The sequence below is a fragment of the Lolium perenne genome, chromosome 1, assembly GCF_019359855.2.
Source record: "Lolium perenne isolate Kyuss_39 chromosome 1, Kyuss_2.0, whole genome shotgun sequence".
NCBI classification, from domain to species: domain Eukaryota; kingdom Viridiplantae; phylum Streptophyta; class Magnoliopsida; order Poales; family Poaceae; genus Lolium; species Lolium perenne.
The window spans coordinates 87,731,228-87,803,316 of NC_067244.2; positions in this window are offsets into that span (position 1 = coordinate 87,731,228).

Here is a 72,089-nt window from a genome sequence, read left to right on the forward strand (position 1 = left end):
ATTCACAAACAAGGTTCTTATTAAGGTTTGATTACTTGGTATCATGTACAAGTTATATAATAAAGCATAGTAATCAATTGAGCACACACAAGGAATGATAATTGGTATAATGTTAATATGTAAAAAACAATTGTCAGTTTTAATACTATATGGCATGGTTAATGATTGCTTGTTATATTCTTCAAAAGAATAACTTTTGAAGAACATGTTTGTTAATAAACAACAAGTATGACAATTGGGTTTGTGGGTTTCTATAATTTATTATGGTTCCAAGTAGTTTCTGGAGTAAGTATTAGATGGATCACAACAATGTTGGATTCATCGACACCTAGGGCTTGTAAGGTTGAGTTAAGCCTAGGCATCCTAAGCAATTACTTATACAAGGTTGCTATCAAGGTTGGTATACCTTGCTGATGATAGCTGGCTAGGGTTTATAGATCCTATTAAGTACGGTGGTTGAATACTCTCTATTTTCTTCAAAAGAATAACTTTTGAAGAACACACTTCTTAAGTTATAAGAAGTATCTAAATTAAGGTTGAGATTATCTAGGTTTTGCTATTAGATTCACTAAGTAAGGAATAGTTAGTTCCTAACTAAGATGGTTCATAAGTATCTAACACTAGTAAGGTTTAGTGTGTATGAAATATGATGCACAATATTGGCATTATTGCTATTAGGGTTCATCACCATGATGTGATTCTAAGTAAGGATGATGGTTTTGGCAGTAGGAGCTAGGGTTTAGACTTGGTTGATCCTACTTGATAAACTAGGTTCTATTAGGATGAAATACTAATTTATTAGTGATAGGCTTCTATATTTTATGTGGATACAGATATGCACTTAGTGTCTAATTAGGGATCTATGAATGAAAACAAAGTATCATGATCACATTTCATAAACCCCTAGGGTTTTAGAGTTGAAATTAATTTTAGGGTTTTCACATAAAATAATGAGATCAAGGTTTTTTTTACTCATATTAGAACTGGGTTTCTAATTTGTGATACAATTCTTAAAATAACAATTAGGTTTGAAGTCATTAATAATTTTTAAATAGAAACAAGAATGAATTTAATATTATATTATTTTAAAAAGACTTAATAAAATATGATAAATACTATTAGGGTTTAGATTTTTTAATTATTAGTTGAAGTAATGTTCAATTAGGTTTTCATATGATTAAACAAAACATAAAGAAACAATTGTTGTATTATATGAAATTTTAATATAAAATAATATTTACTACTTTCTTGATGTGAAAAATAGAAACAAGAAAACTATATTCTTAGTATTTAGGTCTTAATAGTTAAAGATTTAAAATTGGTCTTCTAAAATTTTAAAGGAAAATTCATATTATCGTTCTTTTAAATTTTAAGTATTGGTTGTCTATTATTTTTTTTATTTATAGATGTCATTTTCTGATACTCACTTCGATTTATTGTTTTTTTTATTTATTTAAATGTCTAGAAGGTTTTTGCTTAAAAAAAATAGACCAAGTGGTCTGTTGGGCTGGCCCAATGGCCTGGTCCAACCGAGTCGGCCTGATCGGGCTTGGTCCAAGACCACGACCCGACCCAACCCCTCTCACTCACCTCTCATCCTCGCACGCACACGACCCCCCCTCTATCTCTCTCTCGTGGCCTCCCTGACCTTACAGCATCGCCGCTCTCCACGGCGGCTCCCGGCCAACTCTGGCGCCGGCGAGCCGGGGGTTCCTGCTCGCCTCGACGTGCTCAACAACCTCCCCCAGGTTGATTTGATTTTCGTTGCCTCTCGCGGTCGCCCCGACCCCGAAACCCTATCCTCTTTCTGGTCTTGGTCGCCGATGGTTTCCGGCGCCGCCGCACTCTCCCGTGCGGACCTCTCCTCCTCCTCGAGCCCCTAATCGATCTCGGTGACCCTCCTACTGTTCGCCGCCCTTGCTCATGATGTTGGTCAATACTACCACTCTGGACTACCGGCCTTCTCCGTTGCCGGCATGAGCTCCTGCTGTGTCTGGCTATTGTCCTGATCGATTAACTCCTACTCCTCTATCATCGACACCTAGGGCTTGTAAGGTTGAGTTAAGCCTAGGCATCCTAAGCAATTACTTATACAAGGTTGCTATCAAGGTTGGTATACCTTGCTGATGATAGCTGGCTAGGGTTTATAGATCCTATTAAGTACGGTGGTTGAATACTCTCTATTTTCTTCAAAAGAATAACTTTTGAAGAACACACTTCTTAAGTTATAAGAAGTATCTAAATTAAGGTTAAGATTATCTAGGTTTTGCTATCAGATTCACTAAGTAAGGAATAGTTAGTTCCTAACTAAGATGGTTCATAAGTATCTAACACTAGTAAGGTTTAGTGTGTATGAAATATGATGCACAATGTTGGCATGATTGCTATTAGGGTTCATCACCATGATGTGATGCTAAGTAAGGATGATGGTTTTGGCAGTAGGAGCTAGGGTTTAGACTTGGTTGATCCTACTTGATCAACCAGGTTCTATTAGGATGAAATACTGATTTACTAGTGATAGGCTTCTATATTTTATGTGGATATAGATATGCACTTAGTGTCTAATTAGGGATCTATGAATGAAACAAAGTATCATGATCACATTTTATAAACCCCTAAGGTTTTAGAGTTGAAATTAATTTTAGGGTTTTCACATAAAATAATGAGATCAAGGTTTTTTTTTACTCATATTAGAACTTGGTTTCTAATTTGTGATACACATAAAATTTGTGATCAAGGTTTCGAATTAGGTTTGAAGTCATTAATAATTTTTAAATAGAAACAAGAATGAATTTAATATTATATTATTTTAAAAAGACTTAATAAAATATGATAAATACTATTAGGGTTTAGATTTTTTTAATTATTAGTTGAAGTAATGTTCAATTAGGTTTTCATATGATTAAACAAAACATAAAGAAACAATTGTTGTATTATATGAAATTTTAATATAAAATAATATTTACTACTTTCTTGATGTGAAAAATGGAAACAAGAAAACTATATTCTTAGTATTTAGGTCTTAATAGTTAAAGATTTAAAATTGGTCTTCTAAAATTTTAAAGGAAAATTCATATTATCGTTCTTTTAAATTTTAAGTATTGGTTGTCTATTATTTTTTTATTTATAGATGTCATTTTCTGATACTCACTTCGATTTATTGTTTTATTTATTTATTTATTTAAATGTCTAGAAGGTTTTTCATTTAAAAAAATAGACCAAGTGATTTGTTGGGCTGGCCCAATGGCCTGGTCCAACCGAGTCGGTCTGGTCGGGCTTGGTCCAAGACCACGACCCGACCCAACCCCTCTCACTCACTTCTCATCCTCGCACGCACACGACCCCCCTCTCTCTCTCTCGTGGCCTCCCTGACTCTGCAGCATCGCCGCTCTCCACGGCGGCTCCCGGCCAACTCTGGCGCTGGCGAGCCGGGGGTTCCTGCTCGCCTCGACGTGCTCAACAACCTCCCCAGGTTGATTTGATTTTCGTTGCCTCTCGCGGTCGCCCCGACCCCGAAACCCTATCCTCTTTCTGGTCTTGGTCGCCGATGGTTTCCGGCGCCGCTGCACTCTCCCGCGCGGACCTCTCCTCCTCCTCGAGCCCCTGATCGATCTCGGTGACCCTCCTACTGTTCGCCGCCCCTGCTCATGATGTTGGTCAATACTACCACTCTGCACTACCGGCCTTCTCCGTTGCCGGCATGTGCTCCTGCTGTGCCTGGCTACTGTCATGCTCGATTAACTCCTACTCCTCTACCACACCGTTTACCTCGATCTCGACCACCAGTAGGATGGCAATAATCTGCAACCCCGGTGTCCCCTGATCTACAGCTCTACGGTACTGCTACTATGGTGGTTTTGGTGAGGTATGATGCTGATGCTGCTTGTCGCTGCGATGGCGTTCTGTTGCTGCGGTGGTCGTGGTGGTGATGTCGCTGTTCCCACTGCATCCTTGACCTCGACGCTGGCAGAACGGTGCCTTGGACGCAACCCCGGCGTCAACACCTCCTAGTACTGCTACTACTGCAATGTGAGTTAACCCCCCTCTCCTCTCTGTCTATGGACTATATTGATGTGAGCATGTGCTGTAAGCCTGTGACGGTATTGCTTAATACTCTAGTGCTGAATGAACTATGTCGTGGTAGTTGATGCAAGTGTTATGGCTTTCTATGAGGTGTGGTTTGAGCTGACCATGTTCTGATTTAATTGATCATTGCCTTGTGCTATGTGTGGTGCCTCTCTTTGGATAACTTGCTACATTTATGACTTGCAGTGTGGTTATACTGATGAAACTAAATCATTGTAGTTCGTTAACTTGTGAGATTGTATGCTAAGCTGATATGCCTATAATCCGTTTGTTTGCTGCTAGGGTTCTTACTTGGTTGGCCTGGGAATAATTCCTGGTCCCTAAGTAATTCTCTGAAGCTTACATGTATGGGTCTAGTTGCTCTATTGTGGCTTTGCAGATTTTATGCCCCTGTTTGGATGATTCATTCATCCAGGCATATTGTCTTACTGTGATAATTTGATGCTCCATTTAACTCATGATTAAGTTTATGCAACAAGATAAAGGTATTGTTGATTGATGATTTACTTGATGGTTGCTGTGAGCTTATAAGCATGCTGAAAATGATCTTGCTATTGGAGTAAATGATTAAGTGATGATCTATTATGTATATGCATAAGCTATGTTGTGGGAAAACTCAAAATGAGCTTTGAGTTTCTTGTCTATGATCTAGTTGCAAAGTAGCAACTAGAAATGATTTTTTTCAGGGTTGAATTTTATTGGTGGATCTTGTTGTCCCTTGTTGGATAATCTTAAGCTGATAAGAACGGATATGGCTTGATCTTCTAGCCTTGCCAATGATGCAAAGGCTGAGGCACAAAATGGTAATAAGAACAGATACTTACATGTGCCTCCCTAATTTCTTGATGATCATCATGCATAGCACTTCTATGCACGTCTGAGAGAAATAATTCCTTCTAATCCTCGTGGACTGGATCCAGTTGCAGGGTGGTTGGATCTAAGTGCTGATGCCCTTGGTAGCTTGTCCTTCTGATTTTTGATATATCATCAATGCATATGTGTGAGCTGCTGGGGTGTGGCCCCATCTCTTGTGCAGATTGACAATTTGGTTTTCTCCTCTTCCTAGTGCAAGCAACGTCAGTTTGCTCTTATCCTAGTTGGGCCTTTATTTTTGATACTGTCAAGTGTGTAATACCAGTGGACTTTAGTTGTTTGCCAATGGACATGATTACTTGTTGTTTTGATAAGTAATTAAGATGACGCTTGATTACTAGAATAATAAGATGGATTAGTGATTTAAGTTTCTCTTGGTAATCAATACCAATAGTAAACTAGTTTAAATTCCATAGTGACTTTTCCGATTAGGAGCTTGTCTAGGTTTAGAGGGACTGATCTATTGCCTTGTTAACATAGATAAATGGATCAAATATGATTTGTCTTGTCCTTTCTCTGTTATTGATCCAATGCTGCCATTGACCCATATTGCCTACTTGCTGATTATGATCCGAGATGATCCAGTTGTCCCTTTTATGATCCAAAGATGGTTCTCTTGATCCAATGTTGCCTTTAGATTCAGTTTGATCCCTCTAGCCACCAATTGGGTATTAGAACAAGTTTCTAATGCCCAATAGTTAAGCTCCAACACATTAAAATGCCTCATCATTGATGATGGTAACATTTTAACATTAACCAACTATTTTCTTGCCTTTCTTGTGTCTTTTGCAGGGAAAGAAGAACAATAAGATTGGAAGATTGAGATTTAGGGCTTCTTTTTATTTTCTTTTTGTAATCTTTCTCTATTTCTATTTATTTGAATTGTAAATTGATACGTCTCCGACGTATCGATAATTTCTTATGTTCCATGCCACATTATTGATGATATCTACATGTTTTATGCATACTTTATGTCATATTTATGCATTTTCTGGAACTAACCTATTAACGAGATGCCGAAGAGCCAGTTGCTGTTTTCTGCTGTTTTTGGTTTCAGAAATCATAGTAAGGAAATATTCTCGGAATTGGACGAAATCAACGCCCAGGGGCCTATTTTCACACGAAGCTTCCAGAAGACCGGAGAGTCAACGAAGTGGGGCCACGAGGTGGCCAGGAGGTAGGGCGGTGCGGCCCCACCCTTGGCCGCGCCGACCTGTCTCCTGGGCCCCTCGTGACGCCCCTGACCTGCCCTTCCGCCTACAAATAGCCTTCGTCGCGAAACCCCCAGTACCGAGAGCCACGATACGGAAAATCTTCCAGAGACGCCGCCGCCGCCAATCCCATCTCGGGGGATTCAGGAGATCGCCTCCGGCACCCTGCCGGAGAGGGGAATCATCTCCCGGAGGACTCTACGCCGCCATGGTCGCCTCCGGAGTGATGAGTGAGTAGTCTACCCCTGGACTATGGGTCCATAGCAGTAGCTAGATGGTTGTCTTCTCCTCATTGTGCTTAATTGTCGGGTCTTGTGAGTTGCCGAACATGATCAAGATCATCTATCTGTAATGCTATATGTTGTGTTTGTTGGGATCCGATGAATAGAGAATACTATGTTATGTTGATTATCAATTTATATCTATGTGTTGTTTATGATCTTGCATGCTCTCCGTTAGTAGTAGAGGCTCTGGCCAAGTTTTTGCTAGTAACTCCAAGAGGGGGTATTTATGCTCGATAGTGGGTTCATGTCTCCGTGAATCTGGGGGAGTGACAGAAACCTCTAAGGTTATGGATGTGCTGTTGCCACTAGGGATAAAACATTGATGCTATGTCCGAGGATGTAGTTATTGATTACATTACGCGCAATACTTAATGCAATTGTCTGTTGTTAGCAACTTAATACTGGAAGGGGTTCGGATGATAACCTGAAGGTGGACTTTTTAGGCATAGATGCATGCTGGATAGCGGTCTATGTACATTGTCGTAATGCCCAATTAAATCTCACTATATTCATCATAATATGTATGTGCATGGTCATGCCCTCTCCATTTGTCAATTACCCAACTGTAATTTGTTCACCCAACATGCTATTTATCTTATGGGAGAGACACCTCTAGTGAACTGTGGACCCCGGTCCAATTCTCTATACTGAAATACAATCTACTGCAATACTCGTTCTACTGTTCTCTGCAAACAATCATCTTCCACACTATACATCTAATCCTTTGTTACAGCAAGCCGGTGAAATTGACAACCTCGCTGTTTCGTTGGGGCAAAGTACTTGGTTTGTGTTGTGCAGGTTCCACGTTGGCGCCGGAATCACTGGTGTTGCGCCGCACTACATCTCACCGCCATCAACCTTCAACGTGCTTCTTGACTCCTACTGGTTCGATAAACCTTGGTTTCTAACTGAGGGAAACTTACTGCTGTACGCATCACACCTTCCACTTGGGGTTCCCAACGGTCGCGTGTTGTACGCGTGTTAAGCTAAATTTCTGGCGCCGTTGCCGGGGAGATCAAGACACGCTGCAAGGGGAGTCTCCACATCCCAATCTCTTTACTTTGTTTTTGTCTTGCTTAGTTTTATTTACTACTTTGTTTTGCTGCACTAAATCAAAATACAAAAAAATTAGTTGCTAGTTTTACTTTATTTGCTATCTTGTTTGCTACATCAAAAACACAAAAAAAATTAGTTACTTATATTTGCTTTACTTATTTCAACATGTTTCCTTTTAATTTTACCGTAAAAGACATGCCGGTAGGACGTGGGTCTATAATTGGGAGAAATAATATAGAAGAATTTTTCAATCATGTTAGTACCGTTGAAGATTTTTAAGATAGACACTTGGTAGAACTTGCTCCTACTTATGAAATTGCTGCTGCTGCTTTAGTTCGCATGTTGGAAACTAAATTTGTTAATATCAATCCTATAATCCAACACATGTTTCTTACACTCGGTGATATGGAAGAAGGGGAAAAGAAAGATTTTGTTTTAGAAACCCTTCTTAGAGAATTTGGTGGTATAGCAAGAGAGGCTAGAAAGGTCTTTATTAAATATAAGATGCTTGGTTCTTATACTAATTTTGTTAGTCTCCTTGAAAAGATGGACATGGAGAGAATAAGGTACACTAATAATATTAATGATGGTGGGGAGATCAAAGCACCAATACCATGTAAGCTCCTAGCAATGAATGACGCACTAGAAAATAACTATGCTTGGCTTGTTCCTGAAAATTTGTTTGATGAGAGTAGCAAGCCCAAGACTAATGAAAAGGGAGCCGCTAAAACTTATGTATCCAATATACTATGCATGGTTGAGAAAACTCCAAACCCCGCTGTAGATGCACCATCTTTCGACAATACTTGATACACACTTTCTGCGCCTAGCTGAAAGGCGTTAAAGAAAAGCGCTTATGGGAGACAACCCATGTTTTTACTACAGTACCTTTGTTTTATTTTGTGTCTTGGAAGTTGTTTACTACTGTAGCAACCTCTCCTTATCTTAGTTTAGTGTTTTGTTGTGCCAAGTAAAGTCGTTGATAGTAAGGTTCATACTAGATTTAGATTACTGCGCAGAAACAGATTTCTTTGCTGTCACGAATCTGGGCCTAATTCTCTGTAGGTAACTCAGAAAATTAAGCCAATTTACGTGAGTGATCCTCAGATATGTACGCAACTTTCATTCAATTTGAGCATTTTCATTTGAGCAAGTCTGGTGCCTCAATAAAATTCGTCTTTACGAACTGTTCTGTTTTGACAGATTCTGCCTTTTATTTCGCATTGCCTGTTTTGATATGTGTTATCACCAGATTTTGGCCAAATCAGGAAGTGGGCCGTAAGGGAGATGGGCTTGGAAGATTACACGTGGAAGATCTCTGAAGCGGCTTTGCACGAAGAGTTTGGGCTAGATTGCCCGTGTATCTTTAATTATGGTAGATTGTATCTTAGATTAAAAGTTAGAGTTTGTATCGTGCACGGTGGGGATTATTCCCACGTTAGAAAGTCCCCTGGACTATAAATATGTATCTAGGGTTTATGGAATAAACAACAACCAACGTTCAACCAACCAATCAATCTCGGCGCATCGCCAACTCCTTCATCTCGAGGGTTTCTACCGGTAAGCATCATGCTGCCTAGATCGCATCTTGCGATCTAGGCAGCAGAAGCTTCATGTTGTTCATGCGTTGCTCGTACTGAAGCCTTTTTGATGGCGAGCAACGTAGTTATCATAGATGTGTTAGGGTTAGCATAGTTCTTCGTATAACATGCTATCGTAGTGCAACCGTTGCATATCTAGCCGCCCTTACACCTATCTTAGGTGTAGGGGCGGCACCCCGCTTGATCATTATTTAGTAGATCCGATCCGTTACGGTTGCTCCTTGTTCATCAAGGATTAGTTTAATATCTGCAATAGTTAGGCCTTACAAAGGGTTGGAGGATCCAGCGGCACGTAGGGTGTCGTTTGCTAGTCCTAGACAGGATGTTCCGGGTATCAACCTCGTGTTGGTTTTTAGGCCCTACCTAGGATCGGCTTACGATCACCGTGCGTGGCCGCGAGGCCCAATCGTGAGTAGGATGATCCGATTATGCGGTGAAAACCCTAAATCGTCGTAGATTGAATTAGCTTTATCTTGATCAAGCAGGACCACCATATATTCGTGCACCTCGTACGAATCATGGGTGGATCGGCTCCTTGAGCCGATTCACAGGATAACCTGAGAGCCGATCGAGGCTCGTATTTAATGTTTACGTGTATGCCATGCAGGAAACTAAGCGAGGCATCTCCATCACCTTCCTGACCAGGTATAGGTCAGGTGGCACGCCCTTGCATCAGCATCGGACGTGTGTACCAGAGGCTTTGCGGGCCGTCGCTCGGAGGGACCTCGGCCAGCCGCAGCCCTAGGTTGTTCCCGGCTCTACTGTGTTGCCCGTCGCTGCCCGCCGGTGGGTTTTGACAGCAACACATTCTGGCACGCCCGGCGGGACGAGCTTCGTCATCGACCACATCGCCATCTACATCTGAGATGGCGGACGGCACTCCAGTCACGTACGAGGATCTGACCGACGAGCTCAAGAAGAAGTATGACGAGATCAAAGTCATCCTCGAAGCCGACCTCATCGGCTCTTTCCACAGAACCCGTTCACATGGCATCAGGTGGAAGGGGTTCTCGCCTAATGGTGCACTCGATGGGATAGACCTCTCTGCCCCGTCGGAAGAACGCACCAGGTCCCTGCGGCAGGAGATCAACTACTTGGTGGCTCACTCGCTACACCGCCACTCTGAGAACCTGGTAAACACGTTGGAGCTTGTCGCTCTTCGCGTGATCCAGGAGATCATGAGGCACCAGTACTCGCCGTCAGGACCAGCTCTCGGGACGCATCAAGGAGCGTTGCCACTCCAGTCCCGTCCACCGCTGCCATTTGCGTTGGCAGCACCAGAAGTGCCGACTTCACCGGCATTCGTCGTCTACAAGATCGGTGGTGACCCTAGTGACTACCAGTTCTTGCATGAGGCGCCTAAGGAGATCCCTCACGGGTACACGTGCACGTATGTGCCAGATTGCGGTAACTGGGCGCTCACAAACCAGGCCACAACATTAGGGACTTCTGGGAAAACAGGAGGGACGTCAGCGACAGATCTTGAGAAGCAGACGTGGCTAACTAAGTACGCCACCCCGACGAACCTCCAGAGCTCAGCTCCTGCAGTTGGCTCAGAGCTGGAAAAGCAAACATGGCTGGCTAAGTACGCCACCCCGGCAAATCTTCAGAGTTCAACTCCTGCAGCCAGCACAGCGGATCAGATCAGCACCATACTGAGAGACCAGTTCGGCATGGTGCCGAAAAGGAGGGCAATCGGCTATTCCAAGCCGTACCCTGACGACTACGAATTGATCCCGCTACCACCTAAATATCGGCTCCCTGATTTCTCCAAATTCAGTGGATCAGATGGTGCCAGCTCCATCGAGCATGTGGGCCGATATTTGGCACAGCTAGGAACGGCCTCAGTGTCGGATTCTCTACGCGTGAGGTTCTTCTCACAGTCCCTCACGGGATCGGCTTTCGGGTGGTACACCTCGTTGCCACCAGATTCGATCCGGACTTGGAAGCAATTGGAAGAACAGTTCCATATGCAGTATCACTCAGAGGCTTCCGAGTCTGGCCTTGCCGATCTAGCACAAATACGTCAGAAGCGTGGAGAAACTGTGACAGAATACATCCAGCGCTTCAGGACTCTTAGGAACCGATGTTATTCGGTTCGTGTGACTGAAAAGGAAGCAGTCGAGTTGGCAGTGGCGGGCCTCGCAACACCGCTCAAGGACATGGCCTCCCAAGCAGACTACCCCTCACTGGCGCACATGGTTCAGAAACTGTCGACATATGAACAGCGCCACCCGGACCTGTACCAGGACAAATTCAAGCGTGCAGTAGTCCTGGTCGAGGCAGAGGAAGACGAAGCTTCTGCGGGGAATCAAGAGGTAGCAGTGGCTGAATGGACTCGGGGGGGGGACCCCCGTGTCCTGCAAATGGGTAAAGCCACCAGGCCCGCCCAGGGGGTTTGATTTTGACGTGACCAAAACTGAGCAAATCTTCGACCTCCTGCTCAAGGAGAAGCAGTTGACGATTCCCGAAGGTCTCAAATTCCCCACGGTACAAGAGCTGAACGGAAAGCCATACTGCAAATGGCATAACTCGCTCTCCCATGCCACCAACGACTGCAGGGTGTGGCGTCAGCACATCCAAGCGGCGATAGAAAAAGGACGTCTGATTTTCAACCAGTACGCCATGAAGGTCGACACCCAACCCTTCCCCGCCGTTAACATGGTGGAATGCACTTACCCTGAAGGTTGCCAGCCAGGGTCCTCGTTCAGCATCAACATGGTAGGACCTGGGTGCCACTCTGGCAAAAATGGAGACGAGGGCAGCTGCTCTCGTAGCAAGGACACAGAGGAAGCCGCTCCACGCGATCGGCTCCGTCATGATGGCAAGCGCTACGTCACAGAGGGAGAAGTGAAGAACATAAGATATCAGCGACCCCTCTCTGATCACCTCCTCAACAAGTATGTGAGTCAGTATGACCAACGCCGATAATCCAGCGATGATGATGAAAGAGATCGTCTGGCTAGAGAAGCCAGAAGATATCGTCGGCATGATCGCGATGAGGAGGAGCACGAGCGCCGTGCCAAAGGAAAATCAAGGGAGCAAGACGACAACGACAGGCACTGGGACTGCCCCTTCTTCAGACACTGCTGGGATTCAGGAATGAGCCGATTGCCCACAATCGGCAATTGCCCAGAATGCAACCAGAAGAAGAAGGAGGCAGCCAACGTGTCTGTGTTCAGGCGCTTAGGGCCTCTCCCGCCACAAAGCAAATGCGCTGAGTCCCCTCGGTGGGAAGATCTCGAGGATTCAGAAGACGAGGGACAAGAAGAAGAAGAAGACAGGTACCACCGTCCAAGGTGGTGCCCTGATGGACTCAGCCGTTCCCAAAAGCGCAGGGTTCAGCGATTGCGCGGCCTGGAGGAAGCCGAAAGGTTATACTTGCATACGCTAAGGAAGGCACGACCTGATCTGGCTGCGAAAGTTCAGCGAACCCTGGACGAAGAGGGTCGTCCACGGAGAATGGAGTGGCGTCCCAAGCAAAGGAGAGCCGATGATGAAACATCGGCTGGCACAAACATGGTGTTCATCCTCCCTTCGGAGTTCAGTGCTCCAGGATTAGACGAGGCACCTGTGGCACAACTTGACTGCGGCCCACGGCCGGTTATCTTTGAGAAGCCACGAGAAAGAAGCTACAGACATCTGAAGGCCCTGTACTTGCGAGGTTATATCGATGGGAGGCCTGTAAATAAGATGCTGGTGGACACCGGAGCGGCAGTCAACATCATGCCGTACTCTATGCTACGTCGGCTGGGACGCTCTAGCTCAGATCTAATCAAGACCAACGTGACATTGAGCGATTTCAACGGCCAAGCGTCTGACGCACAAGGTGTTCTGAACGTGGATCTGACCGTAGGAAGGAAAACTATCCCTACAACGTTCTTCATCGTCGATAGCACGAGCACTTATGCTGTTCTGCTAGGAAGAGATTGGATCCACGCCAACTGCTGCATTCCCTCCACGATGCACCAATGCATAATACAGTGGGATGGAGATGAGGTAGAGGTCGTCCAGGCCGATGACTCAGCCGAAATTTCAACGGCTGGCATGAACGCATGGGAAGCAGCAGGCCAAGAACCCCTCTCAGGTATCAATTTGGACGACTGCGAGCGCATCGACGTGACGAAGGGAAGGGTTAAGCTGGTTTTATCCACTGGCCTGACCATGTAGCTGAAGCAAAGCAATGAGCAAACGGGGCGAGGCTGATCCTTGTGATCGGCCCCAAAAATTATGAAGGGACATTACAGAACCTTCAGTCAGCGCTTCAATCATTATGGAGGCCGATCCCAGCAATCGGCAAAAATTATCTTCACCACATGTTCTGCTTGTGTTCAACATCGATCTACTGGGCAGCGGCCACGTCGGCGGATGAAAGGCAACACGAATCCTCGCGGAGCCGACGTGCAAGTACAGTGCCTTGGCTAACCACAAAGCCGATATCTGCAGTCACCTGGCAGATTCGGCTCGGGGGGCATATAGTCACATGAACATGTGCAGATAAACATGTGTGCAGTGAAACATTATGGGCCGATTAGGAAAAATCGGCCAGTAAAATTTTTTTTTTCATAACAACATACAGCCGATGCGCAGCCATCGACTCTAGTACAGTTACACAAGACCAAGACCTACTGGCTATGTGCTCAGGGCTCACATTGTCGCCAAGATGGTCAACCCTTTGCGTCAGTTAAGCTGTTGGTGTTTCATCTACGACATCGGCGCCCAGTGGAAGGAAACTGATCGATGGGGGCAAGTCTGGCTGATTCTTCATGGTGGCTATCTTGGATTACCAGAGTACCTAAGGTCAGAGCCTTTTTGTTTGATCTGTGCATCCATGCCGGTATTCTCGCCTTGATTGAGGCTCGGGGGGCAGCTCGCCCTAAAATATCTTTGTTTTGGAGAGCCGATTTCATTGGAATCGGCTGGTTCCATATTAATAACTTGGAAGCCAATGGTAACGTGTTTGGCTGATTCATCACTATTCTCGCCTTGGGTGAGGCTCGGGGGGCAACTCGCCTGAAAGTTTCTTGGCTCTGGAGAGCAAATTTGGTTGGAATCGGCTGGCTCTACATCGCAACTGTTCTGAAAAGGGGTGCTTTTGCTACAGAGGTATCAGCTTTAGCATCTAAGCTGATTCAGCGACAGTTCCAGGGTCCTTGTAAAGACACCTGCTCAAGACTAAACCCACGGTTTACTGCGATCGGCAGTGCTATCATCATCGGTAAGACTGGCTAATTTGAGGGGTGAATGAATTGACCTGTCTCACAGATTATCGTGAAAGACCGATGCGTTGCCATCAGTCATTGAACATTGATTGGGTTAACGGTCGACAAAGTCAGATGAGGGAAAATCGGCTGAATCAGTATACAGGACATCGGCAAAGTCAAAGGAAGTTTTCATTGATAATAAAATTTCTTACAAGGAGAAGCCGATTGTTCAACAAAAGGGAACGGATTACTACTGCCAACCCTATGCTAGTAAATCCCTACTCTAAGGGCTGTTGCTGTCATCGCCGTCACTGAGGTAGCTGCCGCCATTGCTGCTGTCGGCGAGTTCTTCGTTGCTGCTACTGTAACCTTCAGTAGAGGCCTCCTCCTCGTCATCATCATCGTCCTCGTCTGACCAGGCCCAGCCCCGGATACGCTTTGGTGGTGGTTCGTCGGAGGAGGTGTCGTCCTCCTGTTCCTTCTTCAGGTCGGAGGAGACGTCTTCTTCTTCGTCGTCCTGTTCTTCTTTGGTGACGGAGGTGAATTTGCCCTGGAAGGGAGGGTCGTCGTCATCGCTCTCCGCCTCCAGTGCTCCGTCAACCAGGTACCGGAGGTCATCTTCCCCGTCAGTTAGGGGCATGGCCCCATCTGACCAGACGAGGTCCTCACCCTCCGGCACAAAGTCGAAGTCCCACTCCCGCTTGTCCCAATGTTTGGGAGCCCGGCGGTTGTACGCCTCCATCTGGTCGTGCTCTGGAACCAACTCGCTTGAGGAAGAGGATTGGAGAGAGACGGAAGAAGAGGAAGAAGACGACATGGCTGAGGGAGAAGAGGGTTTTTTTTGGTGCCGATAGCTAGAACAGAGGAAGGGGATGAAGAGGGCTAATCGATCGGCACGGATAAATAATGAGAAATCTGGTGGAAATTTAATGCTATTGCAGTTTCCGAGGAGGTGATGCTAAAGCTATCGAATTTTGCAGAGAAGTTGAAAAGACAGGGCATCATGATGAAGGATGCTGCAACAGGTCTGCTCTGCCAAGACATGACCCTTCGAAGGAAAAACAGAGTGGTTTTGGAATTATCATTGCCAAAACCAGGGGGCATGTGTTATCACCAGATTTTGGCCAAATCAGGAAGTGGGCCGTAAGGGAGATGGGCTTGGAAGATTACACGTGGAAGATCTCTGAAGCGGCTTTGCACGAAGAGTTTGGGCTAGATTGCCCGTGTATCTTTAATTATGGTAGATTGTATCTTAGATTAAAAGTTAGAGTTTGTATCGTGCACGGTGGGGATTATTCCCACGTTAGAAAGTCCCCTGGACTATAAATATGTATCTAGGGTTTATGGAATAAACAACAACCAACGTTCAACCAACCAATCAATCTCGGCGCATCGCCAACTCCTTCATCTCGAGGGTTTCTACCGATAAGCATCATGCTGCCTAGATCGCATCTTGCGATCTAGGCAGCAGAAGCTTCATGTTGTTCATGCGTTGCTCGTACTGAAGCCTTTTTGATGGCGAGCAACGTAGTTATCATAGATGTGTTAGGGTTAGCATAGTTCTTCGTATAACATGCTATCGTAGTGCAACCCTTGCATATCTAGCCGCCCTTACACCTATCTTAGGTGTAGGGGCGGCACCCCGCTTGATCATTATTTAGTAGATCCGATCCGTTACGGTTGCTCCTTGTTCATCAAGGATTAGATTAATATCTGCAATAGTTAGGCCTTACAAAGGGTTGGAGGATCCAGCGGCACGTAGGGTGTCGTTTGCTAGTCCTAGACAGGATGTTCCGGGGATCAACCTCGTGTTGGTTTTTAGGCCCTACCTAGGATCGGCTTACGATCACCGTGCGTGGCCGCGAGGCCCAATCGTGAGTAGGATGATCCGATTATGCGGTGAAAACCCTAAATCGTCGTAGATTGAATTAGCTTTATCTTGATCAAGCAGGACCACCATATATTCGTGCACCTCGTACGAATCATGGGTGGATCGGCTCCTTGAGCCGATTCACAGGATAACCTGAGAGCCGATCGAGTCTCGTATTTAATGTTTACGTGTATGCCATGCAGGAAACTAAGCGAGGCATCTCCATCACCTTCCTGACCAGGTATAGGTCAGGTGGCACGCCCTTGCATCAGCATCGGACGTGTGTACCAGAGGCTTTGCGGGCCATCGCTCGGAGGGACCTCGGCCAGCCGCAGCCCTAGGTTGTTCCCGGCTCTACTGTGTTGCCCGTCGCTGCCCGCCGGTGGGTTTTGACAGCAACAATATGTTCGATGGATATTTCGATTCCATTGACTTTCAGTAGCTTTGGGCAATGTCCAGAAGTGTTAAGAATGATTATGTCACCTCTGAACATGTATATTTTGATTGTGCACTAACTCTCTAATGAGTTGTTTTGAGTTTGGTGTGGAGGAAGTTTTCAAGGATCAAAAGAGGGAGATGATACAACATGATCAAGGAGAGTGAAAGCTCTAAGCTTGGGGATGCCCCGGTGGTTCACCCCTGCATATATCAAGAAGACTGGGCATCCCCTTCTTCATCGACAACATTATCAGGTTCCTCCACTGAAACTATATTTTTATTCTGTCACATCTTATGTGCTTTGCTTGGAGCGTCGGTTTGTTTTTGTTTTTGTTTTGTTTGAATAAAATGGATCCTAGCATTCTTTGTGTGGGAGAGAGACACGCTCTGCTGTTGCATATGGACAAATATGTCCTTAGGCTTTACTCATAGTTTTCATGGCGAAGTTTCTTCTTCGTTAAATTGTTATATGGTTGGAATTGGAAAATGATACATGTAGTAATTGCTATAATGTCTTGGATAATGTGATACTTGGCAATTGTTGTGCTCATGTTTAAGCTCTTGCATCATATACTTTGCACTTATTAATGAAGAAATACATAGAGCATGCTAAAATTTGGTTTGCATATTTGGTCTCTCTAAGGTCTAGATAATTTCTAGTATTGAGTTTGAACAACAAGGAAGACGGTGTAGAGTCTTATAATGTTTACAATATGCCTTTTATGTGAGTTTTGCTCAGGGGCGGAGCCAGGATTTAGGTATAGGGGGGGCGAGACAGTAATGGATTTTTTTTTTTTTTTTGCTTTCCAGACTATGAAAAAGTTGTATATCCAATTATCATTGGGGTTTAATTATTCCCATACATGGACAACAATGTCGAGTGTGTATAGCATAACTAATAACGATGCACAAATCCATACGCGACATGTAGGCGACGAGGTTGGTAATCAAACTACTTGGATATATGACATGAAATGATATGAAAGTTTGAGATATACTCATGACACAAATCATTGTTAACTAAATTGTTGGCTTTAGCTAGTATTTATACAGATTTGGTCTCAAATTGTCAGTTGGAGTAGCAATTAAATTGGATTTTATAGCTACCATGCGCGCACATACATAATCGAATGAGATTAGTTGATTAGATTAGTTGATTGTATAAGAAGTACTAGTACTGATCAATGTTATTAGAGTACATACCTCTAGGCAGAATTTAATCCAGGACATGCTCCCTTCTAAAACTGAATAGAGTTAGATGGTGAAGGAGATCTGCTAGTCGGTGACGGCAGGCGTGCGTGGCAGCAACCGCTATTTGCAGGTCAGCGACGTTTGACAAAGTATCGGAGATCTCAGATCTGGGCAAGACTATGCGCTGCCCATGCGCTAGATCGGCGAAGCTGAGCGCAGGAAAGGCAGTCCGTCCGTCGCGCCGGCGAGTCGACGAGCAGAAGAATCGCAGATAGATCGGTAGCAGCAGCAAGCGCGCTACCGCCCTAATTAACGTCGCGAAGAGAGGAAGGCGGCAAGCAGTCGCGCTCACGCAGCATCGACCGATCGATCGATCGTGGGAACAGACTGCATCTACAATCATGACTGTCCACAATGGGCTAAACTGGCACATGCGTAGGCCTGTTGGATAATTGGGCTGCTTGTGCATTGATTAATCACTCTATGATGGGCTAATAATTTGATTATTACGGGCCATTAGCACATGTACTGCTGCTGCAAATCGTTAGGGGGGGCCAACCATTGGGGGGGGTCTAGCCCCTGCTCGCCCCCCCTCCCTCCGCCCCTGGTTTTGCTGCACCGATTCATCCTTGTGTTTGTTTCAAATAACCTTGCTAGCCTAAACCTTGTATCGAGAGGGAATACTTCTCATGCATCCAAAATACTTGAGCCAACCACTATGCCATTTGTGTCCACCATACCTACCTACTACATGGTATTTCTCCGCCATTCCAAAGTAAATTGCTTGAGTGCTACCTTTAAATTTCTATCCTCTACCTTTGCAATATATAGCTCATGGGACAAATAGCCTAAAAACTATTGTGGTATTGAATATGTACTTATGCACTTTATCTCTTATTAAGTTGCTTGTTGTGCGATAACCATGTTCCTGGGGACGCCATCAACTACTCTTTGTTTAATATCATGTGAGTTGCTATGCATGTCCGTCTTGTCTGAAGTAAGGGAGATTTACCACCTTTAATGGTTACAGCATGCATATTGTTAGAGAAGAACATTGGGCCGTGATGCGTGCAGTTGACACGTCCGTTGGGAACCCCAAGAGGAAGGTGTGATGCGCACAGCGGCAAGTTTCCCTCAGTAAGAAACCAAGGTTTAATCGAACCAGTAGGAGTCAAGAAGCACGTTGAAGGTTGATGGCGGCGGGATGTAGTGCGGCACAACACCAGAGATTCCGGCGCCAACGTGGAACCTGCACAACACAACCAAAGTACTTTGCCCCAACGAAACAGTGAGGTTGTCAATCTCACCGGCTTGCTGTAACAAAGGATTAACCGTATTGTGTGGAAGATGATTGTTTGCAGAAAACAGTAGAACAGTATTGCAGTTGATTGTATTTCAGTATAGAGAATTGGACCGGGGTCCACAGTTCACTAGAGGTGTCTCTCCCATAAGATAAACAGCATGTTGGGTGAACAAATTACAGTTGGGCAATTGACAAATAAAGAGGGCGTGACCATGCACATACATATTATGATGAGTATTGTGTGATTTAATTGGGCATTACAACAAAGTACATAGACCGCTATCCAGCATGCATCTATGCCTAAAAAGTCCACCTTCAGGTTATCATCCGAACCCCCTCCAGTATTAAGTTGCTAACAACAGACAATTGCATTAAGTATTGCGCGTAATGTAATCAGTAACTACATCCTCGAACATAGCACAAATGTTTTATCCCTAGTGGCAACAGCACATCCATAATCTTAGAGATTTCTGTCACTTCCCTGCATTCACGGAGACATGAACCCACTATCGAGCATAAATACTCCCTCTTGGAGTTACAAGCATCTACTTGGCCAGAGCATCTACTAGTAACGGAGAGCATGCAAGATCATAAACAACACATAGACATGAATTGATAATCAACATAACATAGTATTCTCTATTCATCGGATCCCAACAAACGCAACATATAGAATTACAGATAGATGATCTTGATCATGTTAGGCAGCTCACAAGACCCGACAATTAAGCACAATGAGGAGAAGACAACCATCTAGCTACTGCTATGGACCCATAGTCCAGGGGTGAACTACTCACTCATCACTCCGGAGGCGACCATGGCGGCGTAGAGTCCTCCGGGAGATGAATCCCCTCTCCGGCAGGGTGCCGGAGGCGATCTCCTGAATCCCCCGAGATGGGATTGGCGGCGGCGGCGTCTCTGGAAGGTTTTCCGTATCGTGGCTCTCGGTACTGGGGGTTTCGCGACGGAGGCTTTAAGTAGGCGGAAGGGCAGGTCAAGAGGCGGCACGAGGGGCCCACACTACAGGCCGGCGCGGCCAGGGCTTGGGCCGCGCCGCCCTGTAGTCTGGCCACCTCGTGGCCCCACTTCGTCTCCTCTTCGGTCTTCTGGAAGCTTCGTGGCAAAATAGGACCCTGGGCGTTGATTTCGTCCAATTCCGAGAATATTTCGTTACTAGGATTTCTGAAACCAAAAACAGCAGAAAACAGCAACTGGCACTTCGGCATCTTGTTAATAGGTTAGTTCCAGAAAATGCACGAATATGACATAAAGTGTGCATAAAACATGTAGATATCATCAATAATGTGGCATGGAACACAAGAAATTATCGATACGTCGGAGACGTATCAGCATCCCCAAGCTTAGTTCTGCTTCGTCCCGGCGGGTAAAACGATAACAAAGATAATTTCTGGAGTGACATGCCATCATAACCTTGATCATACTATTTGTAAAGCATATGTAGTGAATGCAGCGATCAAAACAATGTATATGACATGAGTAAACAAGTGAATCATATAGCAAAGACTTTTCATGAATAGCACTTCAAGACAAGCATCAATAAGTCTTGCATAAGAGTTAACTCATAAAGCAATAAATCAAAGTAAAGGTATTGAAGCAACACAAAGGAAGATTAAGTTTCAGCGGTTGCTTTCAACTTATAACATGTATATCTCATGGATAATTGTCAACATAGAGTAATATAATAAGTGCAATATGCAAGTATGTAGGAATCAATGCACAGTTCACACAAGTGTTTGCTTCTTGAGGTGGAGAGAAATAGGTGAACTGACTCAACATAAAAGTAAAAGAATGGTCCTCCATAGAGGAAAAGCATCGATTGCTATATTTGTGCTAGAGCTTTGATTTTGAAAACATGAAACAATTTTGTCAACGGTAGTAATAAAGCATATGTATCATGTAAATTATATCTTACAAGTTGCAAGCCTCATGCATAGTATACTAATAGTGCCCGCACCTTGTCCTAATTAGCTTGGACTACCGGATCATCGCAATACACATGTTTTAACCAAGTGTCACAATGGGGTACCTCTATGCTGCCTGTACAAAGGTCTAAGGAGAAAGCTCGCATCGGATTTCTCGCTATTGATTATTCTCAACTTAGACATCCATACCGGGACAACATAGACAACAGATAATGGACTCCTCTTTTATGCATAAGCATGTAACAACAATTATTATTCTCATATGAGATTGAGGATATTTGTCCAAAATTGAAACTTCCACCATGGATCATGGCTTTAGTTAGCGGCCCAATGTTCTTCTCTAACAATATGCATGCTTAACCATAAGGTGGTAGATCTCCCTTACTTCAGACAAGACGAACATGCATAGCAACTCACATGATATTCAACAAAGAATAGTTGATGGCGTCCCCAGAAACATGGTTATCGCACAACAAGCAACTTAATAAGAGATAAAGTGCATAAGTACATATTCAATACCACAATAGTTTTTAAGCTATTTGTCCCATGAGCTATATATTGCAAAGGTGAATGATGGAATTTAAAGGTAGCACTCAAGCAATTTACTTTGGAATGGTGGAGAAATACCATGTAGTAGGTAGGTATGGTGGACACAAATGGCATAGTGGTTGGCTCAAGTATTTTGGATGCATGAGAGGTATTCCCTCTCGATACAAGGCTTAGGCTAGCAAGGCTTATTTGAAACAAACACAAGGATGAAACGGTGCAGCAAAACTCACATAAAAGACATATTGTAAACATTATAAGACTCTACACCGTCTTCCTTGTTGTTCAAACTCAATACTAGAAATTATCTAGACCTTAGAGAAACCAAATATGCAAACCAAATTTTAGCATGCTCTATGTATTTCTTCATTAATAGGTGCAAAGTATATGATGCAAGAGCTTAAACATGAGCACAACAATTGCCAAGTATCACATTATCCAAGACATTATAGCAAATTACTACATGTATCATTTTCCAATTCCAACCATATAACAATTTAACGAAGAAGAAACTTCGCCATGAATATTATGAGTAGAGCCTAAGGACATACTTGTCCATATGCTACAGCGGAGCGTGTCTCTCTCCCACAAGGTGAATGCTAGGATCCATTTTATTCAAACAAAACAAAAACAAAAACAAACCGACGCTCCAAGCAAAGCACATAAGATGTGATGGAATAAAAATATAGTTTCAGGGGAGGAACCTGATAATGTTGTCGATGAAGAAGGGGATGCCTTGGGCATCCCCAAGCTTAGACGCTTGAGTCTTCTTAGAATATGCAGGGGTGAACCACCGGGGCATCCCCAAGCTTAGAGCTTTCACTCTCCTTGATCATATTGCATCATACTCCTCTCTTGATCCTTGAAAACTTCCTCCACACCAAACTTAGAACAACTCATTAGAGGGTTAGTGGAAAATAAAAATATACATGTTCAGAGGTGACATAATCATTCTTAACACTTCTGGACATTGCACAAAGCTACTGAAAGTCAATGGAATCGAAATATCCATCGAACATAACAAAACTGGCAATGCGAAATAAAAGGTAGAATCTGTCAAAACAGAACAGTTCATATTGATGAATTTTATCGAGTCACCAGACTTGCTCAAATGAAAATGCTCAAATTTAATGAAAGTTGCATACATATCTGAGGATCACTCACGTAAATTGGCATAATTTTCTGAGTTACCTACAGAGAAAACAGCCCAGATTCGTGACAGCAAAGAAATCTGTTTCTGCGCAGTAATCCAAATCTAGTATGAACTTTTCTATCAACGACTTTACTTCGCACAATAAAACACTAAACTAAGATAAGGAGAGGTTGCTACAGTAGTAAAGAACTTCCAAGACACAAAATAAAAATAAAGTACTGTAGTAAAAACCATGGGTTGTCTCCCATAAGCGCTTTTCTTTAACGCCTTTCAGCTAGGCGCAGAAAGTGTGTATCAAGTATTATCAAGAGATGGTGCATTGGCATTCTTACCAGGGGTGTTGCTCTTACCTTTCTTACTCTTATTCCTACTCTTTGGTCTAGGGAATACATGACCGCATCCAGGTGTAGAGGTAAAATTTAGAGTGCCTTTTCCAACATCTATGACTGCTCCCATGAGTTTCAGCAGGGATCTTCCAAGCGTGATTTGTCCTGCCCCTACACATTCAATAACGAGATAATCAGTGGATACTGTCCTTCCAAGAAAGGTTGTGAAAACACCTTCAGCTATACCCTTAGGTATTACAACAGAGTTATCCGTAAGAGTTATTTCTTCTCCCCCTTCAGTAAGTTTCCAAAGTGTCAAAGATTCATAAATACTTTCAGGCATGAGGCAAAACTCAGACATAATATCACAACGAGCAAGAAAAGTTTCACCACCAATAGTAGCTTTAACGGTAGGCACCCACATTGAAGGTTCGAAACTTAATGGAACATAATCATAGTATTCGCGAATTTGGTTATACACTTCTTTTAAACAGGATATATTTGTTTCAATAGTGTTTAATCTATTATGCATGCTAGCATGAGATGGATCAAAATTATTATCGGAGCTAAATGATGTAATCAATTTCCTTATAGCATTAAAAGCTTGATCCCCATCGCAATGAAGGAAATCTCCTCCCACTACAGCATCTAAGGCATATCTATAGCGAAGAATAAGCCCAAAATAGAAATTACTAAGAAGCAAACTCAAGGTCATTTTAGGTTCAGTTTTACTATAAGAATCAAAAATTCTAGACCATGCTTCTTTAAAATTATCTTCACCTCCTTGTTTAAAAGTGAAGATTGATTCCTCAGGTGATAGAGTAACAACTACGGGACTAGACATAATAATAAAGTAAATGCGAGTAACTAATTTTTTTGTGTTTTTGATATAGCAAACAAGATAGCAAATAAAGTAAAACTAGCAACTAATTTTTTTGTATTTTGATTTAGTGCAGCAAACAAAGTAGTAAATAAAACTAAGCAAGACAAAAAAAAAGTAAAGAGATTGGGATGTGGAGACTCCCCTTGCAGCGTGTCTTGATCTCCCCGGCAACGGCGCCAGAAATTTGCTGCTGGCGTGTAGTTGACGTGGGAGTTAGAAATCTTTGTGGTGTAGCTTTTCTTCAGTTCCCCGGCAACGGCGCCAGAAATTTGCTTGATGCGTGCAGTTGACACGTCCGTTGGGAACCCCAAGAGGAAGGTGTGATGCGTACAGCGGCAAGTTTCCCTCAGTAAGAAACCAAGGTTTAATTGAACCAGTAGGAGTCAAGAAGCACGTTGAAGGTTGATGGCAGCGGGATGTAGTGCGGCGCAACACCAGAGATTCCGGCGCCAACGTGGAACCTGCACAACACAACCAAAGTACTTTGCCCCAAGGAAACAGTGAGGTTGTCAATCTCACCGGCTTGCTGTAACAAAGGATTAACCGTATTGTGTGGAAGATGATTGTTTGCAGAAAACAGTAGAACAAGTATTGCAGTAGATTGTATTTCAGTATAGAGAATTGGACCGGGGTCCACAGTTCACTAGAGGTGTCTCTCCCATAAGATAAACAGCATGTTGGGTGAACAAATTACAGTTGGGCAATTGACAAATAAAGAGGGCATGACCATGCACATACATATTATGATGAGTATTGTGAGATTTAATTGGGCATTACAACAAAGTACATAGACCGCTATCCAGCATGCATCTATGCCTAAAAAGTCCACCTTCAGGTTATCATCCGAACCCCCTCCAGTATTAAGTTGCTAACAACAGACAATTGCATTAAGTATTGCGCGTAATGTAATCAGTAACTACATCCTCGAACATAGCACCAATGTTTTATCCCTAGTGGCAACAGCACATCCATAATCTTAGAGATTTCTGTCACTTCCCCAGATTCACGGAGACATGAACCCACTATCGAGCATAAATACTCCCTCTTGGAGTTACAAGCATCTACTTGGCCAGAGCATCTACTAGTAACGGAGAGCATGCAAGATCATAAACAACACATAGACATGAATTGATAATCAACATAACATAGTATTCTCTATTCATCGGATCCCAACAAACGCAACATATAGAATTACAGATAGATGATCTTGATCATGTTAGGCAGCTCACAAGACCCGACAATTAAGCACAATGAGGAGAAGACAACCATCTAGCTACTGCTATGGACCCATAGTCCAGGGGTGAACTACTCACTCATCACTCCGGAGGCGACCATGGCGGCGTAGAGTCCTCCGGGAGATGAATCCCCTCTCCGGCAGGGTGCCGGAGGCGATCTCCTGAATCCCCCGAGATGGGATTGGCGGCGGCGGCGTCTCTGGAAGGTTTTCCGTATCGTGGCTCTCGGTACTGGGGGTTTCGCGACGGAGGCTTTAAGTAGGCGGAAGGGCAGGTCAAGAGGCGGCACGAGGGGCCCACACTACAGGCCGGCGCGGCCAGGGCTTGGGCCGCGCCGCCCTGTAGTCTGGCCACCTCGTGGCCCCACTTCGTCTCCTCTTCGGTCTTCTGGAAGCTTCGTGGCAAAATAGGACCCTGGGCGTTGATTTCGTCCAATTCCGAGAATATTTCGTTACTAGGATTTCTGAAACCAAAAACAGCAGAAAACAGCAACTGGCACTTCGGCATCTTGTTAATAGGTTAGTTCCAGAAAATGCACGAATATGACATAAAGTGTGCATAAAACATGTAGATATCATCAATAATGTGGCATGGAACACAAGAAATTATCGATACGTCGGAGACGTATCAGGCCGCTAACTAAAGCCATGAATCATGGTGGAAGTTTCAGTTTTGGACATATATCCTCAATCTCATATGAGAAAATTAATTGTTGCTACATGCTTATGCATAAAAGAGGAGTCCATTATCTGTTGTCTATGTTGTCCCGGTATGGATGTCTAAGTTGAGAATAATCAATAGCGAGAAATCCAATGTGAGCTTTCTCCTTAGACCTTTGTACATGCGGCATAGAGGTACCCCTTTGTGACACTTGGTTAAAACATGTGCATTGCGATAATCCCGGTAATCCAAGCTAATTAGGACAAGGTGCGGGCACTATTAGTATACTATGCATGAGGCTTGCAACTTGTAAGATATAATTTACATGAAACATATGCTTTATTACTACCGTTGACAAAATTGTTTCTTGTTTTCAAAATCAAAGCTCTAGCACAAATATAGCAATCGATGCTTTCCTCTTTTAAGGACCATTCTTTTACTTTTATGTTGAGTCAGTTCACCTATCTCTCTCCACCTCAAGAAGCAAACACTTGTGTGAACTGTGCATTGATTCCTACATACTTGCATATTGCACTTGTTATATTACTTTACATTGACAATATCCATGAGATATACATGTTACAAGTTGAAAGCAACCGCTGAAACTTAATCTTCCTTTGCGTTGCTTCAATGTCTTTACTTTGAATTATTGCTTTATGAGTTAACTTTTATGCAAAACTTATTGATGCTTGTCTTGAAGTACTATTCATGAAAAGTCTTTGCTTTATGATTCAGTTGTTTACTCATGTCATTTACATTGTTTTGATCGCTGCATTCATTACATATGCTTACAATAGTATGATCAAGGTTATGATGGCATGTCACTCCAGAAATTATCTTTGTTTATCGTTTACCTGCTCGGGACGAGCAGAAACTAAGCTTGGGGATGCTGATACGTCTCCGACGTATCGATAATTTCTTATGTTCCATGCCACATTATTGATGATATCTACATGTTTTATGCATACTTTATGTCATATTTATGCATTTTCTGGAACTAACCTATTAACGAGATGCCGAAGAGCCAGTTGCTGTTTTCTGCTGTTTTTGGTTTCAGAAATCCTAGTAAGGAAATATTCTCGGAATTGGACGAAATCAACGCCCAGGGGCCTATTTTCACACGAAGCTTCCAGAAGACCGGAGAGTCAACGAAATGGGGCCACGAGGTGGCCAGGAGGTAGGGCGGCGTGGCCCCACCCTTGGCCGCGCCGACCTGTCTCCTGGGCCCCTCGTGACGCCCCCTGACCTGCCCTTTCGCCTACAAATAGCCTTCGTCGCGAAACCCCCAGTACCGAGAGCCACGATACGGAAAACCTTCCAGAGACGCCGCCGCCGCCAATCCCATCTCGGGGGATTCAGGAGATCGCCTCCGGCACCCTGCCAGAGAGGGGAATCATCTCCCGGAGGACTCTACGCCGCCATGGTCGCCTCCGGAGTGATGAGTGAGTAGTCTACCCCTGGACTATGGGTCCATAGCAGTAGCTAGATGGTTGTCTTCTCCTCATTGTGCTTAATTGTCGGGTCTTGTGAGCTGCCGAACATGATCAAGATCATCTATCTGTAATGCTATATGTTGTGTTTGTTGGGATCCGATGAATAGAGAATACTATGTTATGTTGATTATCAATTTATATCTATGTGTTGTTTATGATCTTGCATGCTCTCCGTTAGTAGTAGAGGCTCTGGCCAAGTTTTTGCTAGTAACTCCAAGAGGGGGTATTTATACTCGATAGTGGGTTCATGTCTCCGTGAATCTGGGGGAGTGACAGAAACCTCTAAGGTTATGGATGTGCTGTTGCCACTAGGGATAAAACATTGATGCTATGTCCGAGGATGTAGTTATTGATTACATTACGCGCAATACTTAATGCAATTGTCTGTTGTTAGCAACTTAATACTGGAAGGGGTTCAGATGATAACCTGAAGGTGGACTTTTTAGGCATAGATGCATGCTGGATAGCGGTCTATGTACATTGTCGTAATGCCCAATTAAATCTCACTATATTCATCATAATATGTATGTGCATGGTCATGCCCTCTCCATTTGTCAATTGCCCAACTGTAATTTGTTCACCCAACATGCTATTTATCTTACGGGAGAGACACCTCTAGTGAACTGTGGACCCCGGTCCAATTCTCTATACTGAAATACAATCTACTGCAATACTCGTTCTACTGTTCTCTGCAAACAATCATCTTCCACACTACACATCTAATCCTTTGTTACAGCAAGCCGGTGAGATTGACAACCTCGCTGTTTCGTTGGGGCAAAGTACTTGGTTTGTGTTGTGCAGGTTCCACGTTGGCGCCGGAATCACTGGTGTTGCGCCGCACTACATCTCGCCGCCATCAACCTTCAACGTGCTTCTTGACTCCTACTGGTTCGATAAACCTTGGTTTCTAACTGAGTGAAACTTACTGCTGTACGCATCACACCTTCCACTTGGGGTTCCCAACGGTCGCGTGCTGTACGCGTGTCATAAATAATTGGACAATGTTATTTATAATAAAGTTTAAATTATTTATTCTTTTGGAATTATTAAATGTGTTTACTTTTACATATTACTTGTTTAAATTCCAATTCAAATTCTTATTTGAATTTCTATCCTTCATATTTGAATTTGAGCTCAAATTGTTTCCCCCCAGAACACATGAATTCAGAATGGTTATGTCGAAATTTGTCGCACCCACATCGATGACTAACTCAATTCCACCGATGTAAGAGAAAACTCGATCACTTCGGAGGTTTTAAACAAAAGCGCGAAAATTCCCCGGATTTTCTATGCATGAATGCAATGCACACACCTTTTTCCTCTATTTTTCTAACCCCAAATATTGGGATATTACACGAACGCAGCCCGAACACAATCCCTAATTTACGCGCGAGGGAACTTTCAGCTCCTCCCAACCGCCGCCGCCGCCGATCTGTGCGCCCTCACCTTCCTCTGCGCCGCCACCCTCCGATTTGTCCCCGATGAGTCTCGAATCGACCCCGCCGGCCGCCGTTGCTACCCCGCCGGCTGCCGTTGCTACCGCGCAGGCGCCGCCACCCTCTCCCGTGGTCACCGGAGCTTCCGCCGCTCCACCAACAACCCCGGCGACCGCTCCTACCCCTGTGACCCCCGCGCATGTTGCTTCGACGGTCGCGTCAACGACGGCGGTGAAGATGCGGCGCACGGGAACTCATCTGGTCCCGCAAGCCGGTGCCGCCACGGTCAGCGGTGATGGGTCGGCGGTGAAGCCGAAGGCGGCCCGTGCGAGACCGAAGAGTTCGGGTCCGAAAAGGACCAAAGTGAAGGCGGCGACTGGCCGTGGCCCCACGCCTCCCTGCCCATCTCCGCCAACGCCGCCACCGCCGCCTCCGAAAGCCACCGCGAACGCCGCACAGGACGTACTCGACGACGGGTCAGCAAGGTACACATGAACTCTTCTTCCGTATTTTCGATTGCGAGTAGATAGTGAGGCCTCGTCAAATTAGGAACGATTCCACCTCATACATGGAGATGTTGGAGGAGGTGAACATTAACCCACTCCCTCCATTGGGCAATGAGAATGACTGCGGGGACGAGGTGGAACAAGGGGAACAAGGGGAACAAGGGGACGAGGAAGGGGACGACGGTGTGGTGGAGGTCACGGATGATGGTAATCGGAAGAAGAGGCGGGCCGGCAACTACACGGAGATTGAAGACGCCACCTTGTGCCGAGCTTGGGCCTCCGTGGGGATGGATGCCGTCTTCGGCACGGATCAAACAGGGAAGCGGTATTGGCAGCGCATCGAGGACAAGTTCCATAAGCTCATGTCGCGCGTTCGCCATCCTGTCGATCACACCTACCGATCCCTTCAAGGTCGTTGGGACGCGATCAAACCGGCGTGTAGCCGGTGGGCAGCAGCAATGGACCAAGTGGTGTCCAATCCTCCTAGCGGCGCAACTGTCGACGAATATGTGAGTGCATATTTGGTTAAGCTAATTGTAGTTTAGCTTCGGTGAGTTCTTGACGATTTGTTGGTTCCTTTTGCATATGTAGGATCGCATTGCCGATGCTAGGTACAGAGACATGGCCGGCAGCAAGGGCAAGAGCTTCACCATGCGTCATTGTTTCGATCTGCTCCAGCACCTTCCCAAATGGAAATTGAGGGATGAAGAGGTCGCTCCGAAGAAGGCTGTGATGGTTGCACTCGACGACACCGAGGACGAGAAGGATGGCAGGAACGCCGACAAGCTGGAGGGGAACAAGAAGGCGAAGGAAAGGCTAAGGCTCGAGGGGGAGGCTGCATTGTTGAGGGACAAGTTTGATCAAATGATGAAGTCGAAGGAGGTGATAGCGACCAAGACTTTGGAGACCAAGCGTGTCATCATCGAGACAAAGAAGGAGGTGAGTCTTGCAAAGCTTGAAGCCAGCCGAGAGGAAGCAAGGAGCAAAGCCAAGTTGGAGGAGATGAGGATCAATGTCAAGAAGGATAAAGCAACGAAGCAACTTTTGGCCGAAGAGAGGGAGATCATGATGATGAACACTAAGGACATGAATGAGATTCAACTGGAGTGGTGGAAGGAGGCCATGGCGGAGATCACGGCAAGACGAAGAGCAGCTCGGTTTGATGCAGCCGATGTGACTCCAGGAGGTGGTGGCGATGGTGCTGACGGCGGGCCAACCTCGGTTTGATGCCGGCGGTGAGAGGAGAGGGGGAAATATGAACTGTGTCATTTGATTCTACATTTGATGTCTGAACTGTGAACTATGCATGAATTGTTTGCATTTTATTGTGAAGTTTCTTCGATCATATGCTAAAATAATGTCATAAACCCTATTTTTACGGGTTCGGATGCCGCTCGCGCAGAACAGAGCCCGTAAACCAAAACTGTAAAACATAATATTCTGTTTTACAGTTTTAATTTACGGACTCTGTTCTGCGCCAGCCATTTTACGACCCGAATACGCGAGTTCGGTGAACTAAACTCGCCTTTTTCGGTTCGATTTTTTACGGGCTTTGCTAGAGATGCTCTTAGTTAGTGCAAGTTCACAGTGCAAACATCAAATGACAATAAAATGCAAACAATTCATGCATAGTTCACAGTGCAGACATCAAATGACAGAATCAAATGACACAGTTCATATTTCCCCCTCTCCTCTCACCGCCGGCATCAAATGACACAGTTCATATATTGGCAAGTTTGATTTTTTTTGACTGGTATTTTGAAACACTCGGTTTTGACTAGTGGCATATTGGCTATTCTCTCAAATGGGATCCAGACCGTGAGGTTGAGGTTACAACTTGTTTTCCAAGAATAGATCGGCGAACGTGATGCGTTGTCGTTTTCAGTCAGGTTAAGCGCTGAGAAATGTCCAAAGATCGCAGCTGGTTAGCACCCTTCCAACCTATTTCCTCGCCCCAAGAGAAGTGATGGAGTAGAAAAACGCAAGAACCACGTGATGATGGATCGCAGCTAGCCTCAAGTAAGAACTTTCCCCGCTGGAGGCAGCCCAGCAACAACGTCTCTTCCTAGTTCCATTTCGTTTCTACCATGACAACATGGCGTCTCAGACTTCTAGGCCAACCGAATCAGGCTCAAAGCATAAAGATCCATCGACAAGGGTCCAAAAGTCTATCGGAAGATGACGTCGAACTATTTTTCGCGAAAATTTCATCAGTATATTACTCCCTTGTTTATAAATACATGTGTGAGGTTTGTCTAAATCTCCACATTTACACAAATCTCAGAGGTAGTAATAATCATTAACAATAGTACAAGTAGTTTAAAAAGTAATAAAAATATAAATAGGTATTTGGACCACCTAACGACAACTACAAACACTAGCGCAAGCTGAAGGCCCGTAGTCTTCCTCTTTCTTCCATCACCGAAGTTAGGCAAAGCTTGTCGTAGTAAAGTTTATTATAGTAGAAAGACATGAATTTCTCGTGCTAAGGCCCCAAAGAACCAACATAACAGAGCAACAACCATCACCAATGGTAACAACTGTAGATCGAAAGAGACTGACCTGAAACCGCACCAACCTACCGGATCTCGAGAAATCGGCCGGGTACATGACTCCTCGCGCCCTCTACTGGCGCTAGACACAACACCGAAGAAGGATAGGATGAGAGGATATTATTCTTACTTTAAGATATAGTCGTCACTTCACCATCTCGAAGAAGATACTGGGAGAAAGCCTAAACAAATAACGAAAAACCTCCCGCCGGTGAGGATCGTGATCCACCATGCCTCCAAGGACCTAAGGCCATCGGAGACGAGGCGAACTACCGGTGAGAGCCACCGTACCAATCGCTTGTGCTACCTTATTTTCTCGTACCAACAAACTTCAACTTTGCCTGCCCCTCAGTTTTATTTTAAACTTCGATTAGTAGATGTATTCATACTTTTGACATGTACAATTTGATAACATAATTTATTTTTCTTTAGCACCACTTCATTGTACTACCTCTATTCATAAAATGATGTATTAGATTTTTTTAAATTTGCATATATCTACACACCATGACATCTTTTTATGGATGGAGCGAGTAAGCTATTATGGGAAAAGAGAAAATCTACACACCATGACATCTTTTTATGGATGGAGCGAGTAAGCTATTATGAAAAGATAAATTATTCTTGCACGTAGAAAACAAATTTATCCAAATTATTTGCAGCTGAAATTTATGCTCCGGCGTGCATAATTAATCCTAATATCAAAACATTCTGCACAACTTTGGGCATGTAAATATCCAAGTGTTTGGTGTGCCATTACTTTTTCTAAGATAACGTTGAGCTTTGGGACATGTGGAAGAAATAATGCTTACAATTTTGCCCATTAGCTCATTGAATTCTCTTCTTTTTTAGGTCATATTTTTTCTTAAAAATTTACAAGTACATATTGACATGAATATCTATATGTGTATTTTTTTTGGTTCTCATTTTTTCAAGCATATTTTGAATAAAATATTCATCTCCAACGAGAGCATTAAGTGTAATTTAAGTACATATCCTTGTCCAAGTTCACACTACAAGAAAATAGTTTTTCTATGGTTCTGTGGTGCATATGTCTTGCGTCACAATTGTCACGCGACAGATAATTAAATTTTGTGGCGCACCCCTAGGTGCGCCACAGAATTTTGAGATTTCTGTGGCACCTGTTGCCCCATGCGCCACAGAAGGACAGACAGATATGCGCCACAGAATTTTGCACCAGATTCTGTTACGCATATCTGTGGATGCGTCACAGAATTTTGCACCAGATTATGCAGCGCATCTTCTTATACGCGCCACAGAAATGTATTTTTTATTTTCGATTTTTTCATTTTTGCAGTATATCTAGGTGTTATACAGGAAATATACAGGTATATACAGAAAATATACATAGCATATCCAGAAATAATATGAATACTCACAAATGACATGATATCATTACATCATTTAGATCCAAATTATTACACAAGTACATTACAAATGTTAATCGTCGCATGTCTTAGTCACCGACCACCTAGACTAAAGTAAAGCAGAGTACAACCGCGGTGGCGGTGAGTAAGAGGGGGACCAAGAACTTCAGCCGGTTTATCTTCTTCCCCACGTGTCTCCTCCATTGTGCTACCGCCTCCTCTCTAGTCGTGTATCACTTGTAGATGTTCCCGCTAAACTTATGCACCTGTTCGAGACAGTCATGCCACTCCTCATAGACACCTGGAACCCAATCCTTGTACACAACGTATGTCGGCATCTCTATTGACAAGGCATATTAGTATATCATATTAGTACATCATGCATATATGTTGATAAACATTAGAGCAAAGCATTCGTAATTGAACAAGACACCCGCATATAGTAAAGTCGAAGACAACAACAACAACCGTTTAGAGCTAGGTAAGTTAAGTTTGTGACGCGCACACACAAGACAACGTCCATCGATACACACAAACCGATGAAGATAGTACTTAGAGTTTACGACCCACACACAAGACGACGTCCATCGATACACACAAACCGATGAAGATAGTACTTAGAGTTTATGACCCACACATAAGTCAAGGAGCAGTGGCCTCGCAGGGCTCCAGGAACGCCTTGTACAAATCCTTCGTCGTCCACGTCCTAATGTCACCCTGCGCTTTGAGGCGATCTTCGATGTCCCTCTTACATAACTCCCTACCCTGGTGTAAGAACCCTCCCCCTGTGATGACCTCTTCAAGGATGTTATGTGATAACTTGACCTAGGTAGCATGGAAGTCTTCTCTGAGGTCATCATCTTCGATCCGCGCCAACTTTTTGGCCCATCCTCGGAAAGCAGATGGCATCATGAAGTTTTGGCTATCCCGGATAAACCCTTTTAGGTGATGCATGACGTAGAAGGCCTCAAGAGCGCTGCCAGCCGGCTGCTTGACACAGGGGAACTCGAACACGTGCTTGAACTTGTGCCTGCCATCGTCCCTGAAACATTCCCCCTTATCTTTGAAGGCGCCTCCCTTTTTGCAGTAGCCCTCGAGAGCATCATCTTGCACACCCCTTATTTTGGCGCAGTTCTTCTTATTCGCACTCCCCGAGTCAAAATAGGGGGCAATCGAATACTTCAGGGAGATGGAGATGAGTGTGCAGTACATGTCTTTGCGCAACACACAATTGGAACAAGATGTTAGAAAAGAGCAATGGAAATGAAATATATTAAATGGCTAGCGGATGTGTACTTACTCGGGAAAGTAAGCCAAAAGGATGTTGTCCTTCCTCTTGTTGTCCAAGAAGAACTTCTGTATAGGTACAATGCCGCCCTGGCCTGTATCGCTGAGGACGCCAACCGGCTTTCACGCATGTAGTAGGGATCCGCTACCGCGACGTACGAGGTACTCTCTCTGTCTCTTGATCTTCATCGCCATATTGAGCACGAATAGGCGGACCAAGTTATAGTCCAACCTTCTTGAGTGGAACAGCTTGAAGATGTCCTCGTACGCTATAAAGAATACATCTGCGGGGGCATCAGTGACGAAGCCCACATCCCTTGGCACCCTGAATGTGAAGACCGGGTAATTCAGATCTTTGTCCTTAAGAAGGAGTGACTCTAGGTGCAGGATATTGTCCTACAGACGCAACATAGCTCCGGAAGCGGGGTGGCGTAGCTCCGAACCTAGTATTGGTTTGCCAGCTTCATGCATTATGGTCAAGCCATCCTGGCGGGGAGGTGCAACGGAGTCCTGATGACGGATCCTCGGAGGTGGCTGGCTCGCAGCCTTCTCCTTGTTGTTCTTAGTAGGTCCCTTCCGGTGCTTCTTCGCAACAACGGCCCCTGATGCTTCAAACTGCTCATTGACTTTCTTAAGTAGTGTGTTAGGGCTGAAGATGTTTGCGGTGGATGGCTCTTGTGTATCGGTGGCCGGAGGCGTCTCTTCAGAGAAGCCGCGAAACACCAGGTACTATTTGGTTGCCTTGGCCAGCCAGCTTGATCGTTGCGAGCGCGGAATGGTTCTTCATCCACGCCCGGCATGTACAATTCGTCTATGTCTGCGCCGGTGTTGAGGTAGGCATCGATGTCGACCGGTGCATCATCATCCATGTCATCATTTTCCGGCGCCAAGTCCACGTCCTGGGGTGGTGGCGGGGGCGATGGCGGTGCAACGGCCTTGCCTTTAGGCGTCGACGATGGCGGTTGAGGTGTAGACGCTCCCAACAGTTTTTTTGTGGCGGGTTGTTGTGGCGGCGACGGGAGGTGCCTTCCAAGGCGGCCGGATGATTGAGGTGGCGCCGGTGGAGCGACCCCCAAGACGAATCTGGGTCTTTGGCCATATCATGGTCCAGCCATGGCAACTTTCAAGGGTAAGGTGCTCGTCGGCTCCTGGAGGTTGTCTTGGGGGGGTCCATGTCTTCGCACCCCGGCAACACTCGACCCAACGTGACCTTCATCACGTCATCGTCCATCACCACGGTGTGCAACGTGGTGCTGTTCGGTGGTATGATCATGCCCGTGGCAACATCTTTCAACTCGCCGCCTGGTGCGTAATGGAGGAGCACGCAAGGAGTGTCCTGAGTAATGTTGGGCATTATTAGATCTTTGTATATCAAAGGCATGAAGGAGATGGCATGGAATTACTAATTAGTTAACTACCTTGGTGATGGTATTGAGCTATTCTAATGTCGAGACAGGGCGGCGGCCGGCCGATCAATCTTCTCCGGTGCAGATGCATTATGAAGCACCACCGTCGCCGGCTGCACCTTGGTAGCCTCGGCAGGAGGGGGCATCAGTGCATCCAATTCCATCGGCTCCGCCGTGGCGATGGTGGGCGTCGGGGTAACCAGATCCGGTGATAGCGACACGTTGAAGCTCGAGTTGCCGCCGCCGATGCTAGGCACCTGTATCGGCCCCACCTGACCGGCCGCATTCCACACAACTATCCCTCCATGAGCCGAGGGGGTAGAAAATCGTGGAGCTTCTGCTCAAACAGCTTCTCCACCTCGGCTTTATCCAGCGAGGTTGCTTGTTTTGCCTCCAGCACCGAGACCTTATGCCTCAGCTGTTCCACCTATGTAAGATCCCAGGATTTGAGGTTACAAAATGAGAGGAAACAGATGTGTGCATTGCATTCATGCGTTGAAAATCCGGGGAATTTTCGTGCTTTCAAATAAAACATGTCACGGTAACTGAAGTTTCACTTGAGTTGATGGAATTGAAGTAGATCATCAAGTCAAGTGCTATAAACTTAAATGTGACTTTGTAAAAACACCTTGTTTTGGGTAGAGATGATTTGATCCATGGGGTTAGATCAAATGGAACTAAAACTAACCCAATAACACATGAATCAAGGATCAACTACTTCATAATATGGTATTCCCTACCATAACATATGAACATCTATTCAATTGTAAATCAAGTAACAATAAAATGGAGAAACTATTCTTGACTTATCGTTTCCATGTCTTAAACTAATATATGTTCTTACCATGAAAACCATAGTATTTGTTTCACTTCATTCTTGGATTCATGACAAGGAGATCAACACTAATACAGTTCTCTAGTTTCCCTTATTCTATTCTTCTCTATCCAAATTAATATATCTCAGAATCTAGAGAAGAGAGAGTTCTAAATCTATTAGAGAAGCAATGTCAACACTTGAGCCAAACCCTTGTATATATATCCATAGGCTCACATCATCATCTTTAAAAAGAACCCTAGGATGTTATTCAAGACATTTCCTAGAGAGAGAACTCATTTATGTTAACCATAGATATTGATGATCACATCATTATCTTTGGAACATAACCTTGAGGTATTATTTCAGTCATTCCCAAATGAGAGAAACCATTCATACCAACCTTAGCTATACCTATTAAAGAATCAAGGATAACTTTTGAACTAAAACATTAGGGTATAATCTATCTCATCTTGGAGTGGTGAGATAAACCAGTATTAAATTGAACAAGACCATATCCATGAATTGATGAAGTAAAGTAGAGACTAATTCAACTAGGCCAGACAAGTGGAGCCTTAGCCTAGATACCTAAAGAGATCTTGTGAGTACACCATAAACCCTAGAATAATCCATTCCTATGTAAGAGAGCTCAAGCTATGGTGTTACACTGAAGTTAATGGAGCCAACACCTAGTTTTGAGGGAGAGAACTATCCATATACCCAGATGATTATATCATCATTCCTTGAGAAGAACTCTAAGTTGTTATTTCAGGCATTTCCAAGTGATGTAAACTATTGAGGAAAACTTAGCCATGTACATCCAAGATAGTATAAGAGAAGTACAATACCCTAGTTGATCAAGAAAATACTTGATTTTGGAAGTGAGAACCCTTGTTCCTGAGAGATACCTTAGGAACACTAGTAGGGAAAGGCTCATCTGTGGTGCACCTATATGCATATTCTGTGGCGCATGGGCGGTGCGCCACAAAATCTTCGCCATTAAAATAAGGATTCTATGACGCACATGCTCATGCGCCACAGAATTAAGACATTCTGTGGCGCACCTGATAAGGGGTGGCCCGATCTTCTCAGTAAGCAACGGTGGTGATGATGATCACGGGGTGATGGCAGCGGAGAAACACGACGATGTAGTGGATGATAACTTGTATGACGCAACGAGATCTCTCGATTGGTCCCAGTCGCCAATGCAACAGCTCTCAATCCTGCAAGATATTCGCAACTCCACACACTTGCGCACGTAGCCGCCGACCATGAAGCGGTCAGTTGCAACCATCCAATTCCCAATGGAACAGCAGATCACACAAGACTTTATCAGGATCTACACAATATCAAGCAATATGGTGTAGGGAATTCAATAGTTTTGCAGAGCAAACAACTAAGAACTAGGGTTTATCTTAAACGTGGTCTCCAACAGCTAGGGGGCGTCCTGGGCACATATATAGGCGTCCGGGATGACTTCTGGTCGAAAATATACAAGAATAACCGACCCAGAATAGATCCGGTTGAGACAGACTCGGACTAGGCCGGTCTGGAATCCGGTTGACCGGGTGCTAGGCCGGCATGGCCGGTCTGGAACCCAGTTGACCGGGTGCTGGGCCAGGCTGGCCGGTCTAGACCGGGCCAGGGACCGGGCAGCAACCGGAAGTGTCGCAGATGCCCTTCCGGTTGGCCCCAGTACAACGCCCGGTTGGAGCCGGGTGATACGTCTCCGACGTATCGATAATTTCTTATGTTCCATGCCACATTATTGATGATACCTACATGTTTTATGCATACTTTATGTCATATTTATGCATTTTCTGGCACTAACCTATTAACGAGATGCCGAAGAGCCAGTTGCTATTTTCTGCTGTTTTTGGTTTCAGAAATCCTAGTAAGGAAATATTCTCGGAATTGGACGAAATCAACGCCCAGGGGCCTATTTTCACACGAAGCTTCCAGAAGACCGAAGGAGAGACGAAGTGGGGCCACAGGGCGCCGCCACACTAGGGCGGCGCGGCCCAGGGGGGCCCGCGTGGCCCTAGCGTGTGGGGCCCCCGTGACGCCTCCTGACCTGCCCTTCCGCCTACTTATAGCCTTCGTCGCGAAACCCCCAGTACCGAGAGCCACGATACGGAAAACCTTCCAGAGACACCGCCGCCGCCAATCCCATCTCGGGGGATTCAGGAGATCGCCTCCGGCACCCTGCCGGAGAGGGGAATCATCTCCCGGAGGACTCTTCACCGCCATGGTCGCCTCCGGAGTGATGAGTGAGTAGTTCACCCCTGGACTATGGGTCCATAGCAGTAGCTAGATGGTCGTCTTCTCCTTATGTGCTTCATTGTCGGGTCTTGTGAGCTGCCTAACATGATCAAGATCATCTATCTGTAATGCTATATGTTGTGATTGTTGGGATCCGATGGATAGAGAATACTATGTTATGTTGATTATCAATTTATATCTATGTGTTGTTTATGATCTTGCATGCTTTCCGTTATTAGTAGAGGCTCTGGCCAAGTTTTTACTCTTAACTCCAAGAGGGAGTATTTATGCTCGATAGTGGGTTCATGCCTCCATTAAATCTGGGACAATGATAGAAAGTTCTAAGGTTGTGGATGTGCTGTTGCCACTAGGGATAAAACATCGATGTTATGTCCGAGGATGTAGTTATTGATTACATTACGCACCATACTTAATGCAATTGTCTGTTGTTTGCAACTTAATACTGGAAGGGGTTCGGATGATAACCTGAAAGTGGACTTTTTAGGCATAGATGCATGCTGGATAGCGGTCTATGTACTTTGTCGTAATGCCCAATTAAATCTCACTATACTCATCATATCATGTATGTGCATGGTCATGCCCTCTCTATTTGTCAATTGCCCAACTGTAATTTGTTCACCCAACATGCTATTTATCTTATGGGAGAGACACCTCTAGTGAACTGTGGACCCCGGTCCATTCTTTTAATCGAATACAATCTACTGCAATACTTGTTCTACTGTTTTCTGCAAACAATCATCATCCACACTATACATCTAATCCTTTGTTACAGCAAGCCGGTGAGATTGACAACCTCACTGTTTCGTTGGGACAAAGTACTTTCGTTGTGTTGTGCAGGTTCCACGTTGGTGCCGGAATCCCTGGTGTTGCGCCGCACTACATCTCGCCGCCATCAACCTTCAACGTGCTTCTTGGCTCCTACTGGTTCGATAAACCTTGGTTTCTTACTGAGGGAAAACTTGCCGCTGTACGCATCACACCTTCCTCTTGGGGTTCCCAACGGACGCGTGTTGTACGCGTATCAAGCAGATTTTCTGGCGCCGTTGCCGGGGAGATCAAGACACGCTGCAAGGGGAGTCTCCACAATCCAATCTCTTTACTTTGTTTTTGTCTTGCTTTTATTTTATTTACTTTCTTGTTTGCTGCATTATATCAAAATACAAAAAAATTAGTTGCTAGTTTTACTTTATTTACTATCTTGTTCTCTATATCAAAAACACAAAAAAATAGTTACTCGCATTTGCTTTACTTATTTCAACATGTTTCCTTTTAATTTTACTGTAAAAGATATACCTGTGGGACAAGGGTCTATAATTGGAAGAGATAATATAGAAGAATTTTTCACCCATGTTAGTATGCATGAAGATCTTAAAGATATACCCCTTGCAAAAGTTGTCCCTACTTATGAAGATGCCTCTGTTTGTTTGGTACGCATGATGGAAGCTAGATTTATTAGTCTCAACCCCATGATACAACACATGTTTGTTACACTTTCTGATATGGAGAGGGGAGAGAAGAGAGATTTTGTTCTAAAAGTCCTAGTGCGAGAATTTGAGGATATAGCCAAAGAAGCTAGAAAAGTTTTTAGTAAGCATGAGAGGCTTGGTATGATCACCGATTTTAAAAGAACACTTGAAAACATGGATATGGATAGAATTAAGTACACTAATAATGTTAATAATGGTGGGGAGACTAAAGCACCAATACCTTGCAAGCTCCTAGCTATGCATGAAGCTCTAGATGATAATTATGATTGGCTTGTCCCTCAAAATTTGTTTGATGAGAGTAGCAAGCCCAAGACTAATAAAAAGGGAGCCTCTGAAACTTATGTATCCAAAATACAATGCATAGTTGAGAAAACTCCAAACCCCTCTGTAGATGCATCATCTCTTGATAATACTTGATACACACTTTCTGCGCCTAGCTGAAAGGCGTTAAAGAAAAGCGCTTATGGGAGACAACCCATGTTTTTACTACTGCACCTTTATTTTATACTTGAGTCTTGGAAGTTGTTACTACTGTAGCAACCTCTCCTTATCTTAGTTTTGTGCATTGTTGTGCCAAGTAAAGTCGTTGATAGTAAGGTTCATACTAGATTTGGATTACTGCGCAGAAACAGATTTCTTTGCTGTCACGAATTTGGGCCTAATTCTCTGTAGGTAACTCAGAAAATGCCAATTTACATGAGTGATCCTCAGATATGTACGCAACTTTCATTCAATTTGAGAATTTTCATTTGAGCAAGTCTGGTGCCTCTTAGAAATTCGTCTTTACGAACTGTTCTGTTTTGACAGATTCTGCCTTTTATTTCACATTGCCTGTTTTGCTATGCTTGATGGATTTTTCGATTCCATTAACTTTCAGTAGCTTTGTGCAATGTCCAGAAGTATTAAGAATGATTATGTCACCTCTGAACATGTAAATTTTAATTGTGCACTAACCCTCTAATGAGTTGTTTTGAGTTTGGTGTGGAGGAAGTTTTCAAGGATCAAGAGAGGAGGATGATATAATATGATCAAGGAGAGTGAAAGCTCTAAGCTTGGGGATGCCCCGGTGGTTCACCCCTGCATATTTCAAGCAGACTCAAGCATCTAAGCTTGGGGATGCCCAAGGCATCCCCTTCTTCATCGACAACATTATCAGGTTCCTCTAGTGAAACTACATTTTTATTCCATCACATCTTATGTACTTTGCTTGGAGCGTCGGTTTGTTTTTGTTTTTGTTTTGTTTGAATAAAATGGATCCTAGCATTCTTTGTGTGGGAGAGAGACACGCTCCGCTGTTGCATATGGACAAATATGTCCTTAGGCTTTACTCATAGTATTCATGGCGAAGGTTGAATCTTCTTCGTTAATTTGTTATATGGTTGGAATCGGGAAATGCTACATGTAGTAATTCTAAAATGTCTTGGATAATGTGATACTTGGCAATTGTTGTGCTCATGTTTAAGCTCTTGCATCATATACTTTGCACCCATTAATGAAGAAATACATAGAGCTTGCTAAAATTTGGTTTGCATAATTGGTCTCTCTAAGGTCTAGATAATTTCTAGTAAAGAGTTTGAACAACAAGGAAGACGGTGTAGAGTCTTATAATGTTTACAATATGTCTTTTATGTGAGTTTTGCTGCACCGGTTCATCCTTGTGTTTGTTTCAAATAACCTTGCTAGCCTAAACCTTGTATCGAGAGGGAATACTTCTCATGCATCCAAAATCCTTGAGCCAACCACTATGCCATTTGTGTCCACCATACCTACCTACTACATGGTATTTCTCCGCCATTCCAAAGTAAATTGCTTGAGTGCTACCTTTAAAATTTCCATTCTTCATCTTTACAATACATAGCTCATGGGACAAATAGCCTAAAAACTATTGTGGTATTGAATATGTACTTATGCACTTTATCTCTTATTAAGTTGCTTGTTGTGCGACAACCATGTTTCTGGGGACGCCATCAACTACTCTTTGTTGAATATCATGTGAGTTGCTATGCATGTCCGTCTTGTCTGAAGTAAGGGAGATTTACTGCTAGAATGGTTAGAGCATGCATAATGTTAGAGAAGAACATTGGGCCGCTAACTAAAGCCATGATCCATGGTGGAAGTTTCAGTTTTGGACAAATATCCTCAATCTCATATGAGAAAATTAATAATTGTTGAATGCTTATGCATAAAAGAGGAGTCCATTATCTGTTGTCTATGTTGTCCCGGTATGGATGTCTAAGTTGAGAATAATCAAAAACGAGAAATCCAATGCGAGCTTTCTCCTTAGACCTTTGTACAGGCGGCATAGAGGTACCCCTTTGTGACACTTGGTTAAAACATATGTATTGCGATGATAATTCAGGTAATCCAAGCTAATTAGGACAAGTTGCGGGCACTATTAGTATACTATGCATGAGGCTTGCAACTTGTAGGATATAATTTACATGATGCATATGCTTTATTACTACCGTTGACAAAATTGTTTCTTGTTTTCAAAACCAAAGCTCTAGCACAAATATAGCAATCAATGCTTCCCTCTGCGAAGGGCCTTTCTTTTACTTTTATGTTGAGTCAGTTCACCTATTTCTCTCCATCTCAAGAAGCAAACACTTGTGTGAACTGTGCATTGATTCCTACATACTTGCATATTGCACTTGTTATATTACTTTACATTGACAACTATCCATGAGATATACATGTTATAAGTTGAAAGCAACCGCTGAAACTTAATCTTCCTTTATGTTGCTTCAATACCTTTACTTTGAATTATTGCTTTATGAGTTAACTCTTATGCAAGACTTATTGATGCTTGTCTTGAAGGTACTATTCATGAAAAGTCTTTGCTATATGATTCATTTGTTTACTCATGTCATTACCATTGTTTTGATCGCTGCATTCATTACATATGCTTACAATAGTATGATCAAGGTTATGATGGCATGTCACTCCAGAAATTATCTTTGTTATCGTTTACCTGCTCGGGACGAGCAGAAACTAAGCTTGGGGATGCTGATACGCCTCCGACGTATCGATAATTTCTTATGTTCCATGCCACATTATTGATGATACCTACATGTTTTATGCATACTTTATGTCATATTTATGCATTTTCCGGCACTAACCTATTAATGAGATGCCGAAGAGCCAGTTGCTGTTTTCTGCTGTTTTTGGTTTCAGAAATCCTAGTAAGGAAATATTCTCGGAATTGGACGAAATCAACGCCCAGGGGCCTATTTTCACACGAAGCTTCCAGAAGACCGAAGGAGAGACGAAGTGGGGCCACGGGGCGCCGCCACACTAGGGCGGCGCGGCCCAGGGGGAGCCCGCGCGGCCCTAGCGTGTGGAGCCCCCGTGACGCCTCCTGACCTGCCCTTCCGCCTACTTATAGCCTTCGTCGCGAAACCCCCAGTACCGAGAGCCACGATACGGAAAACCTTCCAGAGACGCCGCCGCCGCCAATCCCATCTCGGGGGATTCAGGAGATCGCCTCCGGCACCCTGCCGGAGAGGGGAATCATCTCCCGGAGGACTCTTCACCGCCATGGTCGCCTCCGGAGTGATGAGTGAGTAGTTCACCCCTGGACTATGGGTCCATAGCAATAGCTAGATGGTCGTCTTCTCCTTATGTGCTTCATTGTCGGGTCTTGTGAGCTGCCTAACACGATCAAGATCATCTATCTGTAATGCTATATGTTGTGTTTGTTGGGATCCGATGGATAGAGAATACTATGTTATGTTGATTATCAATTTATATCTATGTGTTGTTTATGATCTTGCATGCTCTCCGTTATTAGTAGAGGCTCTGGCCAAGTTTTTACTCTTAACTCCAAGAGGGAGTATTTATGCTCGATAGTGGGTTCATGGCTCCATTAAATCTGGGACAGTGACAGAAAGTTCTAAGGTTGTGGATTTGCTGTTGCCACTAGGGATAAAACATCGATGCTATGTCCGAGGATGTAGTTATTGATTACATTACGCACCATACTTAATGCAATTGTCTGTTGTTTGCAACTTAATACTGGAAGGGGTTCGGATGATAACCTGAAGGTGGACTTTTTAGGCTTAGATGCATGCTGGATAGCGGTCTATGTACTTTGTCGTAATGCCCAATTAAATCTCACTATACTCATCATATCATGTATGTGCATGGTCATGCCCTCTCTATTTGTCAATTGCCCAACTGTAATTTGTTCACCCAACATGCTATTTATCTTATGGGAGAGACACCTCTAGTGAACTGTGGACCCCGGTCCATTCTTTTAATCGAATACAATCTACTGCAATACTTGTTCTATTGTTTTCTGCAAACAATCATCATCCACACTATACATCTAATCCTTTGTTACAGCAAGCCGGTGAGATTGACAACCTCACTGTTTCGTTGGGGCAAAGTACTTTGGTTGTGTTGTGCAGGTTCCACGTTGGCGTCGGAATCCCTGGTGTTGCGCCGCACTACATCTCGCCGCCATCAACCTTCAACGTGCTTCTTGGCTCCTACTGGTTCGATAAACCTTGGTTTCTTACTGAGAGAAAACTTGCCGCTGTACGCATCACACCTTCCTCTTGGGGTTCCCAACGGACGCGTGCTGTACGCGTATCACCGGGGTGGATCCGGCGTGCCGCCCGGTTGAACCGGGCCAGGGACCGGGCGCGCCGGTCTGGCGGCCGGTCTGACCGGGCGCTGGGACGGCCTGGATGACTTCTTCTCCTCTCGCGCTTGCCTCCCGCTCCTCCCTCGCGCGTCCATGAGATATCTTCATGTCCAGCTCCATGTCCAGCTTCACGTCCATCTTGACGTCCGTCTTCACGTCCAGCTACTCTTCTACTCCTCGTGCGATGCTCGTCTCCTCTTGATACCTGATGACACATAAGTAACATGACTTAGGCAGTATAAAGTTCTCATCAATCAAAGTATCGTTTAGAAACAAGTTCACCTATTGTTTAAGTAGCTTCGCACGAGCCCTTGTAATTGGTCCAATCCGAACTTCATTGGACTTGAGCTTCACAGCAGGTTCATCTTCAACTTGCAATGACGGAGGTAGTAGTGAGGTAGGGATGTCCTCATCATCTCCCCCCCTTCAAAATGTGTCGACCTCGACGCTCCAAGGTCTTCTCCGTCATATGGTGTCAAATCAGCAACATTGAAAGAATTACTGACACCAAACTCATCAACTGGAAGATCTATTGAGTATGCATTATCATTGATCTTGGCAAGCACTTTGTAAGGACCAGCACCATGAGGCTTCAACTTAGACTTCCGTAGCTTCGGGAACCTATCCTTGCGAAAATGTACCCAGACCATATCACCAAGCTTGAACAACATCTCTTTACGCTTCTTATTCATCCTTGCAGCATTGCTCTTTCCTTTCTTCTCAATCAACTCCTTAGTCTTCACATGTATCTTCCGTACAAAATCTGCCCTCTTGGATGCCTCCATATTAACTCTCTCGTGTATGGGCAAAGGCAACAAGTCAAGTGGAGTAATGGGTTTGAAACCATACACCACCTCAAAAGGACATAGCTCCGTGGTAGAATGCACCGCCCTGTTGTAAGCAAACTCCACATGCGGCAAACACTCTTCCCACTCCTTCAGGTTCTTCTTGATCATGGATCTCAACAGTTGTGACAATGTTCTATTCACCACTTCAGTTTGTCCATCAGTTTGGGGATGACAAGTAGTACTAAACAATAGCTTCGTCCCCAGCTTTCTCCACAGCGTCTTCCAGAAGTAGCTCATAAACTTAACGTCACGATCAGAAACAATAGTCTTCGGGACTCCATGTAGTCGTACAACCTCCCTGAAAAACAGGTTAGCAATATGCGACGCATCTTCGCTTTTGTGGCAGGCAATAAAGTGTGACATCTTAGAAAATCTGTCCACTACCACAAATATAGAATCATATCCTCTCTTATTACGCGGCAAACCCAACACAAAATCCATACTAATATCCTCCCAAGGTGTAGTAGGTGTCGGTAAAGGAGTATACAAACCGTGAGGCTTCAGCTTGGACTTGGACTTGTTGCAAGTAATGCATCTCTTCACATACCTATCCACATCCCGCCTCATCTTTGGCCAATAAAAGTGGTCAGCTAGCATGAGTAGCGTCTTCTCACGCCCAAAGTGACCCATCAAACCTCCAGCATGTGATTCCTGCAATAAGAGCAAACACACAGACGATTCTGGAACACATAGTTTGTTAGCTCGAAACAAGAACCCATCATGTATGTGATATTTGTCCCATGCTTTACCAAGAGCACATAAGCGATATGGTTCAGCAAAATCATGATCAGTAGCATACAAATCACATAGCACTTCTAATCCAGGAATTTTAACATCAAGTTGAGTTAATAGCATATTCTTCCTAGATAGAGCATCACCAACAATATTATCTTTTCCCTTCTTATGCTTAATAATGTATGGAAAAGACTCAATGAACTCAACCCACTTAGCAAGACGCTTATGCAAAGTAGATTGTGCTTTCAGATATTTCAAAGCTTCATGATCAGAATGTATGATAAATTATTTTGGCCACAAATAATGTTGCCAAACCTCAAGAACTCTAATTAAAGCATACAATTCTTTATCATAAACTAGTAAATATGCCCGTGCATTGCAACGGGAGAGAAGAATCCCAAGATATGCCACTCGATGCTGCACCGTCCACACAAATGTTGATATCCTCGGGCGCAGATAATAGGTGTCATACAATTAATTGGGAAGCACTTTGATCAAGATTTCAAACTTTACACATGCATTCTGGAGGATTTTTTCTGGAACTATTTCAAAAAGAAAAAATTGATCCAACTATGATAACGATATATTATGAGGTGAGTTTCAAATTTAAAATTTAATGTATTTTAAAACTCACTCTTTTTACCGCACTCACATATATTGTAGTTTCTATAACTACTAAGTATCTCTCTTCTCAAACATAAAGTTAAAAAAGCTCGATAGAACACAAATATTAAGATAGTGTTTCTCAATGTTAAAAAGAAAGCACGTGGATCAAAGGTTACGAAGCACAAAGGAAATTTTCTTCCCTGGGAAATTTCAACAATAAGAAATTTGATCCAACAATGATAACAATAAATTTTGAGTCGTGTTTCAGATCTAAAATTCAAGTTGTTTGAAAGAAATTACATTCATGATTTGCAATACACACAAAAAAATGAACAAAGACTAATTGGTGGATCAAAGTTTAAAAAATACAGACATTCATATATAGAACCCGACATATTCTCACATCTTGTTCGTGAACAAAAAACTGATAGTTACCCTGACCTATTTCTTAACAATTATTTGTCCATAACCATATGATCATTACATTAGGATGAACAATGTGAGCATCTTGAACATTAATATGAGTACATAGTGAGAAAACACATCACCCACTAAAGCTTGTTCATCAAAATATTTCACATGAAAATCTTGAGAAAAAAATTCGAGCTCACATCTAAGAAAAACTTATCTCGGAAAGATAGGGATCAAGAAAAAACACTATGAATCAGGTACCATGCTTTTTTGTTGATGGATCCACCTCGATCACCAAGCACGCCTTGGAGGTTAATTACTGAATTCAATCGTAAGGTAACAAATCAACATATATAACCGATAGGCCAGGTATGTCGCGTGTAGCCTCCCAAATCTGCCGCAACCATAGGGAGGGACATGCATGTTCTCTCATCAAATAGGCCTTGTGTAACTTCCGATGAGAGATCAAGCTTGTGCTAGAGGCTTAGACAAACCGGCCGACAGCATGTCATGGAGTTTACCCAGTCGGCGCTCCTAATTCTCACGGTCTTAGATTGGTCACAAAGGACGTGACTTTATAAAAGTTACAAAAACGATGAAAAGCAGCGGGTATCTTGGCTGACGGTCCTCACGGTGTTCAGCTGCTCGAACGCCTCGAGGAACAACACTACCCGCCCCTCCTAACTATCCTCGATGTTGAAGAAAGGTGTAGAGTTGGAACTTGCAGTAGACCATCAAGCTCAGCGACCACCGCTTGGAGAGCTCCTGCATGGTATGCATGGCGAGCCGGCGCTGCCCGTTCCCCACATGAACATTCCCAAGACTGTCAAAACGTTGCGGCTGAGAAAACATGTTGCGAGAATGCGGGGCCTATCTTCGAGCTTGGCGTCGTATGGTTAGTGAGCACTGAGCACACGCTGCGACCACCTATCTTCGAACTTGCATGTGCCAACCATCAACCAGTGCTGTCGCTGTCCACAACTTGTTGTTCATCACGTCCACGCCGGAGAGAAGCGACCTAGGTGGCCACGAGCAGTACACGTCCTGCTCCCGCACGTCCCCGCCGGAGAGAGATGAAGTTGTCGCATCCCACGAGGCCACGAGCAGCACATGATCCACGGAGACGGCGAGGTGGGAATTCAATCACACTCTCACAAACGCCACGAGCTTTCGAAGCCGAGCATCTCCCGAGCATACCTGGCCAGATGTAGTTCCGCGCTCCACCTCGGCTAGTGCCTCGCCCGGCGTACTATCGCGCAGCGTGCAGCTGCACTGCGCCATCGACCTGGTCTGATGTGCTCCGTGGCACACACAAGCTGCACTGCGCCTTGAGCCGATTCAAAGCAGTACCAGTAGGATGATATACCGTCATTATGCGTATCGTTAGTCGCCGGATTATTGATTGGTTGGGGATCAATATTTCCTTTTCCGGTTCCTCGCCGGATTGATTGACTGGTAATCTATATTTTTTCTCTCGCATTGTAGCTGGCCGAGTTCCTCACCAATATATACGGGAGCGACCCGCTAAGCCCAAACGAATCAGAGATCGTGTGCAATCGCTGAGAACTGTGGCTGCCTAACCTCAATCCCTTGCAAGGGAGTCGGGCGCTTTTTTTATAGGCTGGAGAAAGGAAGGGATAGGAGAAGCAGAGCCATAGGCTTCTACGGGCCTGCACTTTCCGGGTTCTTGTCTTCTGACGACGCGCTATGGAAAGACAATCGGTTTCCAAACTGTGCTAGTATTTTAAGAGTTCGAAGGAAAAGAAACGATGCACGATGCAAGAGCGACGGACGACGGACGAAACACAAAGGCGGACGACTAAATCATACGGACGAAACCACGGAAACGCTTCTCCCTTTATTATTAGGTATAGATAGGATAGTTCAACTTAGCACCACAAAGTTTCTCAGAAAAATATGCAATTGGGCGACCCTCTTGCATCAACACACCACCAATTCCAATACCACTAGCATCACATTCAATCTAAAATTGCTTATTGAAATCAGGAAGTGCAAGCAACGGTGCAGAAGTTAACAATCTCTTAAGTTCATCAAAAGCATGATCTTTGGCTGTGCCCCACTCAAAAACAACACCCTTTTTAGTCAAGTCATTCAAAGGTGCAGCAATAGTACTAAAGTTGGGCACAAATCTTCTATAAAACCCAGCTAGACCATGAAAACTTCTAACTTGACTCACATTCATGGGAGTAGGCCAATTTTGAATAGGTTCAATTTTAGACACATCTACTTCTACTCCATGCTTTGAGACAACATAACCCAGAAATCTGACCTTATCTTTGCAAAATGTGCACTTCTCAAGATTACCATAGAGTTTATTATCACGCAACACTTGCAAAACATGTCGAATATGTATAGTATGATCAGATTCATTGCGGCTGTAGATTAATATGTCATCAAAATACACAACCACAAACTTTCTAATAAATTCATGCAAAACATGGTTCATCGGTCTCATGAAAGTGCTAGGTGCATTAGTCAAACAAAAAGGCATTACTAACCACTCATATAAACCAAATTTTGTTTTAAAGGCTGTTTTCCACTCATCCCCTTCTTTCATCCTAATTTGATGATAACCACTATGCAAATCAATTTTAGAGAACACAACAGCACCACTCAATTCATCTAGCATATCCTCTAAACGGGGAATAGGGTGACGATATCGAATAGTGATATTGTTTATAGCTCTACAATCTATGCACATACGCCATGTACCATATTTCTTAGGAACTAGAATAACAGGAACAACACAAGGACTAAGGCTTATGCGGATATAACCTTTGTCGAGTAGAGCTTGTACTTGCTTATGTATCTCCTTCGTTTCTTCGGGGTTCGTTCTATATGGTGCCCGATTGGGTAGCGAAGCTCCGGGAATCAAGTCGATTTGATGCTCAATACCTCGCAATGGTGGAAGTCCTGCGGGTACCTCATCCGGAAACAAGTCGCCAAATTCCTGCAAAACATTAGAAACACCAAGAGGAAGAGGGGTCATGTCGTTAGAAACCAAAACCGTAGCCCTGTACAAGAGCACAAGATGCATGGCTGTAGGATCCTCACTAAATTCTCTCATGTCTTCTTTGGTGGCTAATGAGACTAAGGAATTCACTCTCTCACTTTTCATTATATCACTCACAACATTACAATTCTCTCGCCTATCTAAAGATGCATCCTCCAAGTTTACTTCAATCTTCTGACGAGACTCATTGACAATTTGTTGTGGTGTCATAGGTTGTAAGTTAATTTTCTTGCCCTTGAACTCCAAGTGATATGTATTGGCACGACCATTGTGTTGCACAGAACGGTCATAGAGCCAAGGCCGACCCAATAGTAGGTGACACACCGTCATAGGAACGACACCAAAATCAATGCAATCCTTATACGGTCCAATAGCAAACTCAACACGCACCATGTGGTTTACCTTCATCTCACCATTGTCGCTCAACTACTGAATATAGTATGGATGCGGGTGCGGTAGATACTTCAACTTCAGCTTGGTACACAACTCCTTGCTTGCTAAATTGCGGCAACTCCCGCCATCAATAATGACCTTGCAAGCCTTGTCAGGACCAACTAAAGCCTTTGTTTGGAACAAATTGCAGCACTGAGTAGATGCACTAGGCAATACATTAAGAGCACGCTGTGACACAACAATGGTGCGAGCATCGGACGGATATGCATCTTCACCATCAGTGTCATAGTCATCATCTTCTGGAGCATTAGGATCAACATCATCTCCAGTCTCATACTCATTGTCCTCATTGATAATCATGACTTTGCGGTTAGGACAATCTCTCTTGAAGTGACCTTTGCCACCACATGTATGACAAGCCATATCACGGTTACGCGCAGTAGACACATTAGAGCAACTCGTACTTGCTGCAGATTCGGACTTCTTTGTGTTAGACACATTGGAGACCGGCTTACTAGGCGGAGTAGAGTAAGGGGCTGAGCGCGTCGAAGGCGCCGGCGCCGTAGATGGTGCCGCGCGGGGTGTGAAACGCCCAGCTCCTGTAGCTCGACCTTTGACCTTTGCTTCGTCAGCCAACTGTGATTCAGCTTCTCTTGCATGAGGTAACAATTGATTCATATTGGTGTAACTGTAGTGACGAACAATGCCTTTGATATCATACTTCAAGCCATTGAGGAAACGCTGCATTGTCATCTCGAGAGATTCACGGACACGGCCATGCTGCATAAGCATCTCCATCTCCATGTAGTATTCATCCACAGTCTTCACACCTTGTCTCAATAGAGTCAGCTTATCATATATATTCCGCAAGTAATTTGTAGGCACAAAGCGAGAAGTCATCGCCTCCTTCATAGCACGCCATGTGCGTATAGGTTGCTCACCATCCTCGTCTCGGTTACGAACAAAAGCATCCTACCAACGCAAAGCATAGCCATCAAATTCGGAAGAAGCAAGCTTGATCTTCCGATCTGCAGTATAATGTGGATGTAAGCTCCACAACTTCTCAATCTTGAGCTCCCAAGTGAGGTATTCTTCAACATCAGCTCCTCCTTAAAACTTGGGTATAGAAAACTTCGGCTTATCCAATCCATCTTCCTCATCTTGTCCACGACCATTGCGGCCAAGTGGATCCCAACCGCGAGGACGATTACCACGTGGCGCACCACGAGCATTGTGTGCGTCATCTTGAAGCTCAGGATCATCGTCATCTTCTTGTTGTTGTTGCGCGGTCAAATTCTCAACAACTAAACGCAAATTAGCAAGACTGCGCTGTACATCCGTCATTTGATCTTGCATTGTAGTGACGGTCACATGAGTAGCATCCAGCTTTTGGGAGATCTCTTCAACCTTCCCAGTAAGCACATCGTCCTGAGCGCGGAATTCACGTCGCATCTCATTACGAAGAGCCTCATACTCCCTCCATGTGATGATATCTGCAGCACTCTTGTTTTCCTGGTTAACAAGTTTATGATCACTAGCAGACATCATTAGTAGATTAGTACACTAAATAAAAAATATATGGTGGTACTCTCACAACTCACTCAAAACTGATAAGAAAAGGAAATCTTACCGCTCCAAAGTGAGTTAGTGTTGCTTACCACTTGTAGTAAAAACTAGTGCACGGATGTAGCAAAGCGAATATCAAGGGTATAAGAACAAATCACACGGCAAAGCAGGATATATGTGGGGCTGTAGGTAGGCTACCTATTTGCACCAATAACAAACTCTAGCGCTGATCGTAGACAACCAATGATACTCACACAAGGCGATAAATGTGGCAAAGCAACTATATGTAGGAAAAAAGGTTGCAATGCACTAGAGAGACGCTAGCAAAGCTCAACGAGACAGGCACAAGATTGCTCAACTACGGGTGCAGTAAAGTAAACTTAGGCCTTCGCTTGATTCAACTAGCACTTCACTTTTCTTTTTGGATTTTCTTTTTGTAACGCAACGATTTAGCTATGTTTTCTTCTTTTCAATTTTCTCTTTTTTTTTGATTTTGATTTTATGACACAAGTCCTTGATAACACGGCCAACAAGATATGCAAAGCACCAAAACCCTAATGAGCAGCCTGTCGAGCAGTAAAACTAGTCTCTTCTGGGGAAGTTCCTAGTCACTTTATATCGATAGGCTGTGTCTATGGTTGGGAACAAGCACACTGTACGCTACGTGGACTTGGAGTAACAAAAACTGACACTAGACGAAAAAGTAACACAAGATGATAAAGTAAACACAAACCCTAAAATACTAGATGACAGAAAAGAAACGCAAAAATAACTACGAAAAACAACTAAAACTAGAAATTAGTGCAATCTAAGGCTATGGCAAACCCTAACCCTAACTTTTTATGGCTTTTTCTGGATAGGAAAACACTCACAACTCAACTATGGGGTGGATTGTGGATGGCTTACTGAGGAAAACTGGAAATCTGATACCAAGATGATAAGGGTTGGCCCGATCTTCTCAGTAAGCAACGGTGGTGATGATGATCACGGGGTGATGGCAGCGGAGAAACACGACAATGTAGTGGATGATAACTTGTATGACGCAACGAGATCTCTCGATTGGTCCCTGTCGCCAATGCAACAACTCTCAACCCTGCAAGATATTCGCAACTCCACACACTTGCGCACGTAGCCGCCGACCACGAAGCGGTAAGTTGCAACCGTCTAATTCACAATGGAACAGCAGATCACACAAGACTTTATCAGGATCTACACAATATCAAGCAATATGGTGTAGGGAATTCAATAGTTTTGCAGAGCAAACAACTAAGAACTAGGGTTTATCTTAAACGTGGTCTCCAACAGCTAGGGGGCGTCCTGGGCACTTATATAGGCGTCCGGGACGACTTCTGGTCGAAAAGATACAAGAATAACCGACCCAGAATAGATCTGGTCGAGACAGACTCGGACTAGGCCGGTCTGGAATCCAGTTGACCGGGTGCTAGGCCGGCCTGGCCGATCTGGAACTCAGTTGACCGGGTGCTGGGCCGGGCTGGCCGGTCTAGACCGGGCCAGGGACCGGGCGGCAACCGGAAGTGTCGCAGATGCCCTTCCGGTTGACCCCAGTACGACACCCGGTTGGCGCCGGGGTGGATCCGACGTGCCGCCCGGTTGAACCGGGCCAGGGACCGGGCGCGCCGGTCTGGCGGCCGGTCTGACCGGGCGCTGGGCCGGCCTGGACGACTTCTTCTCCTCTCGCGCTTGCCTCCCGCTCCTCCCTCGCGCGTCCATGAGATATCTTCATGTCAAGCTCCATGTCCAGCTTCACGTCCATCTTGACGTCCGTCTTCATGTCCAGCTGCTCTTCTACTCCTCGTGCGATGCTCATCTCCTCTTGATACCTGATGACACATAAGTAACAGGACTTAGGCAGTATAAAGTTCTCATCAATCAAAGTATCGTTTAGAAACAAGTTCACATGTTGTTTAAGTAGCTTCGCACGAGCCCTTGTAATTGGTCCAATCCGAACTTCATTGGACTTGAGCTTCACAGCAGGTTCATCTTCAACTTGCAATGACGGAGGTAGTAGTGAGGTAGGGATGTCCTCATCAGCACCTATGCCTCAGTGCGCCACAAAAATAGGTGCACCACAAAATTAGTGTTAGGTGCGCCACCGAATTTGCTCGTATTATACACGATTTTGTACTGTCTGCTATACACATACATGTTATATACAACAATATACATATATTGCACAGATTGTATACATAAATATGTAGATATAATATACATTGCACACATATAACATAAACATCATTGACATAGGCATCCCCAATGGGCCTGCCGAAGTTGGTACCCGGGGTTTACGGAAGGCCCACGACTCGATGGATATAAAGATTCGGAATCCCAAGTTAGTATTGAGGAAAGCTAGAGTTGTATTAGGAAAGATATATTTGTAATCTTGCGGGATGGGTTGGAATCCCTCCCGGACTCTGTAACTTGTGTATTATGAATCCCTCGACTCCACCTCCTATATAAAGGGGAGTCGAGGGACAAAGAGAGGATCGATTCATTGTTTCACGCAACCCTAGTTTTCACATCGTCGAGTACTTTTCGGCTGAAACCTTCGAGATCTACTTGCCCTCTACTTCCGACTAAAACCCTAGTCTACAATCTGTAGGCATTGATAAGTTAATCCCTTGTCAATTGGCGCCTTCTGTGGGAATTAGAGGTGTCAAGGATCTGATCTCGATGGCACGTTCAAGATTGTCGACTTCATCAACTGCAAGCAACGCGATGGATAGAGGTAAACAGATCGAAATTGGTCTAGTTGATTTTGTTTCTCACCCGCCCTCCCGTTTGGATGCATATGTGTATCTGGAGGAGCCCATGGAGATGACGTTCGGAAAGTTCCACTTCCGCGTCGAGAAATAAGGAGCGTATCGTCTCGAAATTCCGATCTTGTCGGGATTATCAGCGGTCGATTCCGATTTTTCGAGTTCAACATCGTCAATCGAGTCAGGCGATGAGGAGATTTCGTCGCCACGCTTCATCAGCACTATGGCAAGTGCAAAACTTGCCAAGATCTTCAGCGACATGTCTTTCGAGTCATCTGTGGACTCCGATATAAGCGGTGACTCGAGTAGCTTCGACAGCTTCAACTTCATCGACAGATCCACTATCGTTGGCGAGGTCTTCACCAATCTATATGATGGTGTCACCAAACCAGACAAAGCTCAGAATTCAAAATATCATCAGATCTATGCAATTGGAGATTCGAGTCGCCCACAGGAGGAGACATTGGAGAAATTCGACGAGGCGGGAAATCCGTATGTCGATCCTGCAGATCTCACGAGAGGTCTAGGAACAAAATATATCGGACCGAGAACACGAGAGATGGTGCGATTTCCGTAGGCAGTATGGGATCGAGTCGCGAGAGCTATTGATGGTACATAGCCAATGACCGTAACGGCGACACCTGAAGAGTTACAAGCATATCAATATAGACTTGCACGTACTAGGCGGGAGCTCGAGAAGCAGAAAATCGAATTGGATAGGAGGCAGGAAGCAGCTTCTGCGTCAAGCAGGCGAAGAGCTAACTTGAGTCAACAATCTGGTACTTCGGGAGATAGTCACAGAGCAGCTCGAAATAGAGCGAGATCTCGGCTGCAAAATATACCTAAGGCAGATAGGGAGCATCTGGTTCAAAACCTCGACATGTCCTTTATGGCAATAGACACGAGGGGGAACATTATCCCTAAGACACCAGAAGCTGGATACATGGCGACGCAAGCGTTCATCCTCGCATCCAAGCCACCTCCCGGAGATCCAAGAGAAGCAACGTACAATATGGCTATGGCAGGAGTTGGAGCCATGGGAACGGCGTTTATAAATCCGCTTCCTGAAGGATCAGCAAGGCAAAATAGTCCACGACCTACTGCAGCAGCACCAGGTCCCGAGAGAACAAGTGGAGCAAGAGACACAGCAACACAGGCACGGGTGGACAGAGCACGACAAAATAGAAGGGAACATCGGCATTCCCCAGAGATAGATGACGAGCATATGTGTGGGCTGTCGTGCTTTACAAGGAGGGTCCGGAAAACTCGAGTTCCTTCAGGGTTTAATTTACCCGATAATTTCAAAAAATTCGACGGCCTGCAAGATCCAGAAGACTGGCTAGTTGATTATCTCGAGACGGTGAAACTGATAGGAGGAACCAGAGCAACATCCATGCAGAGCATTCAAGTACACCTGAGCGGAGCCGCGCGATCTTGGATAAAGAAGCTTCCGCCAAGTTCCATCGACAGCTGAGACAGTTTTGAGGACGTGTTCGTCAAGAATTTCCGATCCACCTGCAAAAAACCCGCATCACTAGAAGAGCTGAGATCGTGTCGACAAAAGCATGATGAATCAATGAGAAAGTACATCCAAAGGTGGAACATCATTAAAAACTCGGCAGAGAACATATCTGATGAGAGAGCGATAGATGCGTTCGTAGCAGGAATCCGACGAGGAGATTTTGTCGAAGACTTGGGGAGAACCAACCCAAGGACAATATCAGCATTGATGGAGATAGCAAACAGGTGGGCGGATGGAGAGGATGCTGTTCACAATAAGCAGCACAGGTTGCCCGAAGAGGACCGCAGCCGATATTTTCAAAATAGACGACGATTTCCTCGGCAGTTCTCGAGTTATGATGCTGCTGGCCAAATATCGGCTGGTTTCCGAGGAAATACCAGAGGAGGCAATAGAGATGAATATCAAAGGAGTAGCGAGCAGCGAGACGACAATAGAGATGACTCCCGAAATAACAGGCAAAATAGTGGGCCAAGGTTCCAGAGACCTTTCGTGTCTCCCGAGGATATGACGAACGGGCCGTGTCAGATGCATTTTTATCTCGACAGTTCTGGGAAGAGATAGTCAGGACATTTGCAGAAGGACTGTCAAAATTTTCAAGCGATGTTGAGGTTTGCGGGGCAAGCCAATGCTCAAGCAACAAATAGAAATCCCCAAGAGCCCAGGAGTGAGATTCACTTGCCACCTCCTCCCGCAATCACGGACGAAAATCGGCACCAGCTTAGAATAGCGGCAGCACTACACCCACCTCCATATGTCGATCTCAACTCCAACGGTGTGGTCTTGATGATTCAGAAGGCTAGGCCGTCCAATAGAGCTCAGAAAGTAATCTCGCGACAAGTGTTCATGGCAGAGAAGATGCCTCCACCAACGATTGAGTACCTAAATTGGTCAGGACAGGACATTGGCTTAACAATAGCGGATCACCCACAGCAAGTTCCTCGACCAGGGCAGTCAGCACTTATCTTACCAGCAGTAATCGCAGGGTTCGAAGTATCTCGAGTATTCATAGATGGCGGCAGCAGTCTAAACCTTATGTACGCAGATACATTAAGGAAGATGAACATATCCCTAGCAAATCTGAAACCAACTGACACACGTTTCCATGGTATCACGCCAGAGAAGCCAAGTTATCCGTTGGGGAAGATCAATCTCGACGTTCAGTTTGGGACCCGAGAAAATTACAGAATAGAAAGGCTGGAGTTTGAAGTCCTGGATTTCCCGTCGCAATATCACGCCTTGTTGGGACGACCAGCATATGCCAGGTTTATGGTGGTACCACACTACACGTACCTGTTGTGGAGGTTACCTGGACCTAAAGGACCAATTACAGTCAAAGGAAGTTTTGCGTTAGCCGATAAATGTGACAAAGATTTTCATCGACCGTCAGAAACTTTCGGGATGCAAGCAGAATACATGGCGTCAAGGCTCACAACTGATTATAATGTGTTGCCAGATGTAGGGAGGCCTCTCAGGGAGCCAACCTTTAACACTACCAAAGATTCCAAGGAGGTGTAGATTCACCTGATAGATCCAAAGAAAACGACGTCCATCGCGACAGACATGGACCTCGTCGAGTTCCTCCGTGAGCACTAGAAAATCTTCGTATGGTGTCCAACTGACATGCCAGAAGTACCCAGGGAACTTGCCGAGCACCACCTAAACTTGGATCCAATAGCGAGACCAATTAAAAAACCTTTGCGGCGTTTTTCGGAACCAAACCGCAAAGCTATGCTGTCAGAGATTGATCGACTCAGAGAAGCTGGTTTTATTAAAGAGCTGCATACAAAGGCCACGTGGGTAGCTAACCCAGTGCTGGTCCCGAAGAAAAACACGAAAGTCCTTCGCATGTGTGTCGACTTTACGTGTCTCAACAAACATTGTCCAAAGGATCACTTTCCCCTCCTGAGGATCGACCAAATCATCGACTCCACGGCAGGGTGTGAACGTCTTTCCTTCCTGGACGCATATTCTGGTTATAACCAGATCAGACTAAAAGAAGAGGATGAGGTCAAGACAGCGTTCATTACACCTTATGGCGTGTTTTGCTACAAAACAATGCCTTTTGGTCTGAAAAACGCGGGAGCAACATATCAGCGGATGATGCAGAAGTGCTTGGCAACACAGATTGGAAAAAACGTACAAGTGTACATTGACGATGTCATCATAACATCAAAAAAGGGGACAACGTTGATCAGGGAATTAAAGGAAACTTTCGACAACCTTGACAAGTTTTGTCTCAAGCTGAACCCGACAAAGTGTTCTTTCGGCGTCCCTGCAGGGAACTTCTCGGGTTCCTAGTCTCAGCAAGAGGAATCGAGGCCAATCCAGAAAAAATTCAAGCTATTGTAACAATGAGGAAGCCAACAAAGTTAAAAGAAATACAACAATTAACTGGGCGAGTCGCAGCTTTAAGCAGATTCGTTGCCAGGCTGGGAGAAAAGGCGTTACCGTTCTATGCTTTGATTAAGCAAGGAGAGAAGTTCCAGTGGAATGAACAGGCAGACAGAGCTTTCGAGGATCTCAAACGCATAATTTCGATACCACCAATCTTGGTGGCACCTAAGGAGAAGGAACCCCTCTTGTTATACATTGCAGCCACACCTCAGGTGGTCAGCACAGCACTTGTAGTCGAAAGAGATGAAGAAGGAAAACTCCGTGGAGTACAGAGGCCGGTATATTTCATCAGTGAAGTTTTATCGCCTTCAAAACAGCGGTATCCGCAGTACCAGAAGCTAGCATATGGAGTGTTTACGACCGCAAAAAAATTGCGGCACTATTTTTTGGCGCATCCGATAATAGTGGTCAACGAGGCGCCTTTATCCAACATACTAAACAATCCATAGGCTACGGTTCGTGTCTCCCTTTGGGGAATAGAGCTTTCTCCTCGGGACATCACGTATGAAAAAAGAAAAGCAATAAAGTCACAAATTCTACCAGATTTCATCGCAGAGTGGATGGAGCTGCAAAATACAGGACCCCAGGATTTATCGAGAACCTGGACTATGAACTTCGACGGGTCCAAGAGATTAGAGGGAGCTGGAGTAGGCGTGATACTAATATCACCTGAAGGCGACAAATTAAAGTATGTCTTACGGATGACGTTTCCAAACGCGTCTAACAATGAGGCAGAATACGAAGCTCTTATACACGGGATGAAGATGGCGAAGGCTTGTGGTGCAACTCGACTAAAAATATTTGGCGACTCACAATTGGTGGCTCAGTGATACGTCCAAAACGTATCTACTTTCCCGAACACTTTTGCTATTGTTTTGCCTCTAATTTGTGTGTTTTGGATACAACTAACGCGGACTAACGCTGTTTTCAGCAGAATTGCTCTGGTGTCTTGTTTTTGTGCAGAAATTAAACTTTCGGGAGAATCCTCGGAATTTATATCAATGGGCCTATTTTACAAGAATACTCAGGGAGCCAGAAGGGCAAGCCAGGTGGAGGCCCGAGGGCCCCACACACCAGGCCGGCGCGGCCCAGGGGGGGCGCGCCGCCCTAGTGTGTGACCCCCTCGGCTGGCCTCCGACGCCCTCCTCTGGACTACTTAAGGGGTTCGATCTAAAAACCCGAGGCACGAAATCGAAGTCGCCAGAAACCCTCCAGAACGCCGCCACATCGCAAAACTCCGTCTCGGGGGCCAGAAGTCTCTGTTCTGGCACTCCGCTGGGACGGGGAATTGGAGGAGATCATCGCCATCATCACCACCGACGCCTCTCCATCGACCAGCAATGCTTCCCCCATCCATGTGTGAGTAATTCCCCCGCTGTAGGCTGAAGGGGATGGTAGGGATTGGATGTGATTGGTCATGTAATAGCATAAGATTGTTAGGGCATAGTGCCTAGTGTCCGTAATTGGTACTTTGATGATATTGTTGCAACTTGTTATGCTTAATGCTTGTCACTAGGGTCCGAGTGCCATGATCTCAGATCTGAACATGTTATTGTTTCATCATGATATTCATTGTTTTATGATCTTACCTGCAAGTTGTATACACATGTCGCTGTCCGGAACCAAAGGCCCCGAAGTGACAGAAATCGGGACAACCGGAGGGGATGGTAGTGATGTGAGGATCACATGTGTTCATGGAGTGTTAATGCTTTGCTCCGGTACTCTATTAAAAGGAGTACCTTAATATCCAGTAGATTCCCTAGAGGCCCGGCTGCCACCGGCTGGTAGGACAAAAGATGTTGTGCAAGTTTCTCATTGCGAGCACGTACGACTATATATGGAACACATGCCTATGGATTGCTTTGTACTTGGACACTGTTTTATTATTATCTGCAAATGCCCCACTTTGATTGTTACATGAGTTTCTCTCATCCATGCAACGCCCGTCATCCATCCCTGTGCCTACAGTATTTTAATCCTGCTGTTTACTATAATTACTACTGCTGTTCCTGTTACTCTGCTGCTGTTATTTCACTACTGCTACTGCTATAAAACTGTTACTACTGATAAACTCTTGTGAGCAAGTCTGTTTCCAGGTGCAGCTGAATTGACAACTCCGCTGTTAAGGCTTTCAAGTATTCTTTGTCTCCCCTTGTGTCGAATCAATAAATTGGGTTTTACTTCCCGCGAAGACTATTGCGATCCCCTATACTTGTGGGTTATCAAGACTGTTTTCTGGCGCCGTTGCCGGGGAGCATAGCATTATTTGGAAGTTCACTTGAATTGATATTGTTCGCTGCAAATTCTCCATCATGGGTAAACCTCGCGATCCTAAAGTCGCCATATTACCATCCACTACAAGAAAAGGTACAACTCTGAGTACCTCTGCTACTCTTGATTCACCATCTGTGATAAGTCAACTTGTTTCACCGCCGCAAGCTTCACTTGCTGGTACTTCTGCTGAATCTAAAAATTCTCATAATATTGATAATGTTTCTGCTGTGCTTGATGATAGTGGTTCATTGGGATCTTTTCTAGATGCTACAATTTCTAGGTCTAGACAAATTGAAAATACTGAAACTCCTAATGCTGCTACACCTGTTAATTCACCTGAACTTAATTATTCTAGTGATGATCCTGATGAAGATTATGTGGAGCTTAATGATGATTTTATTAATAGATGCAATGCTACTGCTGATGCAAGAAAAATTAAAAAGTTTCTCACACAATATACTGTTAGACATAAGCTATCTCCTGATCCTAAATTTTCCACATCTCCTATATGCATTAAGGATAAAGATTATGATTTTTCTCTTGATCTATCTCATATAGCTATTGTTGAGAAAACACCCTTTTGTGGTACTGAAAAAGAAAGTGCTGTAGAACACATGAATGAACTCTCTTCTATGAGTTTTCTGATGATGTTAATATGCGCACTTATTTTGTTGCTAAAATTTTTCCTTTCTCATTAAAGGATGATGCTAAAACTTGGTATAATAATTTGCCTCCTGGTTCTATTAAAAGTCCAGGTGATTTAATTGATGTTTTCTTTCGGAAATACTTTCCTGCTAGTGCTCAACATGCTGCTTTACAGAAAATTTATAGCTTTGACCATGAAGATGGAGAGAAATTGCCTGAAGCATGGGCAATATTTTGCTCTCTTATCAGGGATCTGATACGTCTCCGACGTATCGATAATTTCTTATGTTCCATGCCACATTATTGATGATATCTACATGTTTTATGCATACTTTATGTCATATTTATGCATTTTCTGGAACTAACCTATTAACGAGATGCCGAAGAGCCAGTTGCTGTTTTCTGCTGTTTTTGGTTTCAGAAATCCTAGTAAGGAAATATTCTCGGAATTGGATGAAATCAACGCCCAGGGGCCTATTTTCACACGAAGCTTCCAGAAGACCGGAGAGCTAACGAAGTGGGGCCACGAGGTGGCGACACAATAGGGCGGCGCGGCCCAAGCCTTGGCCGTGCCGACCTACTGTGTGGGCCCCTCGTGATGCCCCTTGACCTGCCCTTCCGCCTACAAATAGCCTTCGTCGCGAAACCCCCAGTACCGAGAGCCACGATACGGAAAACCTTCCAGAGACGCCGCCGCCGCCAATCCCATCTCGGGGGATTCAGGAGATCACCTCCGGCACCCTGCCGGAGAGGGGATTCATCTCCCGGAGGACTCTACACCGCCATGGTCGCCTCCGGAGTGATGAGTGAGTAGTCTACCCCTGGACTATGGGTCCATAGCAGTAGCTAGATGGTTGTCTTCTCCTTATGTGCTTCATTGTTGGATCTTGTGAGCTGCCGAACATGATCAAGATCATCTATCTGTAATGCTATATGTTGTGTTTGTTGGGATCCGATGAATAGAGAATACTATGTTATGTTGATTATCAATTTATAACTATGTGTTGTTTATGATCTTGCATGCTCTCCGTTATTAGTAGAGGCTCTGGCCAAGTTTTTGCTAGTAACTCCAAGATGGGGTATTTATGCTCGATAGTGGGTTCATATCTCCGTGAATCTGGGGGAGTGACAGAAACCTCTAAGGTTATGGATGTACTGTTTCCACTAGGGATAAAACATTGATGCTATGTCCGAGGATGTAGTTATTGATTACATTACGCACCATACTTAATGCAATTGTCTGTTGTTTTGAACTTAATACTGGAAGGGGTTCGGATGATAACCTGAAGGTGGACTTTTTAGGCATAGATGCATGCTGGATAGCGGTCTATGTACTTTGTCGTAATGCCCAATTAAATCTCACAATACTCATCATATCATGTATGTGCATGGTCATGCCCTCTTTATTTGTCAATTGCCCAACTGTAATTTGTTCACCCAACATGCTATTTATCTTATGGGAGAGACACCTCTAGTGAACTGTGGACCCCGGTCCATTCTTTACATCTGAAATACAATCTACTGCAATACTTGTTCTACTGTTTTCTGCAAACAATCATCATCCACACTATACATCTAATCCTTTGTTACAGCAAGCCGGTGAGATTGACAACCTCACTGTTTCGTTGGGGCAAAGTACTTTGGTTGTGTTGTGCAGGTTCCACGTTGGCACCGGAATCCCTGGTGTTGCGCCGCACTACATCTCGCCGCCATCAACCTTCAACGTGTTTCTTGGCTCCTACTGGTTCGATAAACCTTGGTTTCATACTGAGGGAAAACTTGCCGCTGTACGCATCACACCTTCCTCTTGGGGTTCCCAACGGACGCGTGCTGTACGCGTATCAAGCTCTTTTTCTGGCGCCGTTGCCGGGGAGATCAAGACACGCTGCAAAGGGAGTCTCCACATCGCAATCTCTTTACTTTGTTTTTGGCTTGCTTTATTTTATTTACTACTTTGTTTGCTGCACTAAATCAAAATACAAAAAAATTAGTTGCTAGTTTTACTTTATTTGCTATCTTGTTTGCTATATCAAAAACACAAAAAAATTAGTTACTTGCATTTACTTTATCTAGTTTGCTTTATTTACTATTGCTAAAATGGGTACTCCTGAAAATACTAAGTTGTGTGACTTCACAACCACAAATAATAATGATTTCTTATGCACACCTATTGCTCCACCTGCTACTACAGCAGAATTATTTGAAATTAAACCTGCTTTACTGAATCTTGTTATGCGAGAGCAATTCTGGTGTTAGTTCTGATGATGCTGCTGCCCATCTCAATAATTTTGTTGAATTGTGTGAAATGCAAAAGTATAAAGATGTAGATGGTGATATTATAAAATTAAAATTGTTCCCTTTCTCACTAAGAGGAAGAGCTAAAGATTGGTTGCTATCTCTGCCTAAGAATAGTATTGATTCATGGACTAAATGCAAGGATGCTTTTATTGGCAGATATTATCCCCCTGCTAAAATTATATCTTTGAGGAGTAGCATAATGAATTTTAAACAATTGTATAATGAGCATGTTGCACAAGCATGGGAAAGAATGAAATCTTTGGTTAAAAATTGCCCAACCCATGGACTGACTACTTGGATGATCATCCAAACCTTTTATGCATAACTGAATTTTTCTTCGCGGAACCTATTGGATTCAGCTGTTGGAGGTACCTTGATACGTCTCCGACGTATCGATAATTTCTTATATTCCATGCCACATTATTGATGATATCTACATGTTTTATGCACACTTTATGTCATATTCGTGCATTTTCTGGAACTAACCTATTAACAAGATGCCGAAGTGCCAGTTCCTGTTTTCTTCTGTTTTTGGTTTCAGAAATCCTAGTAACGAAATATTCTCGGAATTGGACGAAATCAACGCCCAGGTTCCTATTTTGCCCGGAAGCATCCAGAACACACGAGAACCGCCAGAGAGGGGGCACAGGGCCACCAAACCCTAGGCCGGCGCGGCCAAAGGGGGGGCCACGCCCCCCTATAGTGTGGGCCCCCTAGAAGTCCATCGACCTTGCCCTTCCACCTATTTAAAGCCTCCGTCGCGAAAACCCTGATACGTTCGACGAAACCAGAGAAAACCTTCCAGAGCCGCCGCCATCGCGAAGCCAGGATCTGGGGGACAGGAGTCTCTGTTCCGGCACGCCGCCGGGACGGGGAAGTGCCCCCGGAAGGCTCCTCCATCGACACCGCCGCCATCTTCATCAACGCTGCTGTCTCCCATGAGGAGGGAGTAGTTCTTCATCGAGGCTCGGGGCTGTACCGGTAGCTATGTGGTTCATCTCTCTCCTATGTACTTCAATACAATAATCTCATGAGCTGCCTTACATGATTGAGATTCATATGATGATGCTTGTAATCTAGATGTCATTATGCTAGTCAAGTGAGTTTTACTTATGTGATCTCCGGAGACTCCTTGTCCCACGTGTGTAAAGGTGACAGTGTGTGCACCGTGTGGGTCTCTTAGGCTATATTTCACAGAATACTTATTCACTGTTATGAATGGCATAGTGAAGTGCTTATTTATATCCCTTTATGATTGCAATGTGTTTTGTATCACAATTTATCTATGTGCTACTCTAGTGATGTTATTAAAGTAGTTTATTCCTCCTGCACGGTGTAATGGTGACAGTGTGTGCATCCGTGTTAGTACTTGGCGTATGCTATGATTATGATCTCTTGTAGATTATGAAGTTAACTATTGCTATGATAGTATTGATGTGATCTATTCCTCCTACATAGCGTGAAGGTGACAGTGTGCATGCTATGTTAGTACTTGGTTTAGTCGTATTGATCTTTCATGCACTCTAAGGTTATTTAAATATGAACATTTAATTGTGGAGCTTGTTAACTCCGGCATTGAGGGTTCGTGTAATCCTACGCAATGTGTTCATCATCCAACAAAAGAGTGTAGAGTATGCATTTATCTATTCTGTTATGTGATCAATGTTGAGAGTGTCCACTAGTGAAAGTGTAATCCCTAGGCCTTGTTCCTAAATACTGCTATCGCTTGTTTACCGTTTCTTCACTGCGTTACTACTGCTGCGTTACTACTGCTTGTTTACTGTCCTGGGCAAAGCACTTTTCTGGTGTTATTGCTACTGCTCATATATATTCATACCACCTGTATTTCACTATCTCTTCGCCGAACTAGTGCACCTATTAGGTGTGTTGGGGACACAAGAGAATTCTTGCTTTGTGGTTGCAGGGTTGCATGAGAGGGATATCTTTGACCTCTTCCTCCCTGAGTTCGATAAACCTTGGGTGATCCACTTAAGGGAAAACTTGCTGCTGTTCTACAAACCTCTGCTCTTGGAGGCCCAACACTGTCTACAGATAAAGGAGGGGGCGTAGACATCAAGCTATTTTCTGGCGCCGTTGCCGGGGAGGAAAGGTAAAAGGTACTCACACTCCGGATCTCGGCTACTAAGCTATTTTCGCCGTTGTAAGTACTCAAAGCTATTTCCTTTAGATCCTGCAATTGCATCTTTTTGTTTCTTGTTTACACTAGTTTGGCATAATGGACAAGAATGAGCTTCTTATTCTATTTCCTGATTTAAAACATGGATTGTTTGATGCGAAAATTAAAAAACCTATGGAATCTTATTTGCATGCTGGTAGTAATATTAGTATGAACGCTTTGAACACCATTGTTGATAATAATATAGAAAGTTCTAAGCTTGGGGAAGCTGGTTTTCATGATCTTTTTAGTCCCCCAAGCATTGAGGAGAAAATTTTCTTTGATGATACTTTGCCTCCTATTTATGATGATTATAATGATAGTGGTCTTTTGGTACAACCTACTATGGAGAGTAAATTTTGTTGTGATTATACTATGCCTCCTACACTTGATGAGAATAATAATGATAGCTACTTTGTTGAATTTGCTCCCGCTATTACTAATAAAATTGATTATGCTTATGCGGAGAGTAATTATTTTATGCATGAGACTCATGATAAGAATGCTTTATGTGATGGTTATATTGTTGAGTTTTCTCATGACACTACTGAAATTTATTATGAGAGAGGAAAATATGGTGGTAGAAATTTTCATGTTACTAAAACACCTCTCTATATGCTTAAAATCTTGAAGTTGAGCTTGTCTAGTTTTTCTATGCTTGTTGCATTATGCTTCTTGAATTTGTTTATTTATAAGATTCCTTTGCATAGGAAGCATGTTATACTTAATTGTGTTTTGAATTTGCCTCTTGATGCTCTCTTTTGCTTCAAATATTATTTCTTGCGAGTGCATCATTAAAACTGCTGAGCCCATCTTAATGGCTATAAAGAAAGAACTTCTTGGGAGATAACCCATGTGTTATTTTGCTACAGTACTTTGTTTTTATTTTGTGTCTTGGAAGTTGTTTACTACTGTAGCAACCTCTCCTTATCTTAGTTTTGTGTTTTGTTGTGCCAAGTAAAGTCTTTGATAGTAAGGTTCATACTAGATTTGGATTACTGCGCAGAAACAGATTTCTTGCTGTGACGAATCTGGGCCTAATTCTCTGTAGGTAACTCAGAAAATTATGCCAATTTACATGAGTAATCCTCAGATATGTACGCAACTTTCATTCAATTTGAGCATTTTCATCTGAGCAAGTCTGGTGCCATTTTAAAATTCGTCTTTACGGACTGTTCTGTTTTGACAGATTCTGCCTTTTATTTCGCATTGCTTCTTTCGCTGTGTTGGGTGGATTTCTTTGTTCCATTACCTTCCAGTAGCTTTGAGCAATGTCCAGAAGTGTTAAGAATGATTGTGTCACCTCTGAACACGTGAGTTTTCGATTATGCACTAACCCTCTAATGAGTTTGTTTCGAGTTTGGTGTGGAGGAAGTTTTCAAGGGTCAAGAGAGGAGGATGATATACTACGATCAAGAAGAGTGAAAAGGCTAAGCTTGGGGATACCCCGGTGGTTCATCCCTGCATATTTCAAGAAGACTCAAGCGTCTAAGCTTGGGGATGCCCAAGGCATCCCCTTCTTCATCGACAAATTTATCAGGTTCCTCCCTTGAAACTATATTTTTATTCGGTCACATCTTATGTACTTTGCTTGGAGCGTCCGTGTGCTTTTGTTTCTTGTTTTTGTTTGAATAAATGTTTGTGTGGGAGAGAGACACGCTCCGCTGTTGCATATGGACAAGTATGTCCTTAGGTTCTACTCATAGTATTCATGGCGAAGTTTCTTCTTCGTTAAATTGTTATATGGTTGGAATTGGAAAATGATACATGTAGTAATTGCTATAATGTCTTGGATAATGTGATACTTGGCAATTGTTGTGCTCATGTTTAAGCTCTTGCATCATATACTTTGCACCCATTAATGAAGAAATACATAGAGCATGCTAAAATTTGGTTTGCATATTTGGTCTCTCTAAAGTCTAGATAATTTCTAGTATTGAGTTTGAACAACAAGGAAGACGGTGTAGAGTCTTATAATGTTTTCAATATGTCTTTTATGTGAGTTTTGCTGCACCGCTTCATCCTTGTGTTTGTTTCAAATAGCCTTGCTAGCCTATACCTTGTATCGAGAGGGAATACTTCTCATGCATCCGAAATCCATGAGCCAACCACTATGCCATTTGTGTCCACCATACCTACCTACTACATGGTATTTCTCCGCCATTCCAAAGTAAATTGCTTGAGTGCTACCTTTAAAATTCCATCATTCACCTTTGCAATATATAGCTCATGGGACAAATAGCTTAAAAACTATTGTGGTATTGAATATGTACTTATGCACTTTATCTCTTATTAAGTTGCTTGTTGTGCGATAACCATGTTCCTGGGGACGCCATCAACTATTCTTTGTTGAATATCATGTGAGTTGCTATGCATGTTCGTCTTGTCTGAAGTAAGAGAGATCTACCACCTTATGGTTAAGCATGCATATTGTTAGAGAAGAACATTGGGCCGCTAACTAAAGCCATGATTCATGGTGGAAGTTTCAGTTTTGGACATATATCCTCAATCTCATATGAGAAAATTATTAATTGTTGTTACATGTTATGCATAAAAGAGGAGTCCATTATCTGTTGTCTATGTTGTCCCGGTATGGATGTCTAAGTTGAGAATAATCAATAGCGAGAAATCCAATGCGAGCTTTCTCCTTAGACCTTTGTACAGGCGGCATGGAGGTACCCCATTGTGACACTTGGTTAAAACATGTGTATTGCGATGATCCGGTAGTCCAAGCTAATTAGGACAAGGTGCGGGCACTATTAGTATACTATGCATGAGGCTTGCAACTTGTAAGATATAATTTACATGATACATATGCTTTATTACTACCGTTGACAAAATTGTTTCATGTTTTCAAAATCGAAGCTCTAGCACAAATATAGCAATCGATGCTTTCCTCTTTGGAGGACCATTCTTTTACTTTTATTGTTGAGTCAGTTCACCTATCTCTCTCCACCTCAAGAAGCAAACACTTGTGTGAACTGTGCATTGATTCCTACATACTTGCATATTGCACTTATTATATTACTCTATGTTGACAATTATCCATGAGATATACATGTTATAAGTTGAAAGCAACCGCTGAAACTTAATCTTCCTTTGTGTTGCTTCAATGCTTCTACTTTGAATTATTGCTTTATGAGTTAACTCTTATGCAAGACTTATTGATGCTTGTCTTGAAGTGCTATTCATGAAAAGTCTTTGCTTTATGATTCATTTGTTTACTCATGTCATATACATGGTTTTGATCGCTGCATTCACTACATGATGGGGATACGCCCTAGGGGGCCCATCACCAAGCTCACTCGCCAGATGAAGAGAGCCGAAGGCGGTTCCAGTCGGCGGGCGACTGGGCCATGCGCTCTAGCGACTGAAGCCCGGAGCGACTGGATCGGCAGAAGGCCCATGAAGCGTAGCGGCCCAAATAGCCTTATACATGTAAACCCTAGGTGGCTGCCTATATAAAGCCACCAGGGGCATCTCATCATACGGATGATCTCAGATTAGATGCAATCTCCCCCTCCGCCTCCGGCTGCTTCCACCAAGCAAGTCGCCTAACGCTGGCGACACTATGATCATAGTGATTTATAGCAGGACGTAGCGATCCTCCACCGAGGGGACGTGAACCTGGGTACATCGTGTGCCAATCTCGTTCCTGGAATCTCCAACGCCGCCTTGCTCTACACCTCTCATGTGCTACCCCGTAGCATCTGCCGTGGTCAAAACCACGACAGTGGCGCCCACCGTGGGGCATGCGGTGCTTGGAGTGGTGATCCGGGCGGGATCCCTCGTCTTCAACGATGGCCAGATCGCATCTGGCCAACTCATCTGATCAACGCGCGATGACTTCATGGCGGCCGCGGAACCGCTGAACTCGGCCTCCGACTTCGATCTGTCTTCGCCAGGCCACACGCGAGAAAAGGCCATTAGGTGATATCTATCCAATCTCTCGATTTGTTTATTGGTTCATGGGAAGATTACTTCTGGGCATGTGCTATTCTGTCCGCGTGCAGGTTCCTTTCAATATGGATTCCAAGCACTTGATCGACGTCCAGAAAAGAGCATGCGAACTGCCCAGATCGGATCGGACACGGCGGCCGGGACACACGCGTCGCCGCAACACCATGCCTCAGATTCTGGAAGTAATCAATACATCCATACTGCTATTTCACGACGAAGGTTCGAGGTTTCAATTCTTATTCCTATGGGTCAAATCCGCCGACACAGCCAGGTGATCTCTATCTAGTTCATTGATCATGCTGCGAGCTAATTCCTTTCGGTTGATAGCGCGAGCTAGCGCCGGCCCAATCCGTACAGGATTGACCCCTTTGGGTTGAAATTGTTTAGTGTACTCTGAAAGCTAATTTACTGATGTTGATTGTGTGCTTGAGAAACAACACGCTGCTACCTCCCTAGATGGAACGTGCCACAATACCTGTGTTCGTCGTGGACGACCACATCGCTGGATGCCGACTCTCTCTCATAGGGGCCCGCAACCTCGCCCGATCAACTGTGACGTTCAACTAGACGGCCTCGCAATTACACCATTGCTCGTTAAAGGCTGATCGGGTTTTTTATAATTCAATCAGACAATCTCCCTCATTGTTCAGTTAATATATTATTTACTAAGATTTGATCTATACCATTGCATGTTGTTTTTCATGTACTCGTACATACGGAGTATGTCGCTTGGAGAACATAGCCATGGAAACAAGCCGTAAGTGGCAATATCTGAAGTATTACTTCACCCTCCGCGGACTCCCCAGCATGGTCCTGCTGTCGCATACTCGCCACGCCGAGGAATCGACCACCGCGGACTGACCTGCCGCCGGCTCGCACGCTGCCGGCTCGCCTGTCGCCAGCTCGTCCAGTGCGGATTCGCCGCGCTCGGGGACTCTCCATCACCGGCTTGCCACGCTCGACGACTCGCCTGCCACGTCGGCCGTCCGCATTAGCAAGCTAAGTGTGTTTGTATTTATTTATATTCGTACATGCTATAAGTTTAAAATATATCCACCTGCTGGTTTAATCTTTAAGGCCGACCATGCAGTCGCATACAATCCTCTAGAGGACTACATAACCATAATTGGGATCAGTTTCGGTTTTGTCTGATGTTTATTCGCGTCCATCAAAGTAGTGAGTCTGGGTACCAAAAAGCCGACCTTGTCTCCGGGTTCAACGGCTGGCATCGCGTCCCTGTTACCCGGCAAGCGTTTGATGCTGGAGGTCTGCCTACTCATGAAAAGA